General features: G+C 39.2%; 1 protein-coding gene across 8 annotated transcripts; it reads right to left on the reverse strand.

The window, feature by feature from the left end:
* Positions 1-18471: 18471 nt before the first annotated feature.
* Positions 18472-37269, reverse strand: LOC120090186 (DNA mismatch repair protein MLH3). Of its 8 annotated transcripts, XM_039047717.1 has the most exons (28): positions 36951-37268; positions 36122-36247; positions 34921-34972; positions 34784-34831; positions 34299-34453; positions 34147-34204; positions 33190-33247; positions 32255-32347; positions 32016-32181; positions 31914-31929; positions 31605-31822; positions 31381-31450; positions 31223-31303; positions 30291-31003; positions 29476-30178; positions 29301-29394; positions 29104-29219; positions 28854-28924; positions 28559-28756; positions 27612-27656; positions 27495-27548; positions 27303-27409; positions 26956-27004; positions 26675-26734; positions 26430-26502; positions 26147-26273; positions 19076-19161; positions 18804-18945 (listed from the first exon to the last, which is right to left on the reverse strand). In XM_039047717.1, the coding sequence occupies exons 1-27, from the start codon at positions 36963-36965 to the stop codon at positions 19107-19109; spliced, it is 3621 nt and encodes a 1206-aa protein (XP_038903645.1). In that variant the 5' UTR covers positions 36966-37268; the 3' UTR covers positions 18804-18945; positions 19076-19106. The 8 variants fall into 8 exon arrangements, 6 of the variants coding, with proteins under 6 accessions (XP_038903642.1, XP_038903643.1, XP_038903644.1 ...); XM_039047714.1 differs by lacking the exon at positions 26147-26273 and having other exon boundaries at positions 18472-18945; XM_039047715.1 differs by lacking the exon at positions 26147-26273 and having other exon boundaries at positions 18472-18945; positions 29476-30169; positions 36951-37267.
* Positions 37270-72089: the final 34820 nt, after the last annotated feature.

A 72089-nucleotide genomic window follows, 5' to 3' on the forward strand; every position in this document is an offset into this window, starting at 1 on the left:
AGAGACTTAGGGATGAGCTCTATGGACATTTTGCATTCAACACATGCGTCCTAGATTTAAGAGCATCGCATTTACATTGGAAAATGACTTGCTGTGCATGGTAGTAACATGATCGCATAGTCTGACGCATTCCTGAGTAACGCTAGCTAAAGATCTTCTCAACCCGTTCATCGCATACTCATTGCATCTATCAATGCAACTGTCGTTTCTCAAATCCGTCGCATTTATTTTTTCTTTTTCATCAACGCAAACAACAAACAAAACACTTTATTTATTTACCCGGTTACCGCAAAATTTTCATCAAAATTACCAATGTAATCTATTTTCATAAGTCCCTGTGTTCGACCCTTGACTTACCAGGAAACTCAGAGGAATTTACATTTGAATTCCGCTGGGGAAACTTGAGTGCACAACGCAATTCCATCAATGCATATCATCCATATTTTCACTTCATAAATTCGAGCATCAAGTTTTTGGCGAAGCCCGATCGTCTACGATCACTTAACAAGTGCTTAAGTAAACGATTTACTTCGCGATCATGTAGCCAGTAACTAAGCAACGAAGCTTGTTGAGCTACACGATCGTCTAGTGTGTGTGCGTTAACCAGCTCTTGAGTATCCGATACTCTATGATCATCTACCCCATCATTTACACGACCTGACCAACACTTGGTCGTTTTCATCCTCAAAGAACAGCAACCCTTGCCTTGAAGAAGAACGACTCACTGACTCAAACTCTTTGAAATTACAGACTCGATAACAGTTAATATGCCCAAAAACGTAGGGGCCCTTACAATTAACTCCAAATGTAAAAGAATATTAAACAATCTGGAGGCTTTATCCCAAAAACTCCATTAATCTCACATCCATAAACTATTTAATGCTTAAACTGAGAGTCGACATGCTTTTACCCACCGAGAAAGTAAATGCAATTCGTTACATCACTGGATTTGGAATATCAGAACCTGGCTCTGGTACCAATTGAAGGAACTTTTATTAAAGAGTACCTCTGAGCGGAAACGGATCGTTCCAAACTTATTGTGACAGAATTTCCACATTTGCAATGTAACTGACAAGTTATGCAATAAACAACGAATTACAGGCATGCTTTTAATAATTAAACAATAAGAGAACGAATACATACCAGTTGAAGACTCTTCTTCACCAAAACTTGTTCTCCTCTAAGGAATTGCTCCTCTCGCTCTTGCTGGAACTTCCAAGCAATCGTCCACCAAAAACCTGGTCGTCTACCCACAAATGACATCCACATGAACACAACAATAGGGATCACACCACCACTTAGAACCCTCGGTATTCTCGGTGTGAAAATCCAAGAGGTGTGGGCTCTGTTGGATTTGGTAGAAGGAAAAAGTAAGAAAGATCGTATACAACGACCAAGCAAGTGGGAGAAGGTAGGGTCTACCGTATAAACGATACTTGATTGTTTAGAAGAAGGTACACGATCGTTTAGTAATCGCTTGGGCGCGCAATTGTTTAGGAAAGAGCTAGACGATCGTTTAGCAAATCCTATGCAATCGTTTAGAAAGATGCGCGCATGTATACGATCGTGTAGAAACTTTGAGCTACCGTGTAGGCTCTCGGTTTGCTATGTGATAGGAAATATACACTTAACGTGAGTGAATGACCGATCTCTTTTTCAAAATGAAAACGATCTTCATTTTATTCTTCAGTTACGAAAACTGAAAGAAACCTCTCACTATCACACGGTTACGGAGAAACCGTCTGCACAACTATCCTATAATTGTCCAATTAAAAATAATAAATATAATCATATTATATTCATTAACCTATGGTTTAATATCACATATAAACCATAGTGTTTTCTCCTCCACTAAATATAAATCATATTTATATCCATTTTCCTCCAAATAATGTATCTCATTCAATAATGACAATCATATCATATATAATTAACCAGTACAATCATATCTATTATAATCAAACTCCCTCTTTGTCAATTTGAACACTTCAAACTGAACCCAAAAACTGATTCTCAAACTTGAATCCATTGAGCTAACCAAGGGTACCTTATGAACCTTATGGCTCGAAAGCCTCCAAACGGTTACATGAATAGCTGACTAAACTCTTTAGGCCATCAGATCCACCATCCGTTTAACTGCCAGGGCATTTCATTAAAAGATCGATAAGCTGCACACTTCTTACCAGAATATATTTCTGTTTCCATCGAATATAACCAATCAACAGTACAAAAACCCCTTCACAATATGCTCATAAAGTAAAGCTAGGCCAATTTTACTGTTTGCCCCTGTAGTTCATCTAACTCCTTAAATACCACTGATCCTTCTTAATGAACAATATTAACATAGTCCTAGTCATGTATGTGGACACCTCTCGGCCATGAGAAAGATGTGGACCACATCATTCAAACCCCGAGATTAGCCCTTAGGAAATAATTTATCTACTTACCCCTTACATCGGGGAATGAGTGAATTCCATCTTGTGTAGCTGAGTTCCCAGCTCCCAAATCAGATGATCCCCAAAGGGTAGGTTTGAGTGGCGATCTGGCCACTCGCACCCATGCAAATCAAAGGACCGCCCTCAAAGGTAGGAGTTTCTAACTCACTCAGGATTAAGGTCATGACCTATGGTCATCCTAGTGAAGTGAAGTCTCTGTTATGAACGACGTTATATAACAAGACTATAACACTTCATGGTTTGGTCTTATACAAACTCCTTTGTATAGGATGCTCCCGGTCAGATCATCTATAGCAAGTCATAACATTTGTAACTATTCTACAAAACAGGCTGCATTCGTAGCGTTACCAAGATAAGGTTTCCCTCCTATATCCATATGCTACAGACTATTTTTGTTATCACTTAAGACGTGATCCACCTGTATTTGCTACGGCTATGTCGGCTGCCATTTGAGCTGATCCACGAAGTCAATGAAGTTAAGGAAATACTAGACCACATTGCCAAACATAATATTTGAATGAGTAGATGATACTTATGAAGCAAGAGCATATAGGAGGAGACGCTCTCAGAATGTAAACTTTGTTGATTCTAACGCATTAGCCACGCTTTCTGCATAAGTGGCTACCATGACAAACCTTTTGAAAAATATATCACTGGGGAACGCATCAAACACAAAAAAGGTAAATCAGCTGGACACATTCGTATAGCCCATGATTAGCTGTGTGGGCTGTGGAGAGCCTCATTCCTACACTGACTCCCCACAGGATCCGTAGTCAGTCTGCTTTATTAAAAACAACTCGTTCTCGAACACTTATAATCTCGGATGGAGGGACCATCCAAATTTTTCTTGGGAATGTCACCAACAGAAGCAACATCAGCTAAGGGTAAACCAGCAGCAGAAGTAGGACCGCCTCTTAGATTCTAGCCATCAGAGCAGCCTCACCAACAATCCTTCAATAGAAGAGGTCATGTGTCGAGTTCAGCTTCTCCACTTGAAAATCTCTTAAAGGAATATATCGCCCAGAATGACGCATTGTTAAAAAGCCAAGCATCATCCATTAAAAATCTGGAGATACAAGTGGGGAAAATCGCTAGTGAGCTGAAGAATCGGCCGTCAGGAGTCCTATCTAGCAATAAAAAACCCCCGGGAAATAATAACAAAAAAGAGCAATGTCACGTGGTGACATTGCGAAGTGACAGACCTCTTGTGGAAAGAATAGTGAACTCAAGAAACAACAATCCTTCAACTGAGAACACAACACACCCAAAGGCATTTAAAGATCAAGAAGAACGAACACCTGAATCTACAAGTCATTCCAACACGAGCACATCTAATGCAAGAGCACATGTGGTGCAACTGAAAGCACCATTTCCCAGATGCTTGATGAACAAGAATGATGAGCAGCAGTTCAAGCGTTTTCTTGAACTTCTAAGGCAACTGCACATTAACATCCCACTTATAGAAGCCTTGGAACAAATGTCAAGTATGTAAAATTTCTGAAGGATATTCTGACGAGGAAGAGGAGAGTTAGTGAGACAGAAGTAATTACTCTAACGTAGGAGTGTAATGCGTTAGTTAGCAACAACTTACCCAAGAAGCAGAAGGATCCGAAAAGCTTCACAGTCTCATGCTCAATCGGAGGGTTAGATGTGAGACATGCATTATGTGATCTGAAAGCCAGCATCAATCTCATGCCCCTCTCATTTTTCAAGAAATTAAGAATTGGTGAAGCATAACCCACTTCTGTAACGCTTCAACTCGTTAATAGAACAATCACATATCTGGAAGGAAAGATTGAAGATGTTCTGGTGAAAGTTGATAAATTCATATTCCCAGCAGATTTCATTATCCTTGATTATGAAGCATATAGAGATGTGCCAATCATTCTTGGACGCCCCTTTCTTTGCACTAGGAAAGTGCTCATAGACGTGCATAAGGGAGAACTAACCATGCGTATAGATAACCAGGAAATGAAATTTAATGTGTTAAGCGCATTAAAATTTTCAAATGAGGAACAATGTCAACTTAGCAACTCAATAGAATTGCCTGAAGAGGAAGAAGCAGACCAAGTTTGCGAGGTCCTTGTGTTGGGAGAAACCATGAAGAAATTTGAGCCGCTAAGTCTGAGTGAGTAGCAGACTAAGCCAACGCGTCCATCATTAGAGGAACCACCAGAACTGGAATTGAAACCTTTACCTGACCATCTTAAATATGTTTTTCTTGGATTAAATAACACTTTACCTGTAATTATTTTAGCTAATCTTTCTGAGCCTAATGAATGTTCTCTTTTGTAGATGTTACAAAGACACATACGAGCAATAGGATGGATACTGTCTGACATCCGTGGCATCAGCCCATCATATTGCATGTATAAGATTAGGCTAGAAGAGGGGAAAACTGGATCGATTGAGCCTTAACGCAGGCTAAATCCCATAATTAAAGAAGTAGTGAAGAAAGAGATTATTAAGTGGCTGGACGCAAGAGTAATATATCCTATCTCCAATAGCAACTGGGTGAGCCTAGTTCAACGTGTCCCTGAAAAAGAAGGCACTACAGTGGTAGTTAACAGCAATAACGAACTTATTCCTTCAAGAACTGTCACAGGCTAGCCTATTTGTGTGGATTATAGGAAGCTCAATGCGGCAACCAAGAAGGACCACTTCCTTCTCCCCTTCATCGACCAGATGCTTGATCGATTAGCCGGAAAGGACTTCTACTATTTTCTAGACAGATACTCTGGATACAATAAAATTCTCATCGACCCTAAAGATTAAGAGAAAACGACGTTCACATGCCCATTTGGAACATTTATGTTCAGATGCATGCCTTTCGGATTGTGCAACGCACCAAGGACATTCCAAAGATGCATTATGGCAATTTTTTCAGACTTCCTTGAACAGACCATTGAAGTTTTCATGGATGACTTCTCAATTTTTGGAGACTTTCAATCTTGCTTAGAAAACTTAGAGGTTCTCCTTGCACAATGCAACGAAACAAATCTTGTGCTAAATTTGGAAAAATTTCACTTCATGGTGACTAAAGGTGTTGTTTTCAGTCACAAGGTGTCTAAGGCCAGACTGGAAGTTGATGAAGCCAAAATTGATGTCATAGCCAAACTTCCCCTGCCTACAAATGTTAAAGCATTACGAAGTTTTTTAAGCCATGCAGGCTTCTATAGAAGGTTCGTAAAAGGATTTTATCAGATTGTAAGTCCTCTAAGTGCACTATTAGAAGTGAACCGACCCTACGTATTTAATAATGACTGCCTCGACGCATTTGAAACATTGAAGTATGCGTTAACTATAGCTTCGATATTAATAGCACCAGACTGGATGCAACTCTTCATTCTGATGTGCGATCCGAGGGATATTGCAGTTGGAACCATATTGGGGTAAAAGCCCTATCTCTTATGCATCAAAGACTCTAAAAGACTCTAGGAATATTACACAACTATTGAAAAGGAGATGTTGGCAGTAGTGTTTGGAATTGAGAAATTCAGATCTTATCTAGTTGGTGAGTTAGTAACCATTTACACATACCACTCTACCATTAAATTCCTGATGAGCAAGAACGACGCAAAACCTAAGTTAATTAGATGGGTGCTGCTCTTGCAAGAATTTGACATTGACATCAAAGACAGAAAAAGGACCGAAAATCAGGTGGCTGATCACCTATCGAGGTTAAAAACACAAGAGATACAGGACAAAGAAGCTTAAATCAGGGATGCGTTCCCTGATGAATGTTTATTCAAAGTTGAAGATAGGGAACCATGTGAAGGATCTCTTAACGAAGAGTTCCATATGCATGTTCGGATCGCTCCGATCTCACCTTGACCAAAATACACATTATACATTCAAAATATACAGTTATGTAAACAAACACTAATTATCAGCATGCTATGAACAACAAAATAACAAGGGAAATAGTGCCTTACCAGTTGAAGACGTTCTTTAAATTTCAGCACACAAAGCAGTGGAACCCTCAAAGCGATCTACCAACACCCAACAGCAGCGTCAACAAAAACAACATGAACAATCGCACGAACACGAACGTCGCGGGGACGACACCACCAGAAAAGAGCCCCAGATATTCTCGGAGTGAAAACCCAAAGCATGGTCTTTGGTGAATTTGGTAGAGGAAGAAGGAAACACGAATCGTGTAGGCAATAAGCAAGTGGGAGGAAAAAAGCGCTATCGCATAGCAGAATGCTTATCGTTTAGGAGAAGCTACACGATCGTGTAGGTTTTACTGAACGATTGTTTAGAAAATGGTATACGATCGTTTAACAAAATCAACACACTATACGATTGTTTAGAGAAGCTATGCGATCGTGTAGGAAATAGTGTGCGATTGTTTAGGCGTGAGGTGGACGATTGTTTAGGTGGAGAGGACTATCGTATAGGCTCTTGAAATTCTTAAGCGATCGTTTTCTATTTCAACAATGCACTCTTCCGAATTCTTTTGAACGATTGATCAAAATGAAAACTATTTTCATTTTAATTCATTGGTTATAATAACCGACACTGCCCCACTAACCCACATCCGAACATGAATTTTTGGATTAATTATCATATAATTAATCAACTAATTAATAATAAAAATAATTATATTGTATTTTTAACCTATAATTTGATATCACATATCTACTATAGTATTTTCTCCTCTACTTGATATAAATCATATTTATATCTAATTTCCTCCAAAATAATGTATCTCATACATTTAGCCAATTATATCATATATAATTAACTAGTTCAATTATATCATATATAATCGAACTTCCTCGTGTCAATTTGAACATTTCAAATTAACCCAAACACTGGTTCTCGACTTTATCCAAGCTACCCAGGGGACCTAATGGACCTGTGGTTCAAAGCTCCAACGGTCCGTGAATAGCTGACTAAACTCTTTAGCCACGAGATCCACCATCCGTTAACTGTCAGGCATTCTACTAAAGGCCAACAGCTAAACTCTTCTTACTACAAATATATTTCTGTGTCCATCAGATATAACCAATCATGAGTACGATGACCCTTCACAGATGCTCGTAAGTATAGCTAAGCCAAATTACCGTTTTGCCCCTGTAGTTACATCTCACTCCTTAAGTACCACTGATTCCTCTAATGAATAATACAACATAGTCCAACTATGTGTAAACACCTCTCGGGCCAAGAGAAGGTATGTGACGCCTCATCGTTCAAGCCCCAAAATCAGCCCATAAGGGAGCTATCTATCTACTTACCCCTGCCTCGTGGAACGAGTGAATTCCATCTTGTGTAGCTGAGTTCCAGCTCCCAAATCAGACGAGTCCCCAAAATGGTAAGTTTGAATCGACGATCTGGCCATTTTCACCCATACAAATCAAAAGACCGCCTTCAATGGCAGGAGTTCCTAACTCACTTAAGATTGAGGTCATGTTACCTATGGTCATCCTAGTGAAGTAAAGTCTCTGTCATGAACGGTGTTATATAACGAGACGTTAACACTTCGTGGTCAAGTCTTATACAAACTCTTTGTATAAGACGCCCCTGCTCGCATGTTCCCAACACGAATGATCAGGATCAGACCATCTATGACAAGTCACAACACTTGTGACCATTTCACAAAGTGGGCCGCATTCGTAGTGTTACCAGGATAAGGTTTCCTTCATATATTCATATACTACAGACCATTTTGGATATCACTCAAGACATGATCCACTTGTATGTGACTACATACATGTTTGAGTCACATATATATAACCAAGGATTTTATGTTTATTGGTTTGTGGTAAAGCAAATAAAACAAGTAACTGAGCAAAAATACAAGATGTGAAATAAATATCATATATTGTGTTCATACAAACTGTTTACAAACTACAGGACACTAGACTTTAGGACATCCACCCTAACAATCCTCCACTTGTCCTAAAGCGAAGTGGGGTGTACAATAAACTAGTACAAAACAATAAACTAGGGCATAAAAGCCTAGTACAATAAAATCTCCCACTTGCCATAGTTCAACTGTGGGCGGTCCTGTAGACCCATGCTCTATAGGTGACCCTCAAACACTGTATCCATTAGAGCCTTTGTAAACGGGTCAGCAACATTGTGCTTCGAAGCGATCTTCATGATGATCACGTCCCCTCGATGTATTATCTAGCAGATCAGATGATATTTCTGCTCTACGTGTTTACCGCATCTGTGACTGCTCGGCTTCTTGGAATTCATCACTGCCCCACTATTATCACAATAGAGGGTAATGGTCCTAGACATATTTGGAACAACTTCTAGGTCTTTCAAGAACTTCCTGAGCCAGACGGCCTCCTTAGCAGCTTCGCAAGTAGCTACGTACTCCGCCTTCATAGTGGAGTCGGCAATGCACCCCTGCGTTGTGCTTGGCTACACTACACCTCCTCCATTAAGAGTAAAGACTGACGCTAATGTGGACTTATGAGAGTCCTTATCAGTCTGAAAGTCAGAATCCGTGTATCCTATAAGGATCAAATCCCTAGAACCATACACGAGCATGTAGTCCCTCATTCTCCGAAGATACTTGAGGATGTTCTTCACTGTGGTCCAGTGACCCTGGCCTAGGTTCTGTCTCTTATACACATCTAGATGTGTATAAGAGACCCCTCTTGGAGTCCTGCATCGAGTACTTGAGCAACATCTTGTCAATGTACGATGCCTGAGACAATACTAGCACTTTGTTCTTACAATCCCGAAAGATCTGTATACCTAAACAAACTAAGCCTCTCCCAAATCTTTCATTTGGAATTGGGTCACTAGCTAGTTCTTAACTCTAGTCAGTAGACCTATATCATTCCCAATGAGTAGGATATCGTCTACTACAACACTAAAAAGACTACTGAAGCGTTGATGATCTTCTTGTAAACACAAGGTTCATCAACGTTTTGGTCAAAGCTATATGACTTGATCGCATTATCAAACCGTATGTTCCAAGATCAAGACGCCTGTTTCAGTCCATAAATGGACCGATTTAGTTTGCAAACCTTTTTCTCTTGACCTTGGGCTATGAATCCCTCAGGTTGCACCATGTAAATGGTCTCCTCAAGATTGCCATTTAGAAAGGTCGTCTTGACGTCCATTTGCCAGATCTCATAATTATAATAAGCTGCAATGGACAGGAGGATGCAGACCGAATTTACATGGCAATAGGCGAGAAAGTTGCCTCATAGTCGACTCCCTCTACCTGGGTATAATCCTTTGCCACAAGTGAGCCTTAAAGGTCTGTACCTTTCCATCAATACCCCGTTTGCGCTTGTAGATCCATTTACAACCTATAGAGCAAACCCCATCAGGCTGATCTACAAGATCCCATACTGAGTTGAAGTACATCGACTCCATCTCGAGATCCATGGCCTTGACCCATTTATCTTGGTCAACATCCTCCATTGCCTTCTTATAAGACATCGGATCCTCAACGTCGCCATCTGCTACCATAGGAAGGATTTTCATGAAACCCAGATAGCAAACGGGTGGGTTTGCAATCCTCCTACTACGTCGAGGTTCCCTCAACTCTTGAGGTGAAACTGACCTACTGGATGAACTCCCATCAACAACCCTTGCTAATGTAGCAGGCTCTTCAACAACTCTTGTTAAAGTTTTAGTAGTTTCATTGAAAAGCTCATGCAACACGAGTTTGCTTCGTGCACTGTGCTTCCTTATATGATCCTCCTCCAGGAAAGTAGCATTTGTTGAAACAAACACCCTATTTTCCGTTGGATCATAAAAGTAACCCCCTCGTGTACCTTTGAGGTAGCCTATAAAGAGGCATAACCTTGACCGTGGTTCCAACTTCTTGGGATTACTGATTAGCCTTAAGCATATGTGCAGGGCAACCCTAAATGCGAAAGTGACGTAAACTACCTTTACACCCATTCCACAACTCTAGAGGTGTTCTTACAACACTCTTGGAGGGAATGCAGTTGAGTATATATACCGCAGTTTCCACTGTGAAACCCCAAAACGAGTCTGGTAAGGAAGCGTAACTTATCATCGAGCGAACCATGTCTAACAAGGTCCTATTTCTCCTCTCCGCTACACCATTTTGCTGAGGTGTACCCAGCGCTGAGAGTTGGGAAACGATTCCATGTTCTATCAAATAGTTCTGGAATATCGAGTCCAAAAAATCTCCACCTCAATTCGATCAAACTGTTTTAATCCGTCTATCTAATGCGTTTTCAACTTCAGCCTTGTACTCTTTGAACATTTCAAAGGATTCAGAATTCTGTTGCATAAGATAAACATACCCATATCTTGAGTAATCATCAGTAAAATTGATAAAATACTCATAGCCACCTTAGGCTCGCACATTCATAGGACCACAAAGGTCAAAATGTACTAACTCAAAAGGCTCCTTGGCTCTATAACCTTTTCCAGTAAAAGGTCGTTTAGGTATCTTACCTTCAAGGCAAGATTCGCACACTGGTAAAGAATTTTCTTCTAACTCACTTAGAAGTCCATTCTTCACCAATCTCTCAATCCTATTGAGATTGATGTGCCCTAAACGTAGATGCCAAAGTTGGGCATTTTCTTTTGCAGAAATGTGTCAACGTTTTTGTCGCACCCCCTCCCTAGCCTTAGCCCCCAAGACTTGGAAGGGAGCGTGAGGGTACACCAGTTGTATTCCAAGACAACATTTAAATTTAACATTTCTCCCTCCCTTATCTATTAAAAATTTCAATATGACACTCTATCTAACTTTCACACACATAGTTCAATTTCCTATATTCTTTATTACATGATCCGAGTCGTGCCTTGAGAATTTACCAAGTCCTGGTGTGTTGGTGGTTAGTAGACTCCTTCCTTAATGCTTCGCTTTGCTACCTGGGGGGGGGGATATAAGAAAATATTTGGAAGAGTGTGAGCTACTAAGCCCAGTGAGTGGTGCTTTTAAAATAATAATCACTTTGCAAAACATATTTTTGGGAAGTCAATCACATAACCACAATTCCAATATAATTTATGCATGATCATGTGTACATTCATTCAATCATCATCTTCCAGTTCCATGCTATACGTGGCATGCTTATATCATGGACACATTATCAATCATAACAACTTTTTATGGAAACTTTCCTATAACCCACTTTTATCCTTAACGCATAGCAACCATTGGCATTTTCCCTTGAATTTTTCTATCAATTAGCCTTACCTTTTATCCTTAACGCATAGCAACTCACCTTTCCTTCTTTAAAGTCCCACTTAGCCATCGCATGAGTCGGCCATCACCAATGCATAGGGTGGCCGCTCACCCTCGACACATGGCTTGCTAGGTGTGCTTGCTCAGTCTGCTAAGCATAGACGCACGACGCTGACCATCGACACATAGGCGTGCTGTCTAGGCGCTTGTGCGCTTGGCCGCATAAGCATGCTCGGCTGCGTGGGCGTGCCTCGCCGCATGGGGGTGCTTCGCCGCATGGGCATGCCTCGCCGCGTGGGCGTGCGCTTGGCATAGCGCATTGACGCATGGCTGCTTGGCAGACTCGACAGCGCTTCGACACATAAAATGGCTTGCCCGCTTGCCCATTCGACGCATAGGCAGGGCGCTCGGCATACACTATCGACGCATGGGCTACGCGCTTGACGTATGGCTTGTGCGCTTGTTCGCGACGCATGGACTACACGCCTAGCATGCTCACTCGACGCATGCTTCCTGCCCATGTCCACACGACTCATGTATGCCTTTGCGTTGGTTGTATGCAACCCTTAGCTATTTTTCATGTCTTCTTGCTTCCATCCTCCATGCATTCTTGCGTCTCACATGTTTTACGCTCTTCATAGGCATTTGGACCTTTGGTCACCTTTTTGGATAATTTTAATGTTTTCCACTCTTTGTTCCAATATCCTTCTTAGGATTTTTCTTCTCTATTTAACCTCCCACTTTAGATTTAGTGTTAGGGTCTTACAGTTTTGATTGAGTTACGACAGTTTTGAACAATTTAGTATTATGGAGGGAATTAATGGCTAACGGCCTTAGCACATATAAATTCGATTCCAAATTTGCTGTGCAAATAAAAACACCATCTTTATGAATAAACGCTTTATCCACATTAAACGAGATCGTATATTTATATTGCAATAAACACTTTACAGAAATTAGGTTCCTCTTTAGTTTGGGAACACTATATACATCATTTGAAAAAAGAAACCTATTTTGTAAGACTAACTAGAGTCCTCTCACTGCCACAGCTAAGACGACATGCCTAGTGCCTACTCGCATCGTCATCTCACCAGCCTCTAGCTGTCACCAAGATCTATCCCCTATAAAGAAGAACAAACATGGTTAGTGGCACCCGAATTAATTATCCAGGCAGAATCATCATTCTCTACTAAACAAGTTTCAAGCACAAGTAAATCACATTTACCTTTATCGGCCTTGGCTGCTTTCTTCTCTTTCAGATACCAAGGATAGTTCCTCTTCCAATATCCATCTTGGTTGCAGTGGAAACACTTTCCTTTAACGACCTGTGGACACCTCCTTGGGATAACAGGCGGTGGGTTAGCAGGTGCCTTCCCTTTTCCCTTACCACCCTTATTCTTCTTCCCCTTTGCAGAGTTAGAAGTAGAAGATGCAGACTTCATTCCTGAGGTCGAACCTCTATGGAACGTCTTGGAGGATGAAGCAACATTTGCCTCACCCTCCTTCCTCTCCTTACTTTTCAGTAAAGATTGGTATGTCTACAACTCGTCGAGGAGAGTTGTAAGGTTATATTTCACTTTGTTAAGAATCACATTACTAACAAAGTGCAGGAAGCTCTCCGGCAAAGAATGCAGGATTATGCTAACTTGGCTACCCTCATCGATGGTAGACCCATTTAACTCCACACATTAAAGTGGACCATCATGTTTAGAACATGTTCACAAACAGAGGTGTCTTCTTCCATTTTGGAGTTGAATATGTATTAAGAGCCTCATGCATAAGCTGTTCAGACGATTGTCCAAACATCCCCCACAGGGACTCCATGATCTCACGCGTTGAGACCATAGGGTCATGTTTCTTGGCCAAGACTTCAGAAATACTTGTCAAGATGTAGGCTCGGGCCTTCTCATTCACCCTTGTCCAACGCTCGTATGCCTCCCGAACATTTCGAGCGGCATTCGAAGCTAGAATAGGAGGACAAGCCACCGTGAGAGCGAACATGAGTCCTCGATGATTAGGATCGTCGTGATCATGTGTTTCCATGTTGCGAAATTATTGCAAATAAGTTTTTCGGCGCTTAGCAATGCTAACGTACCTATTGCCATTTTAAAAAAGTTGCTGAAAATACGAACAAGACTTTATTAGATTTTGCTAAACCACTTTTAAATCAATTAGTTTTGCAAAACAGTTTCAAGTACCCTAAGTTATAGACTTCTATTTTGCAATGATGCCCCAGTGAGGCAAGACAAATGCCACCGGTGGGGTGATTAGTTGCCCCTTCACTGGGATGAGACATTCCCAACCATTAGGCAGAACCAACTCTTAGAACTGAACCTAACAACCACCATTTTTGGGTCCAGAATCGTTAACCTTTAACTATTTCGCGTAAGTGTAACCCCTCGCTTTCGGTGCCAGATTCCCGCCCTAATGAGCCCACCATAGGGAAGAAGCAGATTAGGACAAGAGATTAAGTTACCTTATCCTCTTACAGGAGATCAAATAAAGTAACGCGCAAAATTGCCATCCTTTAGGGGGACATTCCCAGGATGCCTCGAGGTGATGTGCAGTAACTTTATTCAACCTAACGAGGGAGACCGAGGGATATGCTGTCGCACTTATCTCAAGTTTAGTTTGGTGAGAACTTTCTTTGCAATTCAAACTCTCATCTAGCCTTAACATTACGACCACAGTGGTTTGAATGTACAAGTTCTAAGTGTTCTTTTGCCTTGGGACCTTTTCCAGTAAAAGATCTTTTAGTCATTTTGCCTTCAAGGCATGACTCACACACATGTAAAGAATTTTTTTTTAACTCACTTAGAAATCCATTCTTGACTAGTCTTTCAATCCTATTGAGATTTATGTATCCTAATCTTAGGTACCAAATATGAGCATTTTCCTTAGGGGAAATTTTAAGTCTTTTATATGAGTTACTGCAGTTTTAAATAGTTCAGTATTTATGAGGGCTTTAGTTGCTAACGGTCTTAGCACATAAAGATTATCTTTCAGCTTAGCAGAACAAAGTTTTATACTATTCTTATAATAAGCGCTTTATTCACAGAATATTTTTGTTCAATTAAACACTCTATAGAAATTAAGTTCCTCTTTAAATCAGAAACAATAAACACATTTTCTAATAAAATATATCTATTCTGTAAAGTAAGTCGGAGTCTTCCCATTTCCATAACTGAGATGACGTGCCTAGTTCCAACTCACATTGTCATCTCCCCAATCTCTAGTTGCTTCCATGAACTAATTCCTTGAAATGAAGAAAAAACATGGTTAGTGGCGCTTGAATCTATTATCCAGGTTGAATAATCATTCCCCACTAAATAAGTCTCCAAAACAAGTAAATCATATTTATCTTGCTTGGCCTTCTTCTTTTTTGCCAAGTATTTGGGCCAATTCCTCTTCTAGTGTCCCTCATGGTTGCAATAGAAATAGATTTTCTTTGTAGCCTTGGTCTTTTTCCCCTTCTGGGCAGCAACTGGTGGTTAGCTTTCCCTTTTCCACTTTCTTATTCTTCTACTTTTTGGTGCTAGAAGACGAAGATACAGACTTGAGGTCAGACCTTTGTAGAACTTTTTAGAGGATGAAGCTGATGGAAAAATCGATATGCGCAGCGGAAATGAGAATCGATTTTACTCTAATTGCCCAAATTAAACATGCAACCCTAAATGAATTAATTAGGGTTATTTTGAAATAATACATTTGAAGTTCCCGAATCTCCTTTATCGCCACTTGAACACGAACCAGACAACCACTAGAGCTGACCTACTATCCTCTAAACTCAGAACCGAGTCGTGGGACCCAATGGATGAAGAACCCGAGAGAGAGAAAAAGAGATGGAAATAGAGATGGAAATAGAAGAGTGAAATTTGGGTTGGGTTTGGATTTTTTTTAGCCCTATTTTAGAAAACTATTTTGGCAAAAAGTCCAAAAGTCTTTAATCCAAAAACACAAGCTCATATTTATAGAAAAGAGTCATGCAAAATTGCATGAAAAAACTTCACAAAATCCCAACACCTAGAATCCACTATCTAAGTGGACTTAATGTCTCCACTATAAGCCAACACCTAGCCACTATTTTGTTAGTGGAATTATCCAACAAAAGTTTGGATTTTCCCACTAACTTTAATCAAAGGGCAAAATAGTCATTTGGTCAAAGTCAAACTTTGACTAAAAAATCAATATTTTGACTTTTTATGATTTTTTCCGTGTTGACTAATTTTGATCTCCCGAGCATGAATCCGTGTTCATTTTTCTCAAAATTCAAATCACATTTGAATATAAGGTCGGTCAAAATTTGACTTTTCAAAGTCAAAAATCAACTCTTTTACTTTTTACATCTTTGACCATTTTCATTATGTCCGAGCTTCTGAATATGAATGTATTTATATTTTTGATATTTAAATCACATTTAAATATTAAAGTTGTATCTCTAAATTAAAAAACCGACCACTATATCACATATACTTATTGGTTTCTCTCTCTTCACCTAATTTGAACAATTCGAATTATTCTATCATACTATTCTAAGTTTATTCCATATGAGCTAGTAGGGGAACCTAATGGACCTATAGATCATGGGCTCCAATGATCTGAGATTAGCTAGCTAAACTCTTTAGACGAAGCTAATCAACATTCGTTAACTAATGGGTCATTTCACTATAGTCTCGTAGTTGCACTCCCCTCACTATAGATATATTTGTGTCCATTTGATATAACCATGATTAGTAAGTTAATCCTTCATAGGTTGTTCGTAATCTCAGTTGGGTCATAAAAACCATTTTACCCTTGAGACTACATCTTATTCCTTAAGTTCTACTGATCCTCTAATGAACAATTGGTTTAAGGTCCAACCTATAAACTGAACCCCTCTCGGGCCAATGAGAGGGTGGGGCCCCTTGTTTAAGACTTGGATTCAGTACTAAAGGGAACAACCTATCTACTATTCCTATAACGGGTAGGAGTGAATTCCATCTTGCATCCTATGTTCCCAGCTATCCACCTGATCTTACCCCGAAATGGGAGGCTTATTGGGCCAGTGATAATGAACTGCCCTCACTTATGCAGATCTAAGGATAATTTCGAGTGAACAGGTAGAGTTTTCATATAATAACAGCTATCAGGCTACTATATGCATGTCGCCATTTGAAGCTTCGTATGGTAAGGGTTGCAGGTCCTCTATTTGCTGGGGTGAGGTTGGTGATCAAAAGTTGGTGGGAACTAGATGGTGCAGATGAAAAATGAAATCATGTAGAAGATTAAGGCCCGAATGCTAACAACGCAGAGTAGGCAGAAAAGTTACACCGATGTTAGGCGTAAAGATCTTGAGTTCGAGGTGAGGGATAAAGTGTTTCTGAAGGTAGCACCTATGAAAGGTGTCCTGAAATTTGGAAGGAATGGGAAGCTCAGTCCGCGTTTTGTGGGGCCATTCAAGGTTTTCGTGCGAATTGGCCCTATGGCTTATCCGATTGATACTACCACCGTCTCTCTCTGCAATACATAATGTATTCCACGTGTCAATATTGAGGAAGTACATAATGGATCCATCTCATGTGGTGGACTTTGAGCCCTTGTAGTTGAACGGGAACATAAGTTATGCATAGAAGCCTGTACAGATTATTCCAAGGAAAGTGAAGGTTTTATGCAACAAGGAGGTAGTACTAGTGAAGGTTTTATGGCAGAATCAACCGTTCGAGGAGGCATCATGGAAACAGATGAGGAAATGAAAAAAGCTTAGTACTCAGAGCTCTTTCAAGATTAGAACTTTCGAGAACGAAAGTTTCTTGAGGGTAGAGTGTGTGAAAATCGAAATTCAAGGAAATTGCATTTATTTATCTTAAAGTATTCAGGCTTATATTTCGAATTTTGGAGACTTGGAATATGTTGTTTTAGTTAAATCAATTTAAATTAATCTTGATAAAAGATTTGGATTGAATTCAAGTATTGAGAATTGAATTTAATTTTGGTTTTGGGAATGGGTGGATTCTATTTGGGTTTTAATTGGAGTATCGGTGGAAATTTAAAATTCTTTGGAAATTTTATTTGTTGGGATTGAAGTGGAAAATTTTATTTACGTATGTTTTTGGGGAAAAGAACTTTTTTATGTTTATATTTTGGTTTAGGGACAAATGGGGGAAATTAGGGTTTTAAAGATATTTTATTTATATATTAAGATTGCCTCGATTTACATATAAAATAAAGAAAAAAGAAGAAAAATAAAGAAGGAAAATTTTTTTTCTTTCTTCTTCGTTGAGTTACACGACCTACCCATTTGGAGAGTCGTTTCATAGGGCTCCGAACAACGCAAACCCCAGAAATAGAAAGCATCTTTTAGGTCCATCAACATTGTCTTTTCCTCAATAGCTTATTGTTATCAAAGATGTCGTTACTAATTGACTCTAAATGACAACAGTAATAGTAAGACCATATTGTTCATTCGATTACAGTGGTAAAATAAACAACCTCAATCGTAATTAGATTACGTTTGCAAAATGTTCAAGTAAATGTGATCAAGAATAATTTAATCACATTTACAATTTAAAACCACTATGATCGATCCATCAATGAAATTCTATTATAACAACACCAATTTTGATTACGAATTAGTAAAACAACCTAATTAATGGGTACATGCAAATGTTTCTCAACTCGCCTAAAATCTTTTGCTTCTGAAATTTTAAAAAAGGTTCTCTAGAATTAAGTTATACTACCTTTTTTTGTCAATACGTGCCCATTTTTATGCTTGAAACCTAAGGCTTCTTAATACTAGGAAAATAAAATCCCTCCAAACATCGGGGACGGTTGTTCTCTCTTCCTCCAGAAATTATGCCAATGACCAATTTTGATAATGCAATTTCAAGAAAACCAAATCAAATCCGCCGTTTCGTTTAAGAAACATATCATTCAGCTTTATTCACCATATTGGAAATGAATATTTATATGGAGGGTAGATAACTGTCTATTGGAAAGAATTACAACCAAAACTCCAAGGAACCTAAACTATAAACACTGCTCTTTTCGACAAATCATTGCCAACGTCTGGTTCTATACATGATCTAACAATGCTACTCAATCCATCCTCTTCTGCAGACTGCTATTATTCCGGGCTCCGGGCACTTAGTCTCCTCAATGAAAAGGCAGCATTTCCCAGGAGTACTATAAACCTTCGGCCGACCTCAAGCACTGCAACATCCTTTCTATGCTCAGCTCACGTCGCCCCAGACCATTCCACGTTCCATTTGAACCACTTCTGTCCAGTATTTCCAGCTCCTTTATCTCCTTATGCAATGCCTCCAAGTCCACAAGAGGGACCGTCGTTGGTCGTCCATGGGCACACTGCACATATAACATCTCACACTTGTCAGTACTAGTCATTTCCTCCTCCCACACCCTAAAGAGGGGGAAAAGGGAGAAAAAAAGATATTAAATTTTGTCACTGAAAACAGATCAAAAATTATTCACTCACTTGGAAACACAGAGAAGTCTGCTTCAGTTCCTCAACAATGAGGGAGCACTCTGAAGGTAACAAAGAGTCTCCGAACATAATTGCACCTGATCAAACAATTATCAGAGAAAAAGTTTTCAGCGAAAGATCCACATGAAAATGAAAATATACACATGGCACTAGCACGCACTTCAACTAAACTCATATTTGAGTGCCAAAGATTAATTGCAATTTACACAGCATTCCAAATTTCTTCAATATTCTCCAAGGCTTAATTGCAAGGTGGAATCCTTGCCTTTTCTTTATCTTGGTTTACCGCTTAGGGGTTATCCCAAACGTGTTGCTTTCTGGCAGCCTTTGATTGACAAATTTCAGAAGAAAATTGAACGACTAAAAGATATACCCTTTCAAGGGGAGGTCACTGTAAGACCTGGTTATTATAGAAATGTTAGTATGATTAGTAGTAAGGGATATTCTAGTAATTAAACATCAAGTTTGTTAGATTTTTTGGGTTATAATTAATAGGTGAGAGTGAGATTAGAGGGGTGAAGAATTTTGTCGTATTTTCTTTGTGAAATTTAGGGAGAGACTAACCCTCTCAAAATTAGGGAGAGACTAACCCTCTCAAAAGGTTAGGTACCTTGTTACTTTTCTTATGATAGTATAAAGTATAGCATATTTTCATATTTCCATATTTATGTGTTCTGGAGTTTTGTGTCCTTGAGTGTGTTCTTGTTAGGAAGTATCCTAAAAATCGCTTCACTTTGTGCAAGCTTGGATTTGACCAATATTCCTACTTACTGCATGTCAATTTTTTTTATGCCTTCTGTTAGTATGGAGCTTGAAAGGTTGATACGGAATTTTTTCTGGGAAGAAATGAAGTAAGATCAATCACCTGGTTATCTGGGATTTGGTGTCAAAAGCTAAAACTCATGGAGGGTATTGGAGCTTTTCATCTCAGGAACCAAGCCCTTCTCGCCAAATAGGGTTGGAGTATTTTTTTTTTTTTTTTAAGAAACAATTCAATTCATAAGTTTGGTATCCAAAATTTAGAAGCTTAGGAGAAATTTGTACTATCCAAGCAGTTCAAAGATCAAACAAAAATAAGCCAACCAAAACAAGATAAGTTCAAAGAGAAGAAAATTCTAATAGCTACCCTTGAGACATTAACGACATCGTATTTAAAAGAACATAATGCACTTTGGAGGTGAGTAATTATTAGCATTCATGGCTCCAGTGAGTTTGTTTGGCATACAAAAAGCAATAGGATGTCTAGCCTTCAGAGGCCATGGGTTACCACTTCCAGAGCTTGGAAAAAGGTGGAAAGTCTTGCTATTTACAAAGTTGGAAATGGTACTCGTGTTTCATTTTGGAAGGATCTCTGGCTTTTTAACAATAGTCGATAGCTTCCCAAGATTATTCGCCATAGCTGTTAATACAAGCAGTGCAGTTTCTTCTTATTGAGATGTCTCAACATCTTGGAATATTATTTTCACGAGACTCTCGATAGATGAAGAAGTGGTTGAGTTTCAAAATCTTCTTTTCGACCTCTCTTCCTTTTCCTTGAGAACACGTGCATGATTTTGGGCTCTTGAATCTTCAGAATTGTCGGTGAAATCCTTCTCTTCTCACTTGGCTTTTTCAACCATTATAGACAATGCCTTATTTAAAGCAATCTAGAAGTCAAAAAGTCCAAAGAAATTTATGAAGAATGTCCAACAAGTGGAAATGAATATTTATTGGGGAGGAAACAGGAGTTTGAACACAGGACATCCTGAACCAACCTACTCTAATACCATCTTAAATCACTAATTGACCCAAAAGCTTAAACTGAAGGTGAAGGTAAATTTAATCATAATATCTAGCAGAAAACCAATATACTTATTTAGATCATGTTTAAATGGTAGTCTCAATTTGGCTGAATTTTGCAGAAAAAGATGTTGTCACAGTGTCTTTTACCATCAGTGTGCTCCTTATGTTTCAAGGAAGGAAAACATCCCAACCACATCTTCTTTGAGTGTGTGTATCTGCGAAGCTGCTGGTATTTGTTATTTGATGCTTTTACATTGGGTTTTCTACGTTTCTTGGAAGGCAAATGTGCTTCAACTTCTTTGTGGCATTTGATAGAATTCAAAAGCTTATTTAATTTGGGTTAATGTTGTGAAGGATATTCTTTCTGAGCTCTGGTTAGAAACAAATCAACGTTTTTTATCAAAATTCTGCTAAAAAAGTTGAGCTCCTTATGCTCGTTTTGATTTGGCTTGTCTCAAGTCTTCTACTTAGTGTTCTCTTTCCAAGAAATTTGAAGGATTCTCAATTCAGGATATATATAGTCGCTGGAATGCTTTCATTACTACTTTCTAGGCATATTGGTGTTTTGGTTTTTTATTGTTTCCGTTTGTTTATATTTGCATTTGTCTTTGTTTCTTTTCATTCCCTTAATGCAAATAATAATAATAATAAATAAATAAATAAATTTAAAAGAAAAAAATTTCATTGATGAATGAAATTACAAAAGAGAGGGGAAAGAAGCCCCAAAATCAAAGGAGTTACAAAAGACATTTTCATTGGTCAAAAAAGTATCGAAACTATAACAACTGGATTGCTTAGATAATTTACACCAAGAGATAGCAATGCTAATCACATGATCAAAAGAGGTCGAAATGTTGGGTTTTGTTGTTGAAGAGGTTGTTGTTCCGTTCAAGCCAGACCAGCTAGAGGAAAGCTCTAACAATATTTTTCCAAAGGAGACCTTTTTTCCCCTTGAAAGGATGATCATCAATAACAAGGGAGAGGAATAGGTTGATATCCAGGGGAAAGACCATATGCCAATTAAAAGCAAGAAGAATGTGGTTCTAAAAGGTCCTTGAGAAAGCACAGAACATAAATAAATGGCTTTGGGATTCATGGTCTTTTTTGCAAAGATAGCATCGGCTGGGAGACATCGTAAGAGAGGGGTTACGACATTCAAGCTTCTCATGTGTGAAGACAGGCCTATGTGAAAGCTCCCAGAGGAAGAATTTTATCTTTTCAAGGTAGTGGCCGAACCAAATTCCATTAATTGAGTCTGTAGAAGATAACCTACTGTTGACATACCAAGAAATAGTCCAAGACTTAGTGGAAAAGATGCCAGTTGGCTCCAGCTTCCATAGCCATTTATCATCAGTTTGGAGGGGCCGATAGGTGGTGAGTGTTTGGGAGAGAGTTGCCCATTCCTCAGTTTCCTCATCATTAAGGTGTCTTCGAAGATGGAGGTTCCATCCCCCATTCGCCCCGTTCCACAATTCATTGACCATAGCATCTTTTGCAAGAGACAGGGCGTATAGATTTGGAAAAGATGTGTGCAACAGGCTATTGTTAACCCAAGCATCAAACCAGAATGAGATGGAGTTCCCACCGCCTAAAATGGCGGTAACATGTTGTTCCACAGAAGGTTGGAGTTAGTGTAATGCTTTCCAAGGACCTTTGGTAGTGGACATGGATCTATCACCAGCTTTGTTACCACACAAACAAGTTCCAAATTTAGCCATGATCACTCTTCGCCATAAAACAAATCTTTCCACCCTAAAGCGCCAAATCCATTTTGCTAGGAGCCTCTCATTTCTCAGCTTGAGGTTGGTGATCCCCAAGCCACCCATAGATTGTGGGGATGTAACTTTCTTCCAACCAACAAGATGTAAGTTCGATCCATCTTCCTTTCCTTTCCATAAAAAATCTCGAAATATTTTTTCAATAATATTTGCCACTTTACAAGGGGATAGGTAATAAATGGGAACATTGCTCAATGAGGCTTGAATAAGAGTTAACCTCCCCCCTAGAAATGTATGATGAAGACCACGCTTTAATTCTTTGCTCAATTTTCTCAATTACAAGGGCCCAAAAAGAGGCTTTCCATGTAGAGGCAGCCCGAGGTAGGTGTCAGGCCATGATCCGACCTTGCAACCGTATAAACCCACAATGTCCTGAAGCTAAGTGGGGTAAGATTGATGCCAAGAATTTCAGATTCTTGGTGATTGATGGATAGGCTAGAGCAAGACTGAAAAGTATCAATAACATCAAACAAATTTTTTGTCTATTCCGGGTTGTAGGTGGAGAATAAGATGGTGTCGTCTGCAAATTAAAGATGGGAGATGTAGCTCATTATTTCCAAGAGCAAAACCTTGAATCTTTCTACCCAATTCAACTTGAGATAACAAACAACCAAGGGTATCAATAATGATATTAAAGAGGGAAGGAGATAGCGAAGCCTCTTGCCTAATGCCCCTAGAAGCATGAATTTTTTTCCCCTAGGACGACCATTGATAATGATGGAATAATTTGCAGATGAGATACAGCCCAAAATTCATTTTCTCCAAAGGCATCCGAAACCTTTGCAAATCAGTGTCAAGGAAGCCTCAATCAACCGTGTCAAAAGCCTATTCAAAATCTAATTTAATCACAATGCCCTTCTTTCCCTTTCTAGTCCACTCATCAATAAGTTCGTTGACAATAAACAAGGCATCCAATATTTGACGTCCCTCAACAAAGGCCGACTAATATTCTGAAACCAGGGTAGGGAGAACCTTCAGTCTATCAGAGAGGACTCTATCCAAAATCTTATAAATACCGGTAGTCAAACTAATAGGCCTAAAATCACCAACTCTTTTAGCATCAGCACGCTTGGGGATGAGGCAAATATAAGTCTCGTTAAGATTGGCATTGAAGATACCTTTCTTAAAAAAATCCTGAAACACCCTCAATATGTCGGGCTTAAGGATACGCCAAGATTTTTTATAGAATTCCCCAGTGTATCCATCAAGACCCGGGGATTTATTGGTACCAAGAGCACAGACAGCCCCCTAAATTTCCTGTTCATTAAAGGGTTTAAGCTGTGAAGACTATTACATAGTGAGAGAATGGTGGCTACATGTAGGTAATACCTTGAGGTTGTTCTTTTTGGTGTACAATCTGGAGAAGAAGCCCCAAAAATTCCTCAACTATATCGGTTTCAGTAAGAAGGATCACACCAGCTGTGGAGATAATTTCAAGAATGGTGTTTTGCCTATTTTGGTCACCTTCGCTAAGCCAAATGCCTTTGCACTTTTGTCTCCAAAGAGTCTCCTCCTTGGCCACCACCGAGAGTAGTTGTGCTTTGAGACTATTCTTTTGTATTCTATGGATGGTGGGACTATCGGATGACTCCTCCATACCATCAAGAAGAGAGTGATTTCCGCTATAAACTGATTCATTTACATGTGAATACAACCAAAGGTTTCTTTGTTCCAAGCTTTGAGGATTTCTCTAAGGCCCTTCAACTTAACAATAAAGCCATGTCCCAGTCGCCCAAGCAAAGGAGTGTTCTTCCACCAATAATCAACAAGGTCACAGAAACCTTTGCGCAACATCCACATATTTTCAAGGTAGAAGGGTTGGGACCCCATTCGTCAACACCAATGGATAGCAAGATAGGGTAGTGGTCAAATGTTGGGTCTCTCCAATCTCTTGGATGTAGTGTAGGCAAATTTCTGTTGGATGCTTTCAGTTATCAAAAAACGATCTGTGAGTATGAAGACCGGGTAATGTCTATAACCAGACCAAGTGTAAGATCCATTTTGCAGAGGAATGTTCAGGAGATCAGCCCCATCGATGAAAGTATTGAAAGTTTTCATACTCACCATTTGGGGCTTATCATTTGATTTTTCATAGGACCATCGGGACACATTGAAATCACCTCCCAAAATCCAGTTTCATGTGCAAAGGCCTTGAAGATCATAAAGCTCCTACCAAAAGAGAGGTCTATCTTTTGCCCGAGAAGGGCCATATATTCCAAAGAGCCAAAAAGGAAAGCCCTCAGCCAAGGAAAACTGAATGGTAAGTGAGAAGAGACCTTTAAATAGCTCTCCAGACGTGATAGATGGGTCATTCCACATGATGATGATACCCCCAAAGGTTCTCGAGGCCTCTAACACAGACCAGCTGATATGCCTAGAGCTCCAAAGAGACTTAATGATAAAACGATCCATATCTTCGAGCTTTGTTTCCTGAAGGATAACCATTGTAGGATTGTGTTTTAAGATAAGATTTTTCACAACCACACACTTCTCCCAAGCCTTGATGCCTTTGACATTCCAAGATAGAATGAACATGTATAAGAGGTTGGCCCACCAAGATAAGCCTTAGAAATGTCCTTGTCATAATTGATAGAGGTATAAAGCCTCTTTAATTTGTTTATGCCTTTGTTTTGCTTCTAGGATCATTTGACCTTCTTTGAGGTGGATGGAATAGCAAAAATGCACAGATTATGTTCCAGAAGCCAAGGAACCACAATTCGAAGGTGGGATGCAGGGTCAAAAGAGCTTAAAACAAGATCAGCCTCCGATTCAAGGTCGCTCTCAGCCAATAAAGAGGCGCATACTAACGTGTTTTGTAAGGAGAAATTAGGAGGAGGAGAGGTGGGATGAGTGAAAGGGGAAGGTGGAGCAATGGAGAGGGGAAGAGGACTATAGCCTAAGTTGTCGTGGTCAGAGAAGGTTGGGCAAGATGTCAAAGAGTTGAATTTAGTGTCGAGTACAAGGTATGACCTTTTGTTTTGAATGGTGATGGATAGTTTGTGTGGGGAGTTATGAAGGTCGGATGGAGGAGGCAAAGTGAGAGGATGGTTTACATTAGAGACTGATGGGTGAGGAAGCAAGTATGGATTCGTATCAAGATTGGCGAAAGGACTTGGATGGGCCGAGCCTGGTGGAGGGTCGATGTTGATGGCTATAGGAAGGTCTATAGGCTTATCAGGGCAAAAGTTGGGCAGATAAGAAGTAGATTGTGGGAGTGTAATGGAGGGGGGAGCAAGGGGAGGGTTGGGCTAGGGTGGAGTGAGCTTTGATTGAGGAATGGTGGGTTGGGGAAAGTGGGCTTTTGTTGGGATAAGTTTGGTAGGGCAAGGAGAAGACCAACAGGTGTGTTAATGGAATGGGGGATGGGGCTTTTAGAAAGGGTAGATGGGCCGGTTGGAGGAAGATCGGCCTGTTGGGTTAGTGAAGGAGACGAATAGATAGGTATAGGTTGAGGGATGGGAGGTGAGATAGAACGGGTAGGTGAGGGATCAGAGGGAGGTACCTGTGGAGCATGTGCAGATGCTGACACAGGGTACAGTCCAAGGAGACCTTTCTATAAGTCAAATCGTGCCTCGTTTTCCGCGTCACCCAGAGAAAGGCATCCATCCGGTGGCTGAGAGCCACGGATTCTGGCAACAAAACCCAGAAACTGGTAATATAAATAAAAAGATGAAAGATAACCCATGAATATCATCCGAAAAAGCTGAAGCCAACCTCATCCACGCAGCATCTAATTTTCCATGATCCATGGTATTTGTACAAATTATACAAGTTTAAGCATGTACCTCTGCAGGCCTTTGAATTAAGAACTCGAAGTACGGATGGTGGCGTTGTTGATGAGCCATCTGTATCAGCAAGCTTTCAATCCAAAAAAAAAAAAAAAACCCGTCTCAGCAAGCTTATATATGCAGACATAGCAACATCCCCAAAATTATTTAGGTGTTTAAGGAACAATATAACAGCTAAATAAAATTAATATCTATCTGGATGAAACATAAAATTTGTATTAAAGCGCAAGGTCCTCAGTTACCTGATGAAGAAACTCCAGAAGATCTACATCAGATAAATTAACCCCTAATATGCAGGGTACCTATTATGTTATACACATAAATGTTGATATAAAAACATAATAAGAACATATAAATTGGAATTCTAACAAAATAAATATAAATTTGTTACAAATTTCAAGCGCACAATAAATGCTTTATTACAGTTCGCATGGTTTGGTTACCCAAAGTTGAATGTAATAATCAGTTTGGTTACACAAAGTTGAATGTAATAATCATAGAAGCAAGGAAGATGATGATTAACTGCCATTAGCGTGATGGCCGTTTCCTGCTTGTGTAGGATGTTCAAATTGCTGCACAGAAAACCAAATATTAATTTGGCAAACTTGAGCGGTACTGGTAAATCAGAAAACCCCTTCTCTCTCAATTTCTCCTTTTAATCAAAATCAAAAGAAACTACCTTGGGCAGTCTTCATCTAGTTTACCTATGAAAATATATAGATTTTCCAATGGATCAAGAGCTGTTGCCCTTTCCTCACTTTAGCATGCTAAGTCGTTTTCTAGCTTAGCATAGCCAGAGATTAGGCCGAAACATATTTTTGACAGAGGAAAAGGACAATTTAGAAGGTTCTAGGGAGTCATACAGGATACCTTCGGAAGGATTTTGAATCTTGAGCATGAATACTACAGATCCAACCCCACTCTTTAACCTGATCGGCATAGTTATACAACAACTGGTAACCAATCTCTGGCAGCACCTATAGTAAACAAACAGCAGGATCAATATATCCTTTAAATCAAAGCATGATATATTAAGACCAGAAGACAACAAACATAATTTACCAGCTCGTGTTCAGCATCCAGATAGGTTGTAGTCTTTGCTTCACCAGACAACAGCTGTGTATATAAGGCTTTATTAGAAATCACAAAGAACTAGTTCATCAAACAAATCATGATCACCTTTTGACGAAGATCTTCAAGTCGAATTCTTTCATCTGCAGCATGCTGTAGCAAAGCACCATTTCAACATCATTACCCCACCCCATGCGCATAGAAGACTTGTCAATTGGTGTACACATATATTGTATACAGAGTGTAAGAGGAATCACAAGGCATGAGTGTGTTGTACCCAAGCAATGGATGGCATTACACATAGACAACCTATTTAGAAATAATAATAATAATAATAATAAAGAAAAATTTAGACTGAAATTTCCATGAAGTTTTGTGCCATGGGAGGATGGGTCTATTTCAATCAAGTTCTTTCTTTCCACTGTAATCTGTCTGGCATACTTTGTGTGGGTTATGGTGAAACGTCCCTGGGGGAGATTATGAGGCAGAGTCATGGTTGGGAAATCTGGGCTTTGGGTAGTGGATAGGGTGGGGAGGCAAGTTTGGAGAGAAGGGAGAGGAAGGGAGAGAGGTGAGCGAGGAGAGAGAGCCATGATTTTATCACGATATAATAAAGAATAAAACACTGGTTGAGAAGAAGAAGAAACTAGTTAATAGAAAAGAAGATCAAGGGTCAGTATTGTGCGCTGGCAACCAATTTTGACCCCTTAATTCTGCCAAGATTCTTGGATTAATGTCTACGTCAACAATCAGACACATCTACGATCAAACAGCACTTTCATCCAATCATTGCAAAAATCAACTTTCCTCCATCTTGAGAACTAACAATTTTTTAGTTAGAAGTTGATATAGGACCAGCCACTGATGAATTTCAGTGACCAATTATATGAATAAAGAAATAAACAAAATTGTTTTTCATATAAAACCGCCTAGCAGACCCAACAAAACTAATTAATCAAAAAAAGACAAAAATAATAAAATAATTATGAGGAAAAAAAACACCCAGAGAACAGAGAACCACCTGAAGTGAACGAACCTAAAGGGATTGAACCAACCTGATCGATAACAGCCAGTATTCCGCCAGATACAACTGGAATGAATTTCTTATCAAGCTGTAGAAGTACTTTTGCATCTTCAAGGAAATTTTTATCGATGGATTCGGGAACTAAGGAATTGCTAGCAAGAGATAGGAACCCTGAAGTGATATCAAGTATACTAACTTCATCGTCAAAAGCATGTGAATCCTCATTTATCTGAAATCAAAAAGGAAAAACTATTAAATATTTACTCGAATAAATAAACGAAGCCTCATATCAAGCTAAAGAAAACAAATTAAGTTTCAAACTTTACTGTAGTTGGACAGCAATTATGCCATTTGATCCATAAATCTGAGGACTCTTGAGTTTCCTTTGAGCATAGTTCTGGACGTGAAATAGGGTCAAAACTATCCCATTCAAATAGTATTGGAGGATATTAAAAAGTCATACTAATATGCTAACTATAAGAAGCACTGAAATATTTGTTTCAGTCTAAATGTTGAAATCTCATTTTCCAAATCCATAAGAACAAATAAAGAGTCAGTTTTGTATGCACAGTATACCTATAACACCTTCAGTGACCTTAACATCGCATTGGGACTGCTTGGAAATCTCTCCTTGTTTCTCCTCATCATTTCCCATAATAGCAGGCATCTTTATCGTAGCTGTTCTGGCAGATCTGGAAGTGAGGAAAACGTGTTTTATATTCTAATAAAAATCAACAATTTTAAATTGATAGGGGAAAGGTTTGGCTCTCTACCTGGTTCCCATCAATGAGTCATCAACAGGAAATGGCTTAACATATCGATTACTAGTACCAAAGAAATGTTTGGAATCTCTCAACTCACCTAGTTCTGTACGTACCAGGCAGTAGCTACAACATTAGTATTTCATCAGTGACATCTTACAGGTGATGACTTTTTAAATGAAAATACCTAAATGAGGTGGCCTGTCAAGGAAGACCGGTGCCTGAAGCTTTTCAACTTTCCCTTGGTCCGTGCAATAGAAATTAGTGGCACTAGACTTATTGGCTTTTCTTTCGTTCAGGCAATAGAAACTAGTGGCATGAGGCCTTTCTGCCTTTGTTTGGTCCAGGCAATAGAAACTAGTCTTTCTTTTGTAAAAAGGTGGAGCCGATTTGCCTCTTCTAGGCCTTTCAACAGAAAAATACTTCTCTTTCAAAGTTTGATGTCCAAACATAAGCTCTGAGCTTTCACAAGCCTTTTCACAATCTCTTCCAGGCAATCTCCAATTGAAAAAATACTTCTGACGGGAGTGCATATCTGGACTCACAGGAGAAGAATGTTTAACATGGTTAGATTTTTTAAGGAAGGTGCTAAGGTCCTCTCTTGCATCAAAAACATCATCAATTATCAGTGTACTATCGATACAGCTTGCTATGTAATTCTTTTTGTTGGAACTACTCAACGTGATATCACAATCAAATTTGCAGCCCTTTTCATCATCATCCACTAAATCCTTGACGGGTGTCCTATCTCTAGATCTCCAGCTCCTTTCACCCTCATCCCTAACACTAAAGCAATCAACGTCCCATTCTGAGGCTAATATGAAATTTGAAGTCACGGGACCGTTTGGGGAACTTCTGGTCTGATAACTTGACAAAAACTTCTGCACGTGCTTGTCCAAATGCCATGAGGATATACAAATTAGATTAAATAATTTTAGATAGAAATTTTATATCATGAGAAATTCATAAATTGTAAGCTCTAATAATGGTCAGAGAGCATACCTCAGCATGTGATGAGGTGCCGGCACAAAGATCAGAACCCTTGAAGTAAGCATCAAGCTTTAGAATGTCAACTTCATCATCAGGTATTTTTTGCATTTGGGTTCTTTTGATGACATCATTTTGAACATACAGTTTGTCACCAGGAATTGAAGTACTCTCAAGTTGAAAGCTACTCCATGAGGAACATCCCCTAAGTGAGGGTTTGTTACCCGTTAAGATGTATTCATCGTAGCTAAATTCATCAAAGTAGGAAGATGGTGTACTTCCGGCAGAACCAGTGATCATATTGAAACGCATTTTAGATGATTGACCTTTCAAATCTGAACAGAAGATATTGTCCTCAACAATGTCATCACATCCTTGGGGAGAATTCAGTCTTCTATCCAAAAAGGAGTCTTCAGATACAAAAAAGTTTTCAGGTACCGATTGGTAAGTGTCATTGTTTTGGACAGCTGTAGTTGAGCATTTTGCCAAGGGAGTATCCCATGATTTTGAGAAATGGTCGGCTTGGTAACTAAATTGCATCCTAGCTGCTTGGTCACCATCATCCAATTCAATTGAACTTGTGTGTGAACTCTCACGTGCCTTTTTGTCATGCAACCTATGGGACAAGATATCATCATGTTCCGTGAGCATAACTGATGGTGAAAACAAATCGGTAAGGGAAGCCTGACAGCTTTGCATTCTGCTCTTCTTCACAGATGGAATATTCTCTGAAACAAAAATTGAACCAGGTCATTTTTACACTGCAAGTTTGCACGGTATGCATATACTTTTTATGTGGAAGTGTGCTGTGCAGATAATAAATGGGGACATTTTCACCTTAACCATTTTGTTAGGGGGGGCAGTGTGGGCAACTCAAGCAGCATATATAAGACTAAATCATTTCATAAATCAAAATGTGATGAGACGAAAGTTCAACTTAAAAGTACTTGATTTTGTTGAAATCATGTTATCTTCATCCTTCCACAGCTGATCTCCAACTATGGGGGTTGTATGGACCAAAGATTTTCCTGCAAGTGCAAAATGAAACTTCAAACAGTGTTTATGAACAATCACTACGGTGACAAAGATATGGCTAACTGCATACCACAATTATATTTTTCTTTCCAAAATTGTTGAACGGCTTCTTCAATGAAGGTAAGTATTGGGGTCCAGTCCTTCGGAAATGAAAACAGAAGGAAATCAGAAGGGGTTGGTTAGAAGAATCCAAGGAAAGAATTCTATCAAACCATTAAAATGTGATAAAACAAATATTAAATAAAGGAATAGAAGAGAAAACAAATAAACTAGTGTTTGGAGAACAAGAATTACCTTAAACTGAACAATGGTCTTAGATGACTCAAATGTTAGGTCGTAGAAAGATCCTGGGCAGTCTAAATTTAAAACATAAGCAGGATTTGCTTCAGACCTGCTTCTCTTCCTTCTGTGACAGACATGATCAGTCTGCGGATCCTGGCTCATAAATCTACTGGCCAGTTGATTAAGTAATTTATGAATTTGGCCCTTGAAAATGAATCGCCTGTTAATATCTGTCCTTGCTGAGGTCTAAACAATTTCATAAAATACTGAATCCTATCCACCCACCATAGATTTAAAGAATTCACAGAATGACGTGGATACAGACGTATTGAACAGCCTGCCATAAAAACAACTTATAAAAAATAATGAAATATCAAAAAGCAGAATTAGCCTTCTTTTGTGTAATCAAGAAAATAATTATACCTTGATACTGAAGCTATCAAACGGACTGCATATATAGCCAGAAAGCTTTAAGTCCCCATCACCGATTTTTAATTCATGGAGAGACCTGGAAACCTCACTACCAAAGCCACTTCTCAAAAGTGATAAAGGAGAAGGAGAGGGATCCGTGCAAAGAAGGATACTCTCACTACATCAGAGAAATAAAACTGTGAAAAAACTAACATAAAAATTTTACATATTTCAACCTGAATTAAAGATACCTTTCACTGTCTACAAGTTTGAAGGAAACTTTAGAATGTATGAGGGCAGTTCGAATTACACATTTCTTGACTGCATGCAAGACCTTCTTGGGGCTTCGAGTTCCATTATGCAAAATGAAATTTCACATGTCCGTAAAATGCAATATAATATTTCATTTTACATAGCTAAAAAGTTAAGGTCCATTTGGGTTAAGAAAGTATTTTAAGAACTTGCATTTTGAGAACAACTATACTAAAACTATCAAAATAGAATAAATTATAATTTATGTGAAAAAAAATCATATTTTTCATTAATTAATTTTAAATATAAAAATTGAGACACTGAACATCTAAAACTGATAGTTATCATTGTATTTTTTTTTTTTTTATATTCATGAGTGTTCGGGCTAGCTTATGCACATCTCGACTAATTTCATGGGACAACCTGCCTGACCTTACAACATTTGGGTGTCACCCGTAGGATATTAAATCCAAAGTAGGTAGTCACCATGGATTGAACCCATGACCCCTCCTTAGCCCTTTGGCCTTTTTTTATGTTCCCACTACCACTAGGCCAACTCATCATGGTTGTTACCATTGTATTAACAAATATAGAAGAAATAATTTAAAAATTATATGAAAGCGATAAAATATTGTTGTTTTGACTTCAATTTCTTAAGAACATACTACCAAAGTGTGATTAGTGTGCATCACAAATTCTAAGGTGGCAAGTACTTTTTGTTCCATAAAACAGATACTTCAAACTTCCTTCCCACAAGGCCCTATATATTTCCTTTTGCCTTTTCAGCTTTCATAAACTATGACTGCAATCTATTATCTCCTTTCTCATCATAAGAACTTGCCTTATCCATAGATCAACTCTTGAATTCTCCTTTTCACTAAAAAAAAATGTTTATTATACAAAAAAAGAATATAAAAATTCTAAGAAATTAAACCTGGATTGCATATGTTTCCTTCGAACTGGTTGGTTGTAAAACAGATCTCGAACAATAACTACAGAAGAAAAAGACAAAAGAACCCTGATCCAGTAATGGCCTTCAGAAGTATTTGCAAGAATAGAATATAACAAAGGAGAAAATATTGTTTTTCCAGTTGTAATTGCAAATCGCATGAATGTTTAGAAGTATTTGGGGCATAATTAGTAAGGAGACACCATAATAAGATGCATATAGTTTCAATTATTTTTTCTGTGCTAGTCTAGTTCAACAAAAAGTGCAGTGACATCAATACACTAACCTTATCATGAAAAACATTGGGTGGCTAATCAATAATCAATACACTACACCAAGGTACAAATCATACAATCAAACACTATTTCTTACAAATATATGATGGTAATTATGTGGACACATATATACTTAGCAACTACAGATCAGATAACTGAAAGGATAATTACAAAATTTATAAAACAACCAAAATTGGATCTACATCCCATAAAATTACATTTTGTCACACCAGTATTCCATGCCATGAAGATTTACCACATCAATGGTTTTCATGAGGTTAATGGTCAGAACAGAAAAACTAAAACAAAAGGTACAATTACAAAAGCAGAGCCCAAAATCAATGACTTGAGTCCAGATACAAAAAGATGGAGCAGCAAAGGAAATATAAGAAGGAAATATACATATAATTATGTGTATGTGTATGTATCCAGATACCAAAATACCCAAATACCAAGGAGCTGATTAGATACCCTTAAGTTTTCTCTCTAATTTGCCCATCAAAAGATTATATGGCGTGTGTATGTGTGTGAGAATGTAAACAATTGCCCCTCCCCATAAAAATCTGGCTCTGCCCCTGTAGATACAAGCACTTGCAAGGTCTTAAAGCATGCTAAGCAATTTTTGGAATAAATGTGACTGAGAGATGATGAAACTGTTACAACTTACCAGTAGTGCCAACATCTTCCATATCATCGTCAATTCCAAGATACAAGCATTTACAACCCTGTAACAAACAGAATAAAAGTTAATTACTTAACAACAAAACAGGAAACTTCTCATGTATGGCTCCATAATTGAATAGTTGTAACCTTCTGTACCTTTAAGACTTTACGATATCCATTTGCCCTCCCACATGCTCTAGTTATGATCTCCACCAACGATACATCGGAAATGGAAGCCAATGCCTCTCCTCGAAAGCCAAATGTTCCGCATTTGGAATCCATGTCGACAAGATCGTGAAATTTTGATGTCACTGCATAAAGTCATTGAAAAGTACAACATAAACACCCCAAGGTAGTAAATCCAAATTCACTAAATATATGTGAGCAATGTCCAGTTCCAACGTTAGAGTTCTACTTTTCACCAGTTGTCTAAAAGATAATTACATCAAAAACATCCTTTCACCGCTTACAAGAGACAGCAGTGAAATCCAATCGCAGATTCAGCCCTTTTCTGCACCATTTCCATTAGTTGAAAAAACTAATAGGTTTTCGGTAATATCATTGGATTCCAAAATAGAACCAGGGAAATGATAATGAAGTAAAGACTCACAGTACACAAGGAAGAAAGTTGAGATTTTTACCATATCTTTCTCCTAGCAAGACTAACCCATCGCGAGTAATACCAGATCCTATAAGAATATAACAAATTCACTGTATCAGTATGAAACCTCATATAGAGAAGTAAAGTAACAAGTAGCGTACTGAGAAAATCACAAACCATCGTCCACTACTTTAACATAGGATGTCCCAATGCCCATGAAAATTGAAATCTGGAAAAGGCATAAATTGATATAATAGACTGCAAGTAAGATACATTAAGGCAGGCAAATTACAAGAGAATTATATATATATATATATATATATATATGGTAGCCTACTATTTATAAATTACAAATTTAGTCACTTTTAGAGGCTGTTTGGGAGGCTGGAATATAATCATAATCACTGAGAATCTGAAGGGTATTGGAATGAGTGAGGAATCAAGGGCAGAATGGGAATGGGATCATGAAGTGTGAAAATGATGAGAAAGAGAGTTGGATCGAAAGCAGTGGAAACAAAATGAGTTTGGTATGTGTTATAAATCGGGTCCAAAATGCTCAATCCAAACATGAGTTTTGGATCACATTACATTATAAACTAATTCCATTATGGGCCCCCAAACAACCCCTTATTGTATCTGCCTAGCCTACTATTTGGTCCTCATGTCAAATCAACATTCTTTAGTTCGCTCAATATGACAGTGTTATGATACCACCCAACAAGAACAGCAAAGAACACAAAGAAATACAAAAAGCATTGAAACATAGAAATATATATTGCAATATAGAGGTAGTTACAATACACTAATAGCTTTTCGAGAGGGCTATCTCCCTCCAAATTCACACCAAAAACAATCCTCCCTTGCTCCCAACCCACTCAATCTATTTATAACCAAAAACTATAACCTTCCCAACTGATTACTAATATGCTCTTACTAATAATATACTAATATCCCTAACTAAGACCCTTACAAACTAGTAACAAAGTTAAAACTTCTTAGTACCAAAATCAAAAATTTAGGGATTAAAATAAACTAAGTTCAGTAACTAAATTTATTCTCCTTGTAAAGAGAACCAATCAACCATAAAGGAGTAGTTTTTCTCTTGTAGAAGGAAGAAATGTGCTGCTCAGTGATGGATGACTAAGAAATAAAGTACGATTTCATGGCAGGCTCTAATTCATAGTGCACTACTTGTGACTGTTTTAGGTGCAAGATTGATGTATATCTAAGTTAAATATTTTGTACACTCCCGACCGGATTAACTTGCCGTAACAGTCATAATTAGTAATAAAGCACATCACATTTCCTACTTGGGTGAGTAAGCAACCCCATGCCTCAGCACAGAACAATATCATACAATGGACATTAGACTCCATACCTTCGATGCACCAGCATCCAAGCTATTATAAACAAGCTCTTCCACAACCTTCGTGACATCATAGAGAATAATGCCAGCACGCACAGAACTACGAACAGACTTAGGCAGGGGCTTGATAGTCCCCATCTAGCATTACGGTGCATCAATAAGAAAAAACATCAAATGGGAAACAAGACGAAGAAGAAGAATAGGAGGAAAATTAGCATATAAATACAAAGATAAATAGTTCATTATTTTCACCAAAACTTGATACATTAATTGTACTGCTTTTTCAGAAAGTAGTTCCAATGGCGAGAGCAAGTGGACAAATGACGCAAAATCTGACTACAGAAACTTGAATTTCTAACTTTGTATAACTCACTTGAGATGAGACAATCTCACCCTTCCCAGACCCTTAAAAAGGCAAATCATGGTCTTGGAAGCATCTGAAGATTGAACTTCAGTTTGGAGATAAAGTAAGGCACGAATACAACAAACTAGACAACCAATTCAATGTTTTTATCAACATAAATTCATTCCGCAATTTCATAAGTCCTCATATTCGATTTACAACACCCCTTTTCATAAATTATAAACAGTTTAGCGTCAGCTCCCTACAGAGCACATGCGAAAGCGAGAATAGCCAAAGAACTGGGCATTTCCGAAAAATTGAAAGTTAACAAAAATGCCAGTGAAGACTGTAATCGCTTTGCTCTCTTGCTACGTTTAGGAAGATTCATGAAAAACAATGAGTTCTTAACGAAACTAACCTTAAAAAAACCCTACATAAAAGACTTCTGTAACAATTATTTTACTCTATTTCTGTCAAAATCTCAAAAGCTATGCTCACATGTTCGCGCAGCATCCACCGCCCGACTCTTCTTTCCAATGTGGCGGTGCAGGCACATATGCCGATGGTTCCGTACTCAGTCAAAAGCCAACCTCTTCTCGAGACGACTGTGCTCCGCCGCAGTGAATGAGAAACTGGCCGTGCCGAGTGTCGGATTCAGAGCATACCGCCGTAAATCGTAATTAAGAACTTTCCCGGTGCCAGGACGGTGCTAGCACGGACGACATGTCGGTCCGATTTTCTTTTTTTCTTTCTTTTTTTTTTTTAAGGAAAAAGTTATTCGGACGCTAAACTCGTCCAGTTCTATTCTGTTAATCCGAAACTTTCAACGTCATTCAATTGTACTTCCAATTTAGCCACACAAAAAAAAAATCACCATCTTAGCTCTCAACTTCATTGGAAAAAAAAAAAAGGAAACTGTCAACTTCATTGCTAAAAGTTTTCTCAGGTTTAATTAATTGTAAATTATATATTTGATATGAAATTGATAAAATTTTGAAAAAATATCATTATAATTAAAAAAAAAATAGTAACAAATTAGTAGAAGACAAATCAAAGGTAAAAATTGTCGCATTTATTTGAGTTCAACGAACAAGATAGGTTAAATAACAAGTTTAGTCCATGAACTTTGAAGCTCGTATCTATTTGATCTCTAAACTTTCAAAAGTGGTCCTTGAACTTTTGAATTATATATTCTATATAGGTTAAATAATTAGTGTTGGAGGAGAAATTTCGGACCAATCACAGATCGCCACGTCAGTTATTAAATTAACAATAAAATGCCAAAATCATCAAATTTTGGACCAATTAAGAGTTGACATGTGTTCCAAATGGAAATTGAAGACGAATTTTGATGATGTCACATGTTTTCGTTTGGTTGAGTAAAATTAATTTTGCCCAGTTCAACATCATAATTTGGGCGTTGGTCCAGTTACACCCAAATATAGGCTTAATTTGGGCGTAAAATGCCAAAATATGCCTGAATCCAATTAATAAGGCCCAAAGGTCAGACCCAAGTCTAATTAATAGGGCCCAAGGGTCAGGCCCAAGCCCATGAGACCCATCAAAGAGCCCTATAAATAGAAGAGTTCTTCCCATTCCAAGAGGTCAACAATTCTACATTCAGAGAGCCTAGAGAGAATTCATCAACAAGCAGAAGACTCCTGAAGCTATACTTCTAGAAGACAGAAGACCCTTGAAGACACAAAGACTCTTCCAAGACTTCTACTTCAAGAACGTTCGGTGCCTTTCTTCTTCAAGTCAAGCACATCCACTCAACCGAGAGAGAATCAGAGGATCAAGTACTAGAGATCGAACCACATCGCATCAAATCAACATCAACATCAACACCAACGCAAGTTCAACTCCACGAAATACGTTTCTCCGGAAACTTCGTATGAACAAATTAGTTTGTGGTAAAGCAAATAAAACAAACAACTGAGCAAAATCAAGATGTGAAGTAAATATCATATATTCTACAACACAGGCATTCGTACAATCTGTTTACAAACTACAGGACATGAGACTTTAAGGTATCAACCCCAACAGAGACATCCATGGTGAGGGATAAAAAAGCCTCAAAGCCTCCAATTCTATGTTATGTCCCTTTGTCGAGATGAAAGAAGGGTGAGTCATCTTTTACGAAATACTTAAAACATTTACAGGTCGATGATGTAGAAATCGTAAAGGAAAGTTTTGTCACACCTCTAACACTAATAATGAATAAGAAGTCCACAAGCTAGAGGTGGAAGTGACGGAGTTAAATATGCCTGAGAAGCGAACTAAAGACGAATTCGATCCCAAGGCTTACAAGTTGTTGGTGAAGGCGAGATATGACTTCACAACTCACATTGAGCTCAAGAGCTTGAAGATTTATTAACAACCCAGACTCTCGTCAACCCAAAAGAAGCTTTTGCAAGAGGGACACACTATACCTACGTCGAGGGCGGGACTCGGATATGAATCGTCAGAGCCAGACCACATAATAAAAAAGGCGAAGGGAAAAGTGGCCAACAACAATCATATCACTGCAGAAGAAATCGATGATATAGGGGAAAAGGAGGGCAAAGATAAAAGTGCCTCAGCCTTCAACTGTATTAGGCCGTCTACTGCACGCGCCTTGGTCTTCGAGAGATTGAGCATGACGAAAGCAGAAAGGGGAAGTTCGCATATGATTCCCAGATCTACTCAACGCTCAATCTTTCGAAGGTTGATCTGCCGAATGAATGAAATGAGGAAATCATCTATCAGCTGCCGGTGGTGGCACAACCTTCAGCCTTCGAGAGACTAGGTGCAGTTCCAAAGGAAAGCGAAGGAAAACCCTGCACTCCCATTTTTTATCGCCTGAAGCATGAGAGGCTTGAAGATCCCCTCGACGAATATGTCTCTAGTGAGACAAAGGGAAAGGGAAAAGCCTGCGGTGATGCCCCCGATACGACTATAAGAAAGAGGGGGCCGATACCCCAGGCGTTAATTTCGTGATGCCTCAACCTTAAAGACGTTGAAAGGCCATCGAACAAGAAACCATCAGGAGAGGCAAGAAGTGATGGAGAAATCCGTAGTACTGTCCCCTCAAGCATGAAGAAAATGACCTTCGTTACTTTAAACACAAGTGAGGACTCGCTCAAAGTAAAGAGGGGCGGTTGTCTTCACCGATCCTCATAATGGAAATTTAGAGCAGGAGGAAGGCGAAACTTTGTGTCACCACATCACCATCACCGAAGAATCTGAAGAAGGTATGATCGAGGAGGAAGACACTCCACAAGGTCTAGAGGACAGTGATCAATCCACGATGGATGAGCTAAAAAAAGTGAATCTGGGCACAGTAGAGGAGTCGCGTCCAACTTTCATAAATGCATCCCTCTCGGAAGAGGAAGAGGGTGAATACATGAATTTTCTCACCGAATACAGGGATGTTCTCGCTTGGTTATACAAAGAGATGCCAAAACTGGATTCGAAGGTAGCCGTCCACCATCTCGCGATCAAACAAAGGTGTTGACCCGTTAAGCAGGCTCAGTGACGCTTTTGGCCAGAACTTATCCCCCAGATTAAGGCTGAAGCCAATAAGCTTATTGAATCAGGGTCATCCACGAAGTCAAATACCCAACGTGGATAGCCAACATTGTCCCGGTTAGAATAAAGAATGGACAGCTTTGTGTCTGCGTGGACTTTCGTGACCTAAACAGCGAATGCCCGAAAGACGATTTTCATTGCCCATCACAAAGATCATGGTCGATGCGACAATGGGACATGAGGCCTTATCCTTTATGGACGGATCATCCAGGTATAACCAGATACGAATGGCCCTCGTGGACGACGAAATGACAGCATTTCGAACCCCAGAAGGGATATATTGTTACAAGGTGATGCCCTTCGGGTTGAAGAACGCCGACACTACTTATCGACGCGCCATATAGAAGGTGTTTAGCGATATATTGCACAAACACGTGGAATGCTATGTGGATGACCTTGTGGTCAAGACCAAGCGACGACAATACCACTTGAAAGATCAAAGAAACGTGTTCGATCGCCTACAAAAGTAACAATTAAAGATGAACCCCCTTAAATGCATGCTTGGCATAACTTCAGGAAAGTTTCTAGGCTCCGTTGTGAGTCATCAAGAGATAGAGATAGATCAATCCAAGATCGATGCCATGCAGAAGATGCCAAGGCCAAGGAATCTACCTGAGTTGAGAAGTTTACAAGGACGTCTGGCCTACATCCGGAGGTTTATTTCTAACCTGGCAGGGCAGTGTTAACCCTTTTAGAGACTGATGAAAAAGGGAGAAAACTTTGGATGGGATGAGGCCTGCCAAAATGCCTTCGATAGCATAAAGAGGTACTTGATCAATTCTTCTGTCTTAGGAGCCCTAGTAACGAGCAAGTCGTTGATATCGTACATTGTAGTGCAAGAAAGATCGTTAGGGGCACTACTGGCACAAGAAAGAGAGAAGGGAAAGGAACGTTTCTCTAATACTTAAGTAGGACCCTAAACGGAGCTAAGATCAACTATTCTTCTATTAAAAAGACATGTCTTACGCTCTTCTTCGCCATAGATAAGTTGAGACACTACATGCAAGCCTTCACAGTCCACTTAATTACGAAAGTCGATCCCATTAAGTACGTTCTGTCCAAGCCAATCATCTCGGGGCATATAGTCAAGTGGGCAATCATTCTTCAACAGTACGACATCATTTATGTACTGCAAAAAGCAGTCAAAGAGTAGACATTGGCCGACTTCTTGGCAAATCACCCGGTTCCATCATATTGGAGGTTAAGTGAAGACTTGCTCGATGATGAAGTTCTCTTCACAGAAACTTCAGAGTTGTGGGTCATGTTCTTTGATGGTGCAGCACGGAGAAGTGGTGTGGGGGCAGGTATCATCAAGAAAAGCACATTCTACCTTATAGCTTCACACTTGCTGAATTATGCTCAAACAATGTCGCTGAATACCAAGCGTTGATAAGTGGTCTCCAAATGGCTTTGGATAATGGGGTGGCTTGCATAGAGATTTTCGGTGACTCAAAGTTGATAATCAATCAATTCTTATGCTAGTATGATGTGAAGCAAGACGACTTGAAACCTTACTTCATTTACGCTCGCTAGTTGATGAAAAAATTCCAAAGATTGACGTTAGAGCATGTCTCGAGGACGAAAAATAAGAAAGCGGACACCTTGGCAAATGTAGCTACTGCCTTAACAGTTCTGGATAATGTGCCCCTTAATATATCGCTTTGTCGAATATGGGTTATACCTCTGGTCGGGACTGCATGTTAGGAAATGAATGTGATATCAGTATACCTGTCTCTTATACACATCTAGATGTGTATAAGAGACAGATATATCGCTTTGGCGAAGATAGGTTGTACCTTCAATTGGGACTGCATATGGGGAAACGAATGCGATATCAGTCTACCTAACCGACGAGGAAGACTGGCGGCAGCCCATCATAGATTACCTTGAGCATGGAAGGCTCCCAGACGTCCCTCGCCATAAAACCAAGATTTGAAGGAGGGCCACACATTTCATTTACTACAAAAGGGTCTTATACTGCCGATCCCTTGAAGAACTCTTCCTTCGATGCCTCGGTAAAGAGAAGTCAGTAAAGGATTTGGAGGAAGCACACTCTTGTTGATTTGTCAGTCTGTTCAACAACTCTTATTGAACCCTCAGTAGTCTCAGTCTCACTCGTTTCACTAGGGTAGCCGATAAAAAGGCAAACTTTCAAACGCAGTTCTAACTTCTTTGGGTTAATCACAAGCACATGGGTCGGACATCCCCAAATCCTGAAGTGGCGTAAACTACCTTTACAGCCTCTCCACAACTCAAAAGGCGTTTCAGAAACATTTTTTGAGGGAACGTTGTTCAGAATATAACATGCAGTCTCCACTACAAAACCCTAAAACAAGTCTGGAAGATGAGCATAACTCATCATATAATGAACCATGTCCAATAGGGTTCTGTTTCTCCTTTCTGATACACCATTTTGTTGAGGTGTACCTAGGGCCAAGAGTTGGGACATAATTCCATGTTTTATCATATAGTTATGGAATTGAAGGTCCATATACTCTCCGTCACAATTAGATCGTAGTGTTTTTATCTTCTTACCTAACAAGTTTTCAACTTCTGTCTTATACTTCTTGAACTTGTCAAGGGCTTTAGACGTACGTTGCATTAGGTAGAGATACCCGTACCTTGAATAATCATCTATGAAAGAGATGAAATATTCATACCCACCTCGAGCTCTAACACTCATTAGATCACAGAGGTCAGAATGTACAAGCTCCAAGGCTTCCTTGACTCTGTAACCTTTTTCAGTAAAAGGTCGTTTGGTCATCTTGCCTTTGAGGCATGATTCACACACCGATAAGGAGTTTTCTTCTAAACTCTTTAGAAGTCCACATTTCACCAATTGCTCAATCCTATTGAAGTTGATGTGACCTAACCTTAGATGCTAAATATGGGTGTTTTCCTTAGGAGAAACCTTTGGTCTTTTAACTATTGTCGTTGTAGTAAACATTTCAATATTTAGCAAGGCTTTTATGACTAATGGCCTTAGTACATATAAGTTATTCTCCATTGAACCAAAACCAATCTCCATACCATTCTTGAAAATAACACACTTTACTCTAAAAAAAGAAGATGGTATAGCCTTTTTCAATGAGACAATAAATCGAGATTAAGTTCCTCCTATTATGAGAAAGTACAAAAATATTATCCAGTAATAGGTAACGTTTCTTATCCAAAAATAACTTCAGTCTGCCTACATCAACAGCTGAAATAACCTCACCAATACCAACTCGAAGAGTCATCTCTCCCTGTGGCAATGTTTTCTAGGAACTAAATTCTTGGTAAGAGAAACTAACGTGATTAGTAGCACCCAAATCAATGATCCAAGCAGAATCATCATTCTCTACCAAACACGTCTCCAAGACCAATAAATCATATTTATTGTCTTTAGACTTCCTCCTCTTTTGGAGAGTAGTGGGATCAGTATTAGAAGCTAAATAAGTTCAGTGTCAGAGAACACTTCTCATCGATGAACTTAAACAGAGTCAACAATACTTGCTTTCTCTTCCTGGAGTTTAACTTGCGAATTGACACTAATAGTATTGTCATCCATCTCTCCGTGCTCGAAAAGTAAGAAATGACATTCAAACAAATCCTGCAAAAAGTCCATGATCTCACGTGCAATAACCATGTTCTTCACCCTTTTGGCCAAAACACAAGTATGCTAGCCAATATGTGAAGTCGGGCTAATGAATTAGCCTTCATTCACACCTCATATGCATTACGAACACTTCGCGGTGTATCAAGGGGTAGGACTTAAGGACACTCCTCAACCATGACAAACTCGAGGTCGTTTACCACGAAATACGTTTTACGAGACTCTTTCCACTATATGAAATCGGTCAAACAAAAGGCATTTAATGAACAATCAAACATGTTGCTGGAAAAAAAAAACACATTGACCTACGTTAAGTTTTAAGTAAATACCCGTTGGCAAAAATACAACATCCAATGCGGTTTAGCAAAACTAACATGAACCACGTGTGACATCTAGTTTCACAATGATGCTCCAATAGTTTAGGACGAAAGTCATCGAAGGGTGGTCAATTTATCCCTCCTCTAAATTGAGACATACTCAATCAGTCATTAATGCTAGAAAAACTCTTGCTCTTATAACGACTAGCCATCATTGATTTCGTCAAGAAAGCATTAACTTACTTAACAATTTTCCGTAAGTGTGACCTGCTATTTTAGGCCCTAGAGTTCTGCTCCAAGCAACCAATCCGAAGGGAAAAAATCCGATTGCAAAAACTAAAGTGAACCTATCTATTTCTGGAGTTCACCTTGATATTGACCAACTGCACAAAACCCATCCAAAGGGGGACGCTCCCAGGGCGCAATGAGGGAGTGCAAGAATGATCTCACGATGCGAACAAATAAAGGAGATCATAAAACGTGTTGATCTTCATGCGTGCATCTTATGATATGCGTTGATCTCCATGCGTCGATGATCATGCGATGAACTAAGGAATATGCGTTAATCGTGTATGCGATGATCATTCGTTCCTATCACAAGTTTTCTTGCTCTCTCACCAAGTATAACAAGATCGCAAGTTTCTCGGGGTGATCCGAGGTCGAACTCAGGGACTTGTAACTAAATGTTACGAAGTAATATGTTTGCGGCGATGAATAAAAGAATAATGAAGTTAAACGACTACACGCTACTCCTACTCCTAACTAAACAGATCGAGTAATGGAAGTATGACTATGAGAATTAGTAGAGACGCGGCAACTGTTAACGCATAATAAGATGCATGAAAAAATAGATAAAATGGTGGAGATAAGTTCATCGCATCATTAAACTTGATCGCAAGGATACAAGTTATGCGATCACACTATACACAAATATACGCATGCGATGCATATGCGAAAACCATCGAGAGAACTTATTTCTAAGTTTCTATTCTTGCTTATGCGCTCATAAGACAAGATGACCCCATACCACCATTCCTATTTCTAGGGCGCATGCGATGTGTAAATAGCAGATAGATTTTATGTCTAAGTTTCTACTCTTGCTTATGCGATCTAATCCGACTCTCTCAAGTCTAGATTCTAATTCAACTCTCTCAAGCCTAGATTCTATCTTTAGACTACTCTCTCGAGTACGTCCAAAGGATGATGCATACATAAGACAAGATGATCACATAAAACATGGTTGTGTTGAACATAAGATTATTCCTATCTCTACGAACACTGCTTACTTTGCTTAGTGAGTTCCACTACTTACCCTCTCGGGCAGTTAGTCACCGCTGATCAGCTCATAGACAAGCATTGTGATCGCTCATAAAGACAACATTGCGATCACTCATAGACAAGCATTGCGACCGCTCATAGACAAGGATTGCTACAGCCTCACACTAAGCAAAGAGGATTAACTCACTATACTCACGCAACGCATACCCTCTCGGTGGTTTGCTACATGCTTCATATGTCTATGCCGCATGATTGAGTATGCAATAACTCTTGCAATCTTTACTTAGTTCATTGCAATGAAAATAAGGGATGATAAAGAAGAAGTTAATGAAGATGGAGTCGAAGGAAATAAAGAGATACATTGATTACAAAATGTATTGATGTCTTAAGCCAAAATGTAATACATTACAGAGATAAGAAGAGAAATGGAGGGCTAGATGAAAGATGGAGGGCTAGATGTAGGCAATCTCTTGCTTCCATCAGATGTGTGTCAAGGCTGCCGGTGGTGCCATGGATGGGCGATGGAGTAGTCTCTCTCGAGATCTATCTCCGATAAAGCTCCGGTCGTCACTCGGAATGGTTGAAGGAATGAAGAACTCTCAAAGAATGTCTTCTCATGCTCTCGTCTGTGATCACAAGGATCTGCCTTAAGGCAGAAGCTCGGATACCTGAATTTGGGATCTAAGGCTCTATTTATAAAGCTCAATCACCGACAGCATTAATGGTCCCGCTCTGAATCTCTACCACTAACAGTGTGGTAGGTGAAACGTCAACATCATCTTTTTAGTACTTTCAAGGTATGCGTTCATGCTTGGTTTCCGAAGTACCATCACATTCCACAAACCATGTGATCACCCTTCTATCATGGTTATTACTCTATAGCTGCAACATCCATGCAATGAACGCATGTGATCAATAGCCGCAACATCCATGTGATGAACGTATGTGAACCCTTGTGATGGTCTGGGATTCACCGCATGCGATCGATTCCTGCGATAGCTACAAAAATAGACATTTTGATGCAGAATAACACATAATATTGGGTTAGTAGGGATTTTCCATGCTGATCGACGCAAGCTCACTTTTCATATGAATTCTTAGTATAATCACCACATATTCTACTTGTTAGCCCTCATAATTCTAAATAAAAGGCTGCAATAACTTGTATTTCTACCAGCTATCAGGGACGCTCTCAAGGTGCCACGAGGGAGTGCAAGAATGATCTCATGGTGCGAACCAATGAAGGAGACTGTAAAACGTGTTAACACACACCCTTTACCCACTTACTATAAACACTCTCTCCGTCCACCTTGATATTGACTCATGCAAACACCATTCGAAGGGGGATACTCCCAGGGCACCACGAGGCCAAGCATGAATCTCACGGTGTGAACAGGGAGAAACGTGAGTGGAATCATTGACATATCATATATATCTCTTCCCCCCACTGAGTATTTTATAACCTAGAGTTTAGTTTACTTAGAAAAAACACGACTAAGAATTTTAACTAAGTGACTTTTTAGGTTTGCCCAAGAGTAACTTTTACCTTGGATAGTTGAACAACTTTTGATCATCATCCATTAAACTCTTTAACAGAGTCTTTGACCAACTATCGCATGCTTGCAGAAAATCTATCTAACTCACCTTTCCAAGAAGGTTTCCAGATAGGGTGTTCAGTTTCCTTCAGCTTAAGTACCCCAGCCTAGATAGAACCTGCCTTATACACAAGGTCCCTTATAGATAGATTTAATACAGTTTTAGTCTTTTATGCGAATTAATTTAATCCTATTAAACTAATTTAAAAAGATTAAACTAGGTTACTAATCCCATTAGAACCTTGAACTTAAGTCTATCTCCATCCAATTTTAAAACCCTTTTAAAACATGAGTTCGCCTAAGTTCGCATGCAACTCTTTCTTATCGATTTTAGTTCTAATTTCCATTATAACACTTATAACAGAAACAACCAAAACCATTCACAACACAAAACAAACTTATACGAGGCATTCATAAGCTTACAAATAGCCTAAGTGTTATGCTCCATGCATTGTTCATTCATTGCTACTTTTATATAACTCTTATACAAATGAGCAACAAATCAAGCAAAACATGCTTCCATTCACCCTTATACTATAACACTTATAATATAAAGATTATGTATGAATAAGCTTACTGCATGCATAAATATAACTCTTATATTTGAAGATGCATGTGCATGCCTTCTTGTAATTTCATCATGTCATATTATAACACTTATAATACATGATGCATGAATAATTGCACAACTTAAGGTGGGTTTCAAATCTATACGTCATACACTATGCCATATAAACAGCATATATCTCATGTACATTAATCAAAAGTTGATGAATCGGGATAATTAGCCTCAAATCCTTAAAACCAAAAGCTAACGATCACAAAAGCAAAGAGTCTATGATTCAAACAGGTGAACCGGGTCTTGAATCGTCTAATCAAAGTTCGCGTCTCCACTAATCGTGTACCAAACACTAAGCGATCGTCTACACGAAAGAGAAAACACTTTACTCAATCGTTTACCAATGCTTCCAGAGCTAAATGATCTTTTAGCAATGATCGTGTACCTTTTACTATGCGATGAAGCATGCGATATGCAATTATGCAGCACGCAATGCACAACGCAAATCTTAAACGATCGTCTAAACGACAACGATGCAGTGAAGCACAATCGTCTAAATGATCGCTGAGCGAGCGCCAGTGTATCATATACTGCGTGATCATGTGGTCAGTAACTATGCGATGAGGCAAGCTAACTAAATGATCGTTTAGTGCACGCGTCTTTTATTAAATGATGAGTATCATATGCTTCCACTCGATCGTTTACCTCCAGTGTCCACGCGATCGGGCAACCAACGCTAAGTGATGGAGTAAACGCTTTACCCTATCGTTTAGCATTAGCTAAACGTTGTTTAGTAAATACTACACGATCACATAGAAAAATCTACACGATCGTTTAGCCAACGATCATTTACCTTCAGCTACATGATACAACCAACTCTTGGTCTTCTTTTTCTCTGAGAATCGCATCTCCATGCTTTGAAAATTCATCGAATGACTCAACAAACTCAAACACTTTGAATTACAGACTCGATTGCATGTTAATTATACCCAAAAACATAAGGGCCCTTACAAATCAACACTTTGTAATCAAAAGAAAACTTTAAACAGAGGCAATTAACCCGTAAACATTCATCAACACCATTCACAAATGCATTTAACACTTAAAGGCAAATGCAGAAAACCCATCACGACTGTAAAAGAAGTTCAAAACATAAGTGAAATTTGGAATATCAGAACAACCTATCTTTGATACCAATTGAAGGAAATCTGATATGAGGATTTCCATGAGCAGCGGAATGATCGTTCCAAATTCCATTTGAAATTGAACACTAATAATTACAGTCAAGAAACAGAAACTTACAGGTCATGTACAATACGAAATTATAGCATGCTTACATAAGAGATCAAGGGATAATAAATACGTACCTTTGAAGACTCATGCTTCAAACTCCCTTGATCACGAACGCTCGTTCAGTATTCAAGACAGCAACACACAAACGCTCGAACACAATGACCGCAACATTGCACGATCAACAGCAACCACGAACTCAACGATCTCCAAGATCACGAACCCAACGAACGACCTCCAAAACCTCAAACTTAGTCGAGTTCATTAAGACACCACCACAATGGCTACCTTGGTATTCTCGGTGTGAGAATCCAGAAGTGTAAGCTCTATGTGGACTTAGTTAGAGGAAGATCGTTTAGCTACGACCAGCTGAGTAAACTATCGTATAGTGTCACTCCACGATCGTTTAGTCTCTCTTTCAGCTATCGTTTAGTGAATCCAATTCACTTGACAGCAATCTGTGAGATACTTCTGAGAATAGCAACTCTAGCAAATCTACTAAATTTAGGAAAACATTTTTCCTTTTTATCTCACGGTTACCATAAAACCACCAATAACCTCCCACTCAATTGGTTATTAGAGAAAAAGATATAATTATCCAATAATTAATATTATTATAAATATATATGATAACCAACTTACCATATTATATTTATAACCTATAGTTTTAATATTTCATCTCATGAAACATATAAACCATAGTTCTTTTTCTATTTTATGATACTTAATATAAATCTCATTTACACTAATCCTCTACTTGATGTATCTCATACATCACACCGATCATATCATATATAATCGAATTTTCTCTTGTCAATTTGAACATTTCAAATCAACACCAAGAACTGATTCTCAACTTGAATCCATTGAGCTACCAAGGGGACCTTATGGACCTGTAGCTTGAAGCTCCAACGGTACGTGAATAACTAACTAAATTCTTTAGTCACAGGATCCACCATACATTAACTTTCGGGCACTCTACTAAAGACTGACAACTGCACTCTCCTTACTACAAATATATTTTGTGTCCATATTAACCAATCAACAGTGCGAAAACCCTTCACAGATTGCGTGTAAGTATAACTGGGTCAATAACCTTTATGCCCCTGTAGTTACATCTAACTTCTTAAGTACCATTGATCTCTCTAATAAACATAAGTCATAGTCCTACTATGACTGAGTCCACTCTTCCAAAGAGAAGCTGTGGCTACTATGTTCAAGATCTGGAATCAACCCTTAAGGAAGCAATCTATCTACTTATCCCTTTAATGAACATAAGTCATAGTCCTACTATGAGTGAATTTTATCTTGTGTAACTGAGTCCCCACCTCCCAAATCATAAAAATCCGCAAAAAGAAAGGCATGTTGAGTTGGTAATCTAGCCACTCTCACCCATACTAATCAAAGGAGCAGGTTGTATCCGTAGTGTCATCGGGATCAGGTATCCCTCTTTAATCCTTATACTACATACCTATTTAGGTTATCACTTAAGGCATGATCCACTTGTATATCTCATATACATGCTTAAGTTTACATACAATAACCATGGAACTTTGTTTATTGGATATGAATAAATGCCAAATAAAATAACGTTTATTTTATTCATAACAATGTGTACAGTTTACAAACTACAAGACTCTGGGAGAATTAGGACACCAATCCCAACAATCTCCCACTTGTCCTAATGCCTCGGGAGATTAATGTACAATACATGAAAAATACAAGTACAATATACAATAAACTAGGGCATACACTATGCCCTAGTATCATCTCCCACTTGCCCTAGACAAGATGCCGCATGTCCTGCAGACCCAGACTCTCCAGGAGACCCTCGAACACTTTAGCCGTAAGAGCCTTTATAAATGGATCAGCAACATTGTGCTCCGACGTGATCTTCGTGACTATCATATTACCGCGATGCACAATCTCTCTGATCAAATGACATTTTTTGTTTGATATGCTTGCCTCTACGATGACTCCGAGGTTACTTCAAATTTGCCATAGTCCCGCTGTTATCACAATAGAGAGTGATCGGAAAATCCATCTTTGGAACAACTTCTAAATCTATAAGGAATTTCTTCAACCAAACAGCCTTCTTAGTTATTTCACAAGCGGCTATATATTCGACTTCCATAGTGGAGTACACGATGCTTCCTTGCTTGATTCTTCTCCACACTAGAACCCCTCCATTCAGAGTGAACACTAAACCCAATGTCGATTTACGAGAATATTTATCAGTCTGAAAGTCAGGGTCTGTGTATCTTGTAAGGATCAAATCCTTATCTCCATACACGACCATGTAGTCCTTTGTTCTCCGAAGATACTTAAGGATTATTTTGACCACCGTCTAATGATTTAATCCTAGATTGGACTAATAACGACTGAAAATCCCTACTACATAATAAATGTCAGGTCTGATACATATTGCATACATTAAGCTTCAAACAGTTGAAACATAGGGAATCCATCTCATCTCCTCAACCTCTTGTGATGTCTTAGGATATTGATCCTTAGACAATATAATTCCATGCCTGAAAGGTAACAAACCCCTCTTAGAATCCTACATCCTGTACCTAATCAACATTTTATTGATGTATGATGCTTGAGACAAGGCTAACCTCTTGTTCTTACGATCTCGAGTGATCTGGATCCCTAGACCATACTGTGCCTCACCCAAATATTTCATTTGGAACTGGGCAGCTAGCCACTTTTTAATGTCAGTCAAAAACCCTTCATCATTCCCAATGAGTAGGATATCATCTACATACAGTACTAGGAAAGCTATGAGTTTTGATGATTTTCTTGTAAGCACAAGGCTCATCAACGTTCTGATCAAAGCCAAACAATTTGACCGCACTATCAAATCTAATGTTCCATAATTTAGACGCTTGTTTCAGCCCATAAATGGACCTATTAAGCTTACAAACTCTTTGCTCTTGATCTGGAATTATGGACCCCTCTGGTTGAGCCATGTAGATGGTCGCCTCAAAATTACCATTAAGAAAGGCAGTCTCTACGTCCATTTTCCATATCTCATAATCATAAAATGTGGCTATAGATAGGAGTATCCTGATAGACTTTAGCATGACAACAGGTGAGAAAGTTTCCTCATAGTCCACTCCCTCCACCTGGGTATAACCCTTTGCCACGAGTCTAGCCTTAAAGATTTGCACATTTCCATCTACACCTCGCTTTCGCTTGTAAATCCACTTACACCTTATAGGTTTTACCCCATCAGGTTGATCCACAAGCTCCTAGACTTGATTGAAGTACATAGACTCCATCTCCTGGTTCATGGCCTTAATCCACTCATCCTTGTCAACATTCCATTACTTGCTTATAAGATAATGGATCCTCGACCCCATCATTAGAAATGACGTTCTAGGCTTCAATCAAACCCATGTAGCGATCCAGAAGATTCACCGATGCATTGTCAAACTCAAATGTAGAGGATTTGCCAATACTTTAAGCTCATATGCTGAAGACTCGTCAATGTTTCGTCAAACTCAAGTGCGAAGGGTTTGCCAATACTTCAAGTTCAAGTTCAGAGGCTCTGTCAATACTTCTCCATCTTCAAGTTGAAAAGCTCAGTCGATGCTCCTCCATCTTCAAGTTCAGGCTTCGTCGATGTTCTTTCATCTTCAAGTTCGTAGGCTTCACTTCTTCCTTTTCAAAGTCAGGTTTGGATGCTTCACTTCTGCTTCAAAATATTGGTGCAGCTTCCTTCCTTCTCCAAAATGTTGATGCAGCTTCGCTCTCTATCAAAAAATGTTGGCATGGCTTCGGTTCATATGCGAAATCAAGTTTGGTCCGCCTGGCTGCGCCTCATATGTGAGATCAAGTCTGGTCCACCTGGCTCTATCTCATATGCGATCAAGTTTGGTATGTCTAGCACCGCCTCATATGTTAGATCAAGTCCGACCCTCTTGCCTCTGCCCCAACTACACAGTCAAATCTGGCTTGCCTTGCTTCGCTTCATCTGCGCGATCAAGTCTAATCTACCAGGTTCCGCGTTTGGTCTGCCAAGCTTTGCCTTATGTGTAAGATCAGACCGCTAACTAAGATCGAAGCCAATAACTGGAGGAGATCAGAGCCGTTAGAGCACTAAGTTGGAAACCGACGGAATGCTCAAGTCAAAGACTGAGGCTGGAACCAAAGGAACCCTCAGGCCGCGTACTAAGATCGAAGCCAATAAGGGGCGAAGATCAGAGCCGTTAGAGCACTGAGATGGAAACCGAAAGAATGCTCAAGTCAAAGACTGAGGCTGGAACCAAAGGAACCCTCAGGCCGCGTACTAAGATCGAAGCCAATAAGGGGCGGAGATCAGAGCCGTTAGAGCACTAAGTTGGAAACCGACAGAATGCTCAAGTCAAAGGCTGAGGCTGGAAACGACGGAGTTCTCAGGCCGCGTACTAAGATCGAAGCCAATAAGGGGTGGAGATCAAAGCCGTTAGAGCATTGAGTTGAAAACCGACAGAATACGCAAGTCAAAGACTAAGTCTGGAACCAATGGAGTCCTCAGGCCACGTACTAAGATTGAAGCCAATAAGGGGCGGAGATTAGAGGCGTTAGAGCACTAAGTTAGAAACCGGCGGAATGCCCAGGTCAAAGACTAAAGCTGGAATCGATGGAATCCTCAGGCCGTGTACTAAGATCGAAGCCAATAAGGGGCGGAGATCAGAGGCATTAGAGCACTGAGTTGGAAACTGACGGAATGCTAAAGTCAAAGACTGAGGTTAAGACCGATGAAATCCTCAGGCCGCATACTAAGATCAAAGCCAATAAGAGGAAAAGATCAGAGTCGTTAGAGCACTGAGTTGGAAACCGACGGAATGCTCAAGTCAAAGACTGGGGCAGGGACCGATGGAACCTTTAGGCCACATACTAAGATCGAAGCTAGTAAGGGGCGAAGATCAGAGCCATTAGAGCACTGAGTTAGAAACCGACGGAATGCTCAAGTCAAAGACTGAGGCTAGAACTGGAGAAACCCCTCAGGCCACGTACTAAGATCGAAGCCAATAAGGTGCCAAAGTCCTCAGGGACTTAATGCGGAGTCTTCAAGTCATGGACTGATATTGGGCTTGCAGAAAGGATATTGAAATCGACCCCTCAGGCCACCTGGCGTTTTGTTCATAACTGAAAAAAAAACCACCACTTAGAAAAAAAGATGTTGCTCCTTCGAATTGCAAGCTAAAAATGACTTGGGTCCTGATAAATAAAAATAAAGGCAAGTTAGTAAACAGATCATTACCATTTGAAATTTTAAATAATAAGGAAAAAAAAAAAGAAGAACGAAATTTTTTTCTGGAAAAAAAGAAAAAGAAAAAAGAGAAAAAAAAAGGAAAACAAACAAACAAAAAAAGAAGCTTGAATTTTTTTTTGTTTGTTTTAAAAAAAACAAAGAAAAAAGAAAAGAAGAAAAAAAAATTGGAAAGTTAGGTTTGATTTTTAAAAAATGAAAATAAAGAAGAAAAAAAACAAAAAGAAACAAACAAAGAAAAGAAAAAAAATAAACGAAAAAAAGAAAACAAAAGAAAAGAAAAAAGACAAAGAGAAGTTTTACCCAGAAAAATATATAAAAAAAGAAAAAGAAAAAGAAAAAGAAAGCGGAGAGCTTCTGTTGAATAAAAAAAGAAAAATAAAAATAAAAAGAAAATGGAGAGCTTCTGTTGAAAAAAGGAAAAAGAAAAAAAGGGATGGGCAGTGAAGAGGAGAGGGGCTTGCGGCTTGGGATAACGGCTCGGCTTGTCTGAACAGTGCGACCGGCGGTTCGACTCGTTTGAACGGTGTGACTAACGGCTTAAACTCATGGCTAGTGGATCGGGATCATGACTCAGCTCTTCTGAACAGCGCAGTTGGCGGCTCGGGATCGCGACTCAGCTCATCTGAACAGAGCGGTTGACAGCTTGGGATCACGACTCATCTCATCTGAACTAAGCGACTCAACGGCTCCGGTGGTGGCTCAGCGTGATGACGGGCAGAAATGCACGTCATTATCGGCCTTTTATTTAGAATTATGAGGGCTGTTAAGTAAAATTTGTGGCGAATATGTTAGGAATTCATGAGAAAACGAGTTTGCGTCGATCGGCATTAAGAATCTCAGCTAACCCACTATTATACGTTATTCTGCGTTCAATTGTTTATTTTTGTAGCAATCGCAGAAATCGATCGCATACGAGAGATTCAGGTTATCGCGGAGACGATCGCATGCGTGATCGCATACGCTGGATGTATGGATGTTACGCCCATCTACCGCATGCGTCCATCGCATGGTCGTTGCGGCCATCAACCACATGCGTCCATCGCATAGAAGTTGCATCCGTCAAGCGAATGTGGCCATCGTGGAGAAGTTGCGGCTACATAATGATAACCATAATAGAGGGATGAACGCAAGGTAGATGGAATGAAAACATGAACACATACCTCGAGAGAATTAAAAAATGATGTTGACATTTCACCTACCACGTCGTTAGTAGCATAGATTCAAAAAAAGACCATCGCGCCGCGAATATTAGAATCAAATAAGGTCCATTAATGTTGTCGGTGATCAAGCTCTATAAATAGAAGTCGATGAGAAAAATTTCAAATCATCTAAGGTTTTTCTCCTAAGGCTCCCTACCTTAGGGCGGATCCTTGTGATCCAGACGAAAGCGTGAGAAGATAGCTTGAGAGTTATTCATTTTCTTCAATCATTCCGAGTGACGACCGAAGCCTTCGCTGGAGTTAGAGCTCGAGAGAGTCTACTCCACTGCCCATCCATGGCACCATCAGCAGCCTTAACATACATCTGCTGGAAGCAAGACATTGCTTCCAGTTGGCCTTTCCATTTCTCTTCTTTCCTTGTATTGTATTACATTATGCTTTAAGGAATTAATACATTTTATGACCAATGCATTTCTAAATTTCTTTCGACTCCATCTCCATCTTCATTACTTAACATCTTTTACTTTGATTGCATCACTTAGTGAGACTGTTAGAGTATTGCATATTTAATCATGCGGCATAGGAATATGAAGTATGTAGCAAACCACCGGGAGGTGCGCGTTACGTGAGTGTTATGAGAAAACTTTATTTGCTTAGTGTGAAGTTGTAGCAACGCTTGTCTATAAGCAGATGTAATGCTTGTCTATGAGTAGAATTAGCAGCAACTAATTGCCCGAGAGGATAAGTGGTTGGTCGCATTAAGCAATGTAAGCAAGTGCTCACTAGAGATAGGAATAATCTTACATCAGCCAGGTTTATGCGATTACCTTATATTATGAGCGCATCATTCATCACTTAGGCATACTTGGGAGAGTAATCTAAAAACCATATCTAAGACTCGAGAGAACGGATCGGACCACCTAAGCAAGAATGGGGAACTTAGAGATAAGCTTCGTTTGCTATTACACAGTGTATGCACCCTACAGATAGGATTTTGTATGTGTCCAGAAGTAGGATACGGTGGTATGTGGTCATCTTGTTTATGTGTGGGAGCACATGAGCAGAAATAGAGACTTAGAAATAAGGCCTCTCGACACTATCGTATATACATCGCATGCGTCCTAGAATTAGGCACAAGTGTGTGTAGCATGATCGCAAAGCTTGCGTTGGCTGGGGCTGCCCTTGCGATCAAACTTAGTGTTGCAGTGAAGACATCATCACATTTTATCTATTTTTCCATGAATTTACTACGAGTCAATAGTTGTCGTGTCTCTACCTCTCATTCATACTTCCACTACTTTTTCTGTTAGTTAGGAGTAGAAGTAGTGCTTAGCTTATCACCCCTATCATTCTTTTATTTATCCGCCGCAAACACATCACCGCATACCCTTTAGCTACAAGTCCCTGAGTTCGACCTCGGATCATCTGAGAAACTTGCATTCTCATTATACTTGGCGAGAGCGCAAGAAAACTTGTGACAAGAACGCATGGTCATTGCATATGAGATCAACGCATACATTTCATTCCGACGCATGACAACCGACACATGAGAACCAACGCCTAACCTAAGACATGCATCGCATAATTGCGTTCACCTTAATTTTAGTCATCAAGCTTTTGGGCGGCTTGGGATTAAAAAAAGGGGAAAAAAAAGAAGAAGAAAAAAAAAAAGGAGGAAGAAAGGGGTAGAAGTTTTTTTTTTTTTCCCTCTACCTTGTAGATTTATGGGATGAGAATGCATGAGGCCTTGAGTCCTATTTATAAGGACTTCACTAAATCTAGAATCAAATAGGAAATCCAATATTTGATTAAATCTAGATTCTGTTTGGTTTAAAATTTTATTTCAACCCCTTTTTTAAAAAAAAATTTCTACCCCTCCTTTTTCTAAAACTATTGGCCATATACCAACCCCTTTTTCATTAATTAAGTTTTACCTCCCGTTCTAAATTCAAAATTTCTAAGTTTTATCTCCAAATCAAATTAAATTGTGGATGAAACTTGATTTTTTTTTTGTTTTAAATTCAAATTAATTAAGTTTTATCTCCAAATCTAACTAAATTGGTGGTGAAACTTGAATTCTCATCCTAAATTCAAAATTTTTTAGTTTTATCTCCAAATCAAGTTAAATTGGGGATGGAACTTGAATATTTATTTTAAATCCAAATTTTTTTATCCCTAAAATAAAATTAAATTGGGGACCAAAGCTCGAAGTTTGTTTTTGTAAATTTGGACATATCCCAAATTTCTTTCTTAGAGCCAAATTCTTAAGTTTTAACCTCCAAATCAAATTAAATTAGGGATGAAACTTGAACTCAAAATTTGTAAGTTTCGTCTCTAAATCAAATTAATTTGGGATGAAACCTAAATTTTTTTTTTGAAAAAAAAAAGAGAAAAGAAATTTAAGAATTCCTATGTTTTATCTCTCCAAATCAAATTAAGTTTGAGATAAAAGAGGAGATTTTTCTTAAATTTTGACCGTCTTCTATTATTACTGAGATAAAGGAGCAGAAGTTTACAGAGTTATCACAGTATGCTCTGCTGATTATTGCTGAGGAAAGAGATAGATGCAGGAAATTTGAACAAGGTTTGAGGAAAGAAATTAGAACTCCGGTGACGTCTACGCTAATTGGCTAGATTTTAACCAGTTAGTAGAAACAACAATACGAGTCGAGCGGAGTTTGGCAGATGTTGAGCAGTTGCCAAGAGGCAGTGAGGCCATAGTAGGGCCTAGAGACAGGGGATTTCGATCTCCAGTTGTAACCCAGACTAGTGGAAGCCATTTTAGGTGACCCATTTGGCAGGGATCCAAGAAAAAGAAAACGAGACCCTCGACCAGTGCAGTTAGCCGATCAAAGATGCCACGAGCTGGTGAGTCGGTAGCCAGCACAGAAAAGAGACCGACATGCCCTAGTGGTGGCAAGAGGCATTTTTGGGCATGCTATAGTGGCAGAGGTGCATGTTTCCAATGCGGACAAATAGGGCATTTCAAGAGGGATTGTCCCTAGATGAATAGGGACGTTCCAATAGCACAACAGCCAGCCTCCCAGACAGTTAACCAACCAAAGAGTGCTGGAAATCGGGGCGAAGGGTCGAGTGGTGCCAAGCAGAAGAATGTCGTAGGTCGACCCCAGCAGCAAGGACGAGCGTATGTCGTGACACACCAGAAGGCAGCGAAGTCTCCAGATGTTGTGATCGGTAATGTCATGTTATGTGGACAGTCTGCTTATGTTTTATTTGATCCTGGTGCCACACATTCATTTATATCTAGCATGTATGCACCTAGTATAGATAGGTTGGTTGAACCTATGCCTGAAGAGTTATTTATCTCTACCCCTTTGGGAGATGTGATAGTAGTAGATAGATGTTATAATCATTGTGAGGTACTGATTAATGGTCAGAACTTCTATGCTGATTTACTTCCTTTAGAATTATTAGAGTTTGATGCTATCCTGGGGATGGATATTCTAAGTAAGTATCATGCTTCAGTAGAATGTTACAAGAAGGAGGTGGTGCTTAGAAAATCAAATGGCCAGGATGCAATGCTAAAAAGAAGCAAATGATTAGTCGCAGGGAATTTGATATCGACAGTGAAAGCTTGAAAGCTGTTAAGCAAGGGAAGTAAAGCCTATTTGGCTCATATAGTGGTTGTTCAAGGGAAAAGGCTGAACCAAGAAGATGTTCCAGTGGTAAATGAGTTTTGGGATATATTCCCTGAAGAACTATCGAGATTACCACCTGAAAGGGAGGTGGAGTTTACTATTGACTTACTTCCAGGAACAACTCTTATATCGCAGGCACCGTATAGAATGGCGCCGACTGAGTTGAAAGAATTAAAGGTTCAGCTGCAAGAGTTAATTGACAAAGGATACATTCGGCCTAGTGTATCGCCTTGGGGAGCTCCGGTATTGTTTGTGAGGAAGAAAGACGGTACACTTAGATTGTGTATCGACTATAGGCAGCTGAATAAGGTAACGATTAAGAACAAATATCCGTTACTCACGCATTGATGATTTGTTTGATTAGCTAAGAGGAGCCATGGTGTTTTCAAAGATAGACCTGAGATCGGGTTATCATCAACTGAGAGTGAGGGAAGCTGACATTCCTAAAACTGCATTTAGAACAAGATATGGACATTATGAGTTTTTAGTAATGCCATTGGATTAACAAATGCCCCTGCAGTATTCATGGATCTTATGAACAGGATATTTCATCCCTGCTTGGACCAGTTCGTGATAGTATTCATTGATGATATATTGGTGTATTCTGGTAGTAGGGAGGATCGTACAACCCATCTGAGGATAGTATTGAAGACATTGTGAGATAGGCAGTTGTATGTTAAATTCAATAAATGTGATTTTTGGTTAGATCGGGTGGTATTTCTTGGGAATGTTGTTTCAGCAGAGGGCATTAGTGTAGATGCTCAGAAGACGGAAGCAATAGTTAATTAGGAACGACCCATGACTGTTTCAGAGATACGCAGTTTTCTGGGTTTGGCAGGTTCTTATCGGAGATTTGTGGAGGGTTTCTCTAAGATAGCCCTTCCATTGACGAACCTGACCAAGAAAGGCGTGAGGTTTGAATGGTCGTTGGAGTGTGAACATAGTTTCCAGAAGCTGAAATGGAGACTAGTATCAACACCAATGCTTACCTTGCCTATTCCAGGTAAGGAATTTTAGATTTATTGTGACGCATCTCGACAAGGATTGGGATGTGTGTTAATGCAGGATGGGAAGGTGATTGCATATGCCTCTCGTCAACTTATGAAACACGAGGGCATTTATCCCAGCATGATCTGGAGTTGGCAGTAGTTTTTTTGGCTTTGAAGTTGTGGAGACATTACTTATTTGGAGAGCGCTGCAGGATATTTACAGATCACAAAAGATTAAAATATATCTTTGATAAAAAAGAGTTGAATTTAAGACCACGAAGATGGATTGAATTGATTAAAGATTACGACTGTTCCATCGAGTACCATCCTGGTAAGGCTAATGTTGTGGCAGATGCACTAAGTAGGAAATCCTCGGGACCCAAGGCCATTATTGGTTCAATAAGAGGAATGCTATTATAGAAGTTCAAGAATTCCAGAACCGCCTTATCAGTGGAATTGTCAGGAGGAATGATAGCTACTTTTTAGATAAGGCCGACCGTAGTAGAAAACCTTAAGTGGGATTAGTTGGAAGACCCTGATTTTCAGAAGATTGCTAATGATGTAAGTAAAGGCATCATGGTTGACTTTCAACTGGGAACAGACAGTGTACTAGAAAAGGAGGGGAGAATGTGTGTGCCTAACAAGCTACAGCTTAAACAAGCCATTCTAGAGGAAGCACATAGTTCTGCTTATGCCATGTATCTAGGTAGCACCAAGATGTATAGAACTTTGAAGAAATTTTACAAGTGGCCTGGGATGAAGAGAGACATAGCAGAATATGTGGACCGATCATAGTCTGCCAACAAGTAAAACCTGAGAGACAAAGTCCAGCAGAATTACTCAATCCACTTCCAGTGCCTGAGTGGAAATGAGAGCATGTGACAATGGACTTTCTATTTGGATTGCCTAAGACACCCTCAGGATTTAATGGCATTTGGGTAATAGTCGATAGACTAACCAAGATGGCCAAGTTCATACCATTAAAAGTTACTTTTACACTAGACCGTCTAGCTAAGATTTATGTGGATAGGATAATCAGTCAATATGGAGCCCTAGTGTCAATAGTGTCGGATCAGGACTCGAGGTTTACTTCAAAATTTTGGCCTAGTTTACAAAAGGCTATGGGCACTAAATTGCACTTCAGTATGGCTTTTCATCCGCAAACACATGGACAGTCGGAAAGAACTATACAGACACTGGAAGATATGTTAAAAGCTTGTGTATTATAATTCAAAGGAAGTTGGGATACGCACCTACCGTTGATTGAATTTGCCTACAACAATAGCTACCATTCTAGTATCGAAATGGCTCCCTATGAAGCATTGTATGACCAACCTTGTAGGACCCTAGTATGCTGGAATGAAGTTGGAGAACGACAATTATTGGGTCCATAATTAGTTCAACAAACAACAAATAATGTGAAACTTATCAAGGATAATCTTAAGACGGCTCGCGATAGACAGAAGAGCTATGCCGATAAGCGAAGAAGAGAACTAGAATTTGAAGTCAGAGAACGGGTATTTCTTTGGCTATCCCCATGGAAAGGAATTCTTCAGTTTGGGAGAAAAGGGAAGTTAAGTCCACGATACATCGGACCATATGAAATTGTGGAACGGGTTGGTCTAGCAGCTTATAGGCTGTAGTTGCCGATGGAGCTAGCTCGTACATGACGTATTTCATGTGTTAATGCTAAGGAAATACGTGTCTGATCCCATGCACATACTAGCAACACAACCGGTACAACTCAAAGAAGATTTATCTTCGGAGGAGGAGGCCATCGAGATCTTAGACAGGAAAGACTAGGTACTCAGAAATAAGACGATTCCTTTGGTGAAGGTGCTATGGCATAATCATGGAATCGAGGAAGCTACCTGGGAACCTGAAGAGAAAATGAGGAAGAGATATCCTCAACTTTTCAAATGACATATCAGGTAAATTTTGAGGACGAAATTTCTTTTAAGGGGTGAATGATTGTAAACCCTGAACTCTAGATTTCCTAGATAAGCATGTTTAGCCAAAGGAATGTCATATTATATATTTATTAGGTAGCAATACATGTTTGTCTGTAGAAGTTATGATGGAAGGGAAGGAAAAACATACTAAATGAGGGGTGACGTGGCAGTTAATCCTTGAACTTTGAAGGCGGTGGGAAGTTTTTGGAAGAAAAACTTCAAAAGCATGGTTTCAACAATTGACGTGAGCAAATTTTAGTATAATCAGTGCCATTAGAAAACTGAAAGAAGCTAGTTTACGAGTTGTCTTGCTGGAGGAAGTTTGCACAAGGAGAAGAACAAAAGTGAAGAAAGAACAAAGGAGGCAGAATCTTGGGTTAATCAGGGCCTAAGGTGAAGATTGAAAGTTCCAGGCCAAACTAGAAGGAATTCTTTGCTAACATTTTAAGGTAAGAAAGTTAACTCAATTCTAAACAAGTTTGTAGAAGGAAGTTTCTTGAAAAGAGCTCTGAATTTCGAGTTATGAATTTTTAAATTTGTAACAGAGAAACGGTGCATAAGCAGACAGCTGCTTGGGTTGAACAAACAACAAGTTCACCGTGGGAGTTATAGCGAGATGTGGGGATGAGGATCTCGCCTATAGAGGAAATCTCGCTGGTATCGCTCTAAAGAATATCGCCAATTCACTCTAGAAGGAAATCTCGCTAGGATTTGGGGTGAGTATCGCTAGGGTCAAATTTGCCAGGAAAAGCCTGATCTCGCTCTAGAGGATCTCGCTAGCATCGCTCAGGGGGATCTTGCTGACCTCGCTCAGGGGGATCTCGCCAGTAAAGCTGTCTGTGTTGATGAAAGTTCTTTCAATAAATGAATTAATTGAGGTATTTTACTAAGAATTCTAAGTAGTTTAATGGGGAATTATATCTTTTCAGGCCAAGAAGAGCTAGGGGAAGCGTACAAACCATTAAGAGCCTGACGAGCGGTGAGTGACTAAGTAAACTTAAGGTTTCCAATACTCACACATATATGATCAAGTAAAGCACAGTGCATTAATGATGAAATTATACTTCCTCAAGCAACAAATGGCGGGAGAATAACTTAACGCATGTTTCCGGCTTGTATGTATGTAACACAGGCCAAGGTATGTCGTGTAACCATTACAAAAGCTATGTTCTGATTTTGATATATGCTTCCTAGAGAAAGGCTATAGAAGAATGAGTTCTTGTGTAAATGAGTGGCAATGGAACAGTTCTTGTGTAAATACTAGGCAATGGAACTTAATTTGATGTTACAAAATACACATTTGATACCCAAGGACATTTGAGAAGGTATCTAACCAATTTGGTACCGAAGGACATTTAAGAAGGTACCTGGCCAATTTGATATTGAAGGACATTTGAGAAGGTATCTGGCCAATTTGATACCGAAGGAAGTTTGAGAAGGTATCTTAGTAGCTCGATACTGAAGGACAAATTTGAGAAGGTATCTGAGCAGAAGTACCTAAGATATGATGGTACTTAGTATGGCTACCTAAGATATGATGGTACTTAGTATGGCCACATGCACGTAGGTAGTTCTGAATGAAAGGTTGAAATATGGGTCTCTTGGTCGGTAATAAACGTTGAAAGCTAGAGCATTTAGGCTCGTTCTCAACTAGGAAATAATGATGTTTGATGATATCTAAGAATGGTGTAAAGCTACATTTAGTGACAATTGCTTGAAACACTCATTATATATTTACATGTTTATAGTAATGTAATGCATAATGTTATACGATGTTAGAGTCATTCACTGGGCTTTAAGCTCACGAAACCTCTGTGTTTTCCCTTCTCAGGTAGCGATCAGTTTCCTCAAGGTTGATTCCTGCTGCTGCTTGCCACTTAAAGACTCGGCTTATTAAGAATACTTAGGTTGATGACCTGTTTATGTACACATGTTTGGAGAGGGACTAGGGCTTCTTTAGGAACGTTTGGGCCATCTGTGAATATTTTTCTATAAAAGTAATGTCTTGACTGTATGCATGTATTTATGTAATCTTTGTAGAACCTTAAGGGAGGTTTGTTGAATGCGTATATTAATAATGTTTTTAGTATGTTGGTATTTAGATTAGAAGGCTTGGGTGGTGGGTGCTGGCAGTAGGGCTAGTAACTACCACAGTCATATCCTCTTCCAGATTAAAAGGGTAATCTGGGAGGGAGTGTGGCAAGTTCCCAACTCACTCAAGATTAAGATCATGTTGCCTATGGTCATCCTAGTGAAATGAAAATTTCTTTCATGAACAACGTTATATAACAAGACTAACATTTCGTGGTCCGGTCTTATACAAAATGTTTTGTATAGGATATCCTCGCTCGCATGTCTCCACATGAATACCCAGGATAAGACCATCTGTAGCACTTTACAACACTTGTAACATCTACACAGTGGGTTGCATCCGTAGTGCCACCAGGATAAGGTTTCCCTCCTTTATCCATATACTACAGACCATTTAGGTTATCATTTAAGACATGATTCCCTTGTATGTCTCCACATACATGATTAAGTTACAATGAAGGGATCTTTGTTTATTGGTTTGTGGTTAATGCAAATAAAATATCTCATATTTCATAGACAAAAGTGAAGAAAATATCACATATTATTACATCAAAAGCGTTTGTTCATACAAGTGTTTACAAACTATAGGACCCAACGAGAATTTAGGGCATCAATCCCAAAAATCTCCCACTTGTCCTAAAGCGAGTGGGTGTACAAGATAACAACAAGTACAAAACAATAAACCAGGGCACTAAGGCCCAATACAAAAATCTTCTATTTACCCTAGTCAAGCCGCAGGTGTTCCCGTAGACCCATGCTCTGAAGGTGACCCTAAAAACTGTAGCCGTGAGAGCCTTCACAAACAGGTCAATAGAGTTGTTCTCTGAAGCGATTTTCATGACTATCACGTCCCCTTGATGCACTATCTCGCGAATGAGATGATACTTCCGCTCTATATGTTTGACACGTATATGACTACTAGGCTCCCTAGAGTTTGCCACAACACCACTAGCTATTATCACAATAAAGGGTAATGGGCCTAGACATGTCTGAAACAACTTCCAAACTAGTCAGGTACTTCCCGAGTCGAACAGCCTCCATAGCAGCTTCACAAGCCACTACATACTCGGCCTCCATGGTGGAGTCAATGATGCATCCCTGAATAGTGCTTTGCCATACTATAACTTCTCCCTTAAGAGTGAACACTGAGCCTAAAGTGGATTTCCGAGAATCCTTATCAGTCTGAAAGTCAAAGTTTGTGTATCCAGTAGGGATCAAATCCTTAGATCCATAACGAGCATGTAGTTCCTCGTTCTCTAAAGATACTTGAGGATGTTTTTTACGGTGGTCCAGTGATCTTGTCTTGGATTAGACTGATATATACTAATTATCCCCACAACGTAGCAGATGTCTAGTCTAGTATACAACATCGCATACATCAAACTGCCAATGACAGATGCATAGAGGACCCGTCTCATCTCCTCAATCTCTTGAGGTGTCTTAGGACACTGTTCTTTAGATAATGTAATTCCATGCCAAAAAGACTGTAGGTCCCTTTTGGAGTTCTGCACCAAATACTTGAGCAACATATTGTCAATGTACGATGCTTGAGATAGCGCTAGCACTTTGTTCTTTCGATCCCGAAAGATTTGAATACCAAGAACAAATTGAGCCTGTCCTAAATCTTTCATTTGAAATTGGGTGGCAAGCCAGTTCTTAACTGATATCAGTAAATCTACATCATTCCCAATGAGTAGGATATCGTCTACATACAACACTAGGAAAACTATTAAACTGTTGATGATTTTCTTGTAGACACAAGGCTCATCAACGTTTTGGTCAAAGCCGTACAATTTAATTGCAGAATCAAATCGAATGTTCCAAGATCGAGACGCTTGTTTCAGCCCATAAATGGATTGATTCAGTTTGCAAACTTTTTACTCTTGACGTTGGGCTATGAATCCTTCGGGCTGCACCATATAAATGGTCTCCTCAAGATTACCATTCAGAAAGGCAGCTTGACATTCATTTGTCATTGATAACGGGAAGAAATGCACGTTATTACAGAACTAAGTTATTAAACAATACAGGTTTGTGTTGATAAAATATATAAGATTGCGTCCAAAAAGCATTAAGTTTGTAACATTGCTGTCACATGCGTTCATCACATAAAAACAGTTAACCATTGTATTTTTGTGCAGAATATGTGTTGACGCAAAGCGTAAATTGCGATCACACGAAAGCAACGATCAAGTGTAGCGATACCGCAAGGCTTTACGGTGATTTGTGCTAAAAAATATCTACTCAAGAAGGATTTCCGCATAGAGCCGCCGCAACTTGGTGGGCGCATCTGGGTGAAAAGCATAATTAATCACGATGGGATAGAAAGTTGATGACGGACGAGTCCGAATTAAGTTGACAAGCCGCTAACGATCTACTATAGCACGTACATAGCTTTTCGGTGACAAATATTCGGCGCATCAGTCAGAGAATTAAAACCATCTCATCTGTGCAATTATAAGAGAGAAGCCGCCGTTCACCCCAAAGTTCTATAAATATCGAAGGCAACCTTCAGCAAAGGAGTTCGAAAAGTTAGAGAATTTCCCTTAGATAGAATAGTCTTGTTCATAGTTTTCCTTTTTATTTAGAAAGTGGAGTGAGAGAAGGGAAGAGGTGCCGGAAGGTCGCTCAGGGTAACTCGAGAGAGAACCTGGAGGCATGGAAAAGTCGCGAGACTATCTTTTGAATAGAGTAGAAAAGACAGTGTAAAAGCCTTGAAAAGCAAGAGATTGCTACCAGGCTCTTTATTCTCATCTTGCATTGTTATTTTATATTTCAACTCTATATCTATACAATGGAATTTGCTTATCTCCATCTATTCACTCTCTTAAAAGCACGCATGAGTAGCTAAACTTATTAAATAGGTTGAAAAGAACTAAGCTAACATGACCTAGGATCTTCATCGCATGCGATTATCTTGTTTTATATTGTGCCCAACAACCCTTTAGAGCTACTCGAGAGAAAGTCTAAAGAAAGAACCTAAGACTTGAGAAAGCTAGGTTAGAATCTAGACTCGAGAGAGCAAGATTAGATCTGCATAAGCAAGAGATAGGGACTTAGAGATAAGCTATGTTTGCCATCCTGCATCGCGTGCACCCTAGAGATAGGTTAAGATATTATGTGGTCGCCTTATTTGTGTGTGTGTCATTTTGTCATCGCATAGATAAGAAGAGACTTATGTGTAGGTCCTATAGACTCATTGCATATATCGCATGTGTTCTAGTATTAGAAGCTGTAGCATTTTGAAAGATGATTTGCTATTGTATGTGTGTTGCGTGATCACATAACATGAATGCATCCTAGGAAGTGTTAGCCAAACCCCTTCTCAACCCGTTCTCCGCATATTCATCGCATCTCCAGTATTATCAACTCTTTTTGAAACTCCATCACATTCATTTATTCCATTACAACAAACAACAACCCAAAACAACTATTTGAATTATTTGGTTACCGCAAAGTCTTCTTGAACATTATCACCGCATACCGTTTTCCCAAGTCCATGAGTTCGATCCTAGACTTACCAAAAAAACTCAGTGGGGTTTATACTTGGATTCCACTGAGAAAACTTGTAGCTCAATGCATTTCCATCACCGCATTTCATTCCATAATTTCACCTCATAAAATAACGCATCAGTCATATCTCATAGTCATAATATGAGGCAATGGATAGGAGGATGTGGATAGACTTCAACATGGAAACAGGTGAGAAAGTCTCCTCACAGTCAATTCTCTCTACCTGGGTATAACCCTTTTCCACAAGTCTAGCCTTGAAGGTTTGCACCTTCCCATCAGCACCCCGTTTTCCCTTGTAGATCCATTTACAACCTATAGGTTTTATCCCATCAGGATTATCTAGAAGATCCCATACTGATTTAAAGTACATAAACTCCATCTCGAGATCCATGGCTTTGACCCATTCATCCCGATCAACATCTTTATTACCCTTCTGATAAGACAATGGATCCTCCATCTTGCAATCAACTACCATATCCAGGATTTTAGTGAAACCCATAAAGCAAATAGGTGGGTTCGAAACCCTCCCATTATGTCGAGGTGCCCTTAAAACTTGAGGTGGATTAGACCTACCAGATGAACTTCCATCAACAGCTCCTTTTGACAGAGCAGACCCTTCAACAACTCTTGTTGAAGCGTCAATAGTTTCATTGAAAAGTTCATGCAACATGATCTTACTACGTGGACTGTGCTCCCTCATATGATCCTCCTCTAGGAAGGTAGTGTTTGTCGACATAAACACCTTGTTTTCTTTAGGACCATAAAAGTAACCCTCTCGTGTACTTTTGGGGTAGCCTATAAATAGGCACAGCCTCGAACATGGTTCCAGTTTCTTAGGATTAGCCTCAAGCACATGTGTTGGGAAACCTTATATGCGAAAATGACGCAAATTAGCTTTACGCCCGTTCCACAACTCCAAAGGTGTTTTGGAAACACTCTCGGAAGAAGCACAGTTGAGGATATAAGCTACAGTCTCCACTGCAAAACCCAAAAACGAGTTTGATAAGGAAGCGTAACTCATTATTGATCGAATCATGTCCAACAAGGTTCTGTTTCTCCTCTTCGATACACCATTCTATTGAGGTGTACCCCACGCTGAGAGTTGGGAAATGATTCCATGTTCTATCATATAGTTCTAAAACTCAAAATCCAAAAACTCTCCACCCCGATCTAATCGAAATGTTTTAATCCGCCTATCCAATGCGTTTTCAACTTCAGCCTTGAACTCTATGAACTTTTCAAAGGATTCAGACTTTCGTTGCATTAAATAAACATACTCATACCAGGAGTAATCATCAATAAAAGTGATGAAATACTCATAGCCTCCCCTGGCTCGCACATTCATTGGACCACAAAGTTTTGAGTGCACTAACTTTAGAGGCTCTTTGGCTCGATAACCTTTGCCAGTAAAAGGTCTTTTAGTCATCTTTCCTTCAAGGCATGACTCGCACACAGATAAAGAATTTTCCTCTAATTCACTTAGAAGTCCATTCTTTACCAACCTCTTAATTCTATTGAGATTGATGTGCCCTAATCGAAGGTACCAAAGTTAGGCATCTTCCTTAGGAGAAACCTTAAGTTTTTTATTTTAAGTTATGACAGTTTTAAACATCTCTATGTTATGGAGGGAATTTGTTGCTAACGGCATTAACACATTTAAATTATTTTCCAGTTTTACTAAACAAATGTCAACATCATCTTTCAGAATAAATACTTTATTCACCGAAAAGTGTAAAGTATATTTACATTCAATTAGACACTTTACAGAAATTAAGTTTCACTTTAAGTCAGGAACAACAAACACATCATTCAAAATGATAAATTTATTCTGTAAAGTTAACTAGAGTCCTCCCACTGCCATAGCTAAGACAGTGTGCCCGTGCCTACTCGCATTGTCATCTCTCTAGCCTCAAGCTGCCACCAGGATCTAATCTCTTGAAAAGAAGAACAAACATGATTAGTGGCCTCAGAGTCAATAATCCAAGCAGAATCATCATTCTCCACTAAAAAAGTTTCCAAAACTAGTAAATCATATTTACCTTGTTTTTCCTTGGCCTTAGACTTATTCCTCTCCTTCAACTAGCAAGGACAGTTCCGCTTCCAGTGCCTATCCTGGTTGCAATGGAAATACTTTCCTTTGTCAATCGGTGCTGGTCGCCTTCCCCGTTCTACGACAGGTTACGGGTTAGCAGGTGCGTTCCCCTTCCCCTTATCACCTTCTTCTTCTTCCACTTAGAAGTGTTAGAAGTTAAAGGTGCAGACTTAGTCCCTAAAGTCGAACCTTGATGGAATGTCTTTGAAGATGAAGTAACATTTGCCTCACCTTCTTTCTTCTCCTTACTTTTCAGCAAGGATTGGAATGTCTATAACTCGTTGAGGAGAGTTGTAAGGGTATAGTCCACTTTGTTCAACACAACATTGCTGACAAAGTACAGGAAGCTATCTGGCAACGAGTGCAGAATTATGCTAACCTGGCTACCCTCATCGATGCGTGACCCATTCATCTCCACCACATTGAAGTGGACCATCATATTCAGAACATGTTCACGAACAGATGTACCCTCCTCTATTTTGGAGTTGAAGATGCATTTTAGAGCTTCGTGCTTGAGCTGTCCAGACGGTTGTTCGAACATTCCCCACAAGGACGCCATGATCTAACACGCTGAGACCATAGGCTCATGCGTCTTGGCCAAAATGTAAGCTTGGGCCTTTTCGTTCGCCTGTGTCCATCTCTCATTAGCCTCTTGAACATTTTGAGTGGCATTCTAAGTCGAAATAGGAGGACACTCCTTCGTAAGGACGAAACTCAGATCATCGATGATTAAAATTGTAGTTATCGTATGTTTCCAACTAAGGTAATTCTCGCCAGTCAACTTATCGGCACTTAAAATAGCTAATGTGGCTGTAGCCATTTTTACGTTGCTAAACATGAACAAAATTAATGAGTCTATGCATTGCCACTTTTAACACTAATTTAAGTTTTAGCAAAATAGTTTCCATGTACCCTAAGTTAAAAGACATCTATTTCACAATGATGCCCCAGCGAGGTAGGAAAAAAGTCACTGGTGGGGTGATTAAATGCCCATTCACTGGAATGAGACATTCTCAACCATTAGATAGAAACAACTCTTGTAACTGACTCTAACAATCACCATTTTTCCGTCCAGAACTATTAACCTTTAACAATTTTGCATAAGTGTAACCCCTCATTTTCGGCCTTAGAGTCCCGCCCTAATGCGCCCATCGTAGGGAAAAAGCATATTGAGACAAGAGACTAAAGGTGACCTTATCCTATACAGGAGATCAGATAAAGAGTCGTGCAAAATTTCCATCCTTTAGGGGGACACTCCGAGGGTGCCTTGAGGCGATGCACAGAAATGCTATCCAACCTAATGAGAGAGACCATGGGATATGTTGTCACACGTCTCGCTCCCACTTACTATGAACATTCTCTCCATTCACCTTGGTATTGACCTACCTAAAAACCATCCTTTAGGGGGACATTCCTAGGGTGCCTCGAGGCTGAGGATAGATCTCACAGTGTGAACATAGAGGGAGAAACGTGAAGAGGTTTAAATGAAGTATCATATACCCCAAGGACCTCCCAATGAATGTTCTACCTAGGGGCTCATTTACTTAGATCATCCAGCTACTGATTTTATCTAAATGTGTTTAATTTGCTAAAAACAACTCTTGTCTTTGATAATTAAACAAGTTCTAATCAAGTCCCACTAAACTCTTTAACAGACTATCATCAAAATTACATGCATGCATCAAATCTATCTAATTCACCTTTCCAAGTAGGTTCCCAAGTAGGGGTGTTCCATTTCCGTCAGCTTAAGTACCCCAGCCTAGATAGTATCCACCTTAAACAAAAGGTCCCTTATAAATAGATTTGCTACATTTTTAATATTTTATTTGTCAAGTTAATCCTATTAAACTGATTAAAAGATTAAACCTTAGGTTTCTAGTCTCATTAGAACCATGATCTTAGGTCTATCTCCATCAAATTTTAAAACTCTTTTAAAACATGATTCAAGCCTAAGTTCGCATGCATGTCTTTCTTATTGATTTTAGTTCTAATTTCCATTATAACTCTTATAAAAGAAACAACCAAAATCATTCACATTGCAAAGCAAAACTAGGTATTTATAACTTTTATAAATTTAACCTATGTGTCATGCTTTATGCAATGTCCATTCATTGCTATATATAACTCTTATATACTTGGTAATGAACTAAGCATACATGCTTCCATGCACGCTTATACTATAACACTTATAATATAAAGATGATGCATGATCTTGTTTAATGCATGCATAAATATAACTTTTATATTATATGATGCATGAGCATGCTCTTGAAGTAATTTAATCATGCAAACTACTATATCATAATTCTTACAATATAGAGATGATGCATGACCAATGCATAACCTATGGTGGGATTTCAACTATATGGCATACTATATGACATATAATAAAACATACATCTTATGTACATTCACAAAATTAATGGACTGGGATGATTAGCCTAAAAAACCAAAAATTAAATTCTATCTATTACATAAAACCATCGAGCAAACCGGTTCACAAGTGAACCGGGTCTTACGCCCGGGCGAAGTCTTCTTTCTGATCGTTTAGTAAAGTGGGCGAGTAACCACGATTGTTTAGCAACGATCAAGTACCATTTACAATGCGATGAAGCATCAGGCCACTCAATCGTTTAGCGCACTAATATTAAACACAAGTCTAAACGATCATATATATGACTACGATGCTATGAGGCATGATCGTCTAGACAATT

This window comes from Benincasa hispida, chromosome 11, assembly GCF_009727055.1.
Source record: "Benincasa hispida cultivar B227 chromosome 11, ASM972705v1, whole genome shotgun sequence".
Taxonomy (NCBI): Eukaryota; Viridiplantae; Streptophyta; class Magnoliopsida; order Cucurbitales; family Cucurbitaceae; genus Benincasa; species Benincasa hispida.

Excerpts from the sequence above, each read along its gene's own strand:
- LOC120090186 (XM_039047714.1), bottom strand. Across the intron at positions 27,549-27,611 it reads TTGAAGATCTTCGTCAAAAG|CTGTTGTCTGGTGAAGCAAA; the intron begins GTGATCATGATT and ends TTATATACACAG. Across the intron at positions 26,503-26,674 it reads TTCTGGAGTTTCTTCATCAG|CTTGCTGATACAGATGGCTC; the intron begins GTAACTGAGGAC and ends TTGGATTGAAAG.